Here is a 61407-nt window from a genome sequence, read left to right as displayed (position 1 = left end):
TATAAGATCTTGTTAGAGATGATATATGACCGTATATATTTTTTTAAATGTTTATGTGTGTATATATATACACACCAGCATAAAGACTAATTTCCTAACATGAGAGTGATGTAAATTAGATTATTTATAGAAAAAGATAGGTGTTTGAGGACTTAAAACTTGAAAGTCCTAATTCCTTTCTTAGTCTGTTGCTTCCCTTCCTTATTCTTAAATTGAATATAATTGACGCCTAGTACATCCTGTCCTTACTTAGCAAATATCTAGAAAGTTGTTTTGAAAAAATCATCAATCAGCACTGATGCTGGCCTTCCCATAAAGACCAGTTCTGCTGACAGCACAATCATGTAAGCTGCAATTCTTGCTCATTTCTTTCTGAGCCAACAGTATCCACAGCCTGTAGCAATAGCAGCTGCATATCTTCCCTGGCACAGAATGATTTAGGGTGGAGAGCAGATTCTTTCCCCTTCAAATCACTTCAGAAAATTCTTGGCAGAAAGCCAGTTGATTTGTTTTGTTCAAGTAGGGAGGTTTGATTTATCAGTACAGAAAAAGTATTCATGCACTGTGCTGAATTGTATTAATTCAGTTTCTGTGTCCCAGACCAGGTGACTTCGTTATTCTTCTGCTCACAACAATTTTTTTTTTCAATGCAATTACTAAAAAATATAGAAAAATGCAAATTTGAGAGACTGTAGCCCTATTACTTTCTTCACTGCAGTTTGTGGTATAGTTTGTGATATAGTTTGTGATCCAGGTATGAACTGGAAAGTGTTGGTCACAGATTAGAGTGGGAAATACAAACTAAGAAATGCAAGATAGTAAAAGCAGTGCAAGGAAGTGACTACACATGCCAAAATGAAATTTCAGTCCACAAATCTTACAGTTCAGTTGGTTTGGGTTTTTTTTTGCTTCTGAATTACTAGATCTACTAAACAAAGAAGCCTTAATATAGAGATGAGATTTGTATTATTTTCTTACGCACTTATTCCTTTTTAGTCAATTTTTCTGAATTCCTACTAAATTATTTCTAAAGGAACCTCTCTGAAAGTATTTTAAGTAATAATGTAAAGTTCTCTGTGATTCATAATACAGCAAAATATTAAAAATCTTCTCAGTTCTCTACTGAATCAGTTTTACATGTTCTGGGATATAACCCTTTGGTTACGTTCACAATTTAGGAACTGTAGGTTTAGCTATAAAAATGGTAATGTTTTCTATTTTTTATGTATGTATGCATGTGCATTTGTATATATTAGAGAGAGAGAGAGAGATTATATCACAGTTCTTAAAACCATGATGCCTGCATGTTTTCCATAACTCTGAGGTGTTGACATCAGATGTATTTTATTTTTCTGTCTATTCAGCAGGAAATGGATTTTATTTCTGTATCATATTACTGGAGGCATAGTCAGCTAAAGATTGAGATTTGCTGTTGTGCAGCCTGAAGCTAAAGAGTTACGCAGAAAATCAGGGTATGGCCTGTTTCAAAGACGAGGGCAAATATTTTGAATGGAGTAGGAAGGCAGAATGTTGATACAGCTTTCAAAATCCTTCTTTTTTCTTCAGCAGAATTAATCTAGTCCTGCTACAATCTGGCTTCAACTCTTCGCTCTATTTTTAGTTACTAATCTTAGCCAGGTCCTCAAATAGCTCAGAGCTGGTGGTGTTTGTGTCTGATGTAAAACTGATACAGACTTGGCTGGTATTTTCATTCATGTTTCATAATCTTCCCTAGTGCATACAGAAGACAGTGTCTTTGGTGTGCTGGGAAGAGATATTTGTATTGCTGTGGAGTGGATCAGACACCCGTTGTTTGACACTTACGGTGCTCCTCATGTGACCATAAGGAATAAGTGAAAACATTTTCATGAAAATGAAGTTACGTATTTACATTTAGCGGCAGAGAGGTCTCACAGTTAGAAAGGTTCAGGAAGCTCTGAGATTCCTTACGGGTATCCTTAAGGTTTAGGAACCCTAAAGTTTCTCTCTTATTTGTGTATTAAGTCCTTCATACAATCTTGTATGCCATGAAGAAGACCATAAGTGTAAGACAAAAGTAGTGGTTTAGTTGGCCCTTTGAGAAAACCGTTAATGCAAAATTAAGCCATTAAAGAGCTTTTCAAATGTCATTGACAGGAAACTTGCTTCCACAAAGAAGAAAGAATATGCATGTAAGACCTTGCAGGGAGTTTTTATTGATCAATTAAATTGAAATGAGCACAGTGGGGAACAAATCTACCAACAAAAACTGTGAATAAGCCCATTAATATTTCCTTATAAAGTACTCATATCTCTAATTACATTACTTTTTCTTACACTGCTGTATATAAGGAGAATCATCAATACAATTTAAAACATCTGATAAGAGTTAACTGTTGAAATAAGAATTTCCTTCTTTTCTATGAAATAATGCATCTTTTCAGGCATTGTAGGTTTATAAATTCTCAGATTTAGAAAATCGGAATGTAGTTGTTAATTTTGGTTCTGTGTCTCTGAGAAATACATTCAGCAATCCATACAATATTCCTGCATTCTTGTTCCTTTAACTTTACATATGCATAAAATACTCCAAAATGAAACTGGTTGTTGAATGCAAGCACATTCAGCTTTACCTGTGGAAAAGATGAAACAAGTGTTATGATAAAATATTAAAGAAGGCAAATGTGATTTTTATATAATAGCTTTTATGATCAAGATTTCTATGTAACTTTGCAACCATGACTGTATTTAGGGGTCTCTTGAGTATAAATATAAATGAAATGTCATCTCTGGATTAATTTTGGTAATAGACTACAGCAACATTACAGGTAAGTGAAGAACTGGTGAAATACCTTCTTCAGTAGACTATTCAAAAGAAATTTCATTAAGCAGTTTATATAAGATGGCTTTTGGATAGGCTATCAGGGTTGACAGTTCTATAACTAATCTTCAGAAGAATTTCCTGAGATTTATTTTATTTAAAAATGTAAATCCTTCTATTTTAATTCAGCCAAATGTTGACAGCCATAGAAATACTGTGTTCTTGAATACAAACTGAATGATGTGGTATAGTAGAATCAAAAGCCTAGTACCTCATTCTTGTTTTAAATGTTATTCCAGGTGGGTAGCTTTCATTTTTGATATTTTAAGGTTAGAAGCTCTTACCTCATGTTCAAAAAAAGCATCTTCCAGTGTCTTTTCTCCAGTGCCACTCCCTACACCTTCAAACACAGCCTTGTATTCCTAAAAGCATAGACAACCACCCAATGGAAATAAGGTACTTTTACATTCTGTGCAGCACAGATACCTAACACTACTTTATTAATCAATCTGTGTTAAGTAATCACTCCGTATAGAAGAACTCATATATAGATTACAGTTCTACATAAATCAAAAGTTAAAAGCATATAGTCAGCAAAAGAAAGAAAAATCTCATTTGTTCTTGTATTTCCTACCGTCGTTTCCTGCAACTTAAAGTAATTTACTGAAGGCACTAAAAGAAGCTTATTGTAGAATCACACATGACCTTTCACTCCTTTGGACAGAGAGCACTCAACTTCTTGTACAAATAGTATCCATCAGAGCCAGAGCTGTAAATGGAGCCAAAACCCTGAACTCTGATCCTCACACGGCTGCTCATTTTATTTCCAGTAATCAGCTGGATTTTCTTTATCTGCTTTAATATTGTATCTAAATCCATTAGTCTGATATGTCATCCTGGAATATTCTGCGGAGATATATTTGACTTAATTTCTTACGTGTTACATTTCTGTGTAATTTGCTTCTCTGTGTATTTGTTTTGTTTTTCCTGTAAAGTAGCAGTGCAGTATAGGTCTAGTACCATGGTTCCCAAATGCATCTAAATATCCTACCATTACATGAATAGACTTGCTCTGTACCACATTGACATGGTGACACATGCTTCTAACATTCTGCTTATGCACAGAAAGAGATGTGCATCTCCAGCTTTGTTTCTTCTGTGGAAAAAGCAGTATACCAGACATCATTTTGTTTTGTGTACCTACTTGGAGGTAGCTTAGATATTATAGGTAGTCAGAGTACCACAGTTAATTCATAGAACAAGTGTTGCGTATTGGTTCATCTTTAAGAACAGCACGAGTCACATCAGTATTAACAATTTCATCTATTTCTTTGATTCAGTCAGTGATTTAGAAAAAACTTTTCAGAAGGGTATTTTTATGGTACACTAGCAATAAATCAGGTTTGCACTCATCTGTGATATGAATTGTTTGGTCAGCTCGTTTTAAAATGACATGTGCTTTTGCTCCAAAATCTTGGAGGCAACAACTGTGAAGCGAAACTCAATTTGAGGAGGGTTAATGAAGTAGGAAGAGTTTTGTTTACTAGAATGGGATTTGGTCTTATTTAACCATCACTGCAAGAGGAACTTTGTATTGCACTAAGGTAATCATATAATGTCTTCATATAGAGGCCTTTGATTCCAAATACTCCTCTATGGGATCTTTTGTATCTTCGCTGATTGTTTTTCTCTCTCAAAAAGCTTTTAACTTAAGTGAATACTCTTTAAAATTTTGCTGACATCAAGACATGGTAAGTATTTGTGTTTTGGCTTTTTGTTTTTAGACATTAGATTACATACTGCATAGTAATCTGCAACACACTTCACTTGCTCGTAGTCATCTGCGTTGGCCAACAGGTGTAAGCCTTCTGGATACAGTTTTCCACAGGTTGGATACAGCTTCTCTCGGTCATCTTTACTCAGCTCAGTGCCAAATGAATTAATGGTGATGATAAAGGCACGTCTATCTGCCTCAAACTTAATATGCAAAACAAAGAAGAAAGAGGTGGTATTAGATCATTCTAAATTAAGGTGGGGATATGGGGTTTTCTTCAGTAAGCTAAACTATGGAAACATAAAAAAAAAAAAGTGGACTTCAGAGCATTAGAAACATACCTTATTTTAAGAATTGTAAATCCTTATTTGCAAATACTTGTTAAATTTTAACTAGAAAATCAAACAGTGTTTTGCAAGCACAATTTTTTTTCTGTGATTTTCGTACTGAAAATATCATTTCTGCTACTTCCTTATTTTCCTACTTAGTTAACCGGATGTTGACAACATAAAACCCTTCACACACCCTTCTGAAGTTATGAAATAATACTCTTATAAATAGTAATAATACAGGAAAGGACCAAGAATCAATAGTACTATTGTGGAGTAACTCAGAGTGCTGTTGAGAGTAAAGGTTGAATGGAAATTCTGAAAAAAAATATAGTTTCTGAATACACATAATTAAAACGATAATTTAATAAGGTAGAGGGGGCTTTTTACTTGCCAAGTTAAAGTTTTCAAGTGTTTCAAATAGCGGTTAATTTTTAACACATAGAATCAAGGGCTATATTTCTTCTGCCAGTTTTAGATGCCTGTAGTATCTGTATTTTCCCTGGAGCAGTAGACTGAAAGTCATTCTAATGTCTAGATCTCAGGTTGTTCTTTTGTACAAGGCAAAAATTCACTTGTCATTCTTACAGTATGAATTAAAAATGTAGTGGTAAATAAAAATAATGTTACTCAATTCTGTCTGATTTAAATGTATTCTTCTGTCTTGAGATCTAAATTGACTATAGTTTTATTTTTTTCCTTTATTACTTACTTTCATGTTGTAAGAACAGCAGAACCCTTGCTAACTGCAGGGATTATGCAGGAAAATCTTCCAAGTGAACCATATACAGTATGCACACTTTTTAGGCTGCTTGCAAAATTTCTTACACTGTGAATTTTTGAAATGTTTTTAGCAGGAAGGTACTCTCTTCTGTTGAGTAATAAGACTGCAGTTGCAACACAGTTCTACAACTTCAGCAGTTAAGCACATATTCATGGATCCTACTCCTGTGTACTGGAACACACTGTAACAGAGACCCAGCTGCCCTCTGGCACTGACTTCAGAGTAAGGAAAATGAATAAACAATAGAGAAATAATGAGAAGAAAATAAGTGTACTTGAAAAGATTTCTAGCTAATGAATAACAGGGCCAAATTTCACTTGCCTTATTAATATGAACAGGCATATCAGCCCTAGTGAAACTGTTTTGGAAGGACAAATAGTTTGCTTTATTAACTTGTTAAAGCCATGCAGAATCTAGCTGTTAGGTTTATAATATTTTATTGGGAAAAAAGCATGCTCAGATGTAATTGCAAATAATGCTAGCAGGTTTGGGGCCTAAATCTGTGGCTCCCAGTTTGAGAAAATTTGCAGGATCAGTCCCATCGATACAGACCTCTCAGTTCATCACGTTATGGGTACGTGAGGTTCTCCATAGAGAGTAAGGCACTGAGGCAGTTATTTGGTGACTTGGGCCATTTGATTGCTGCAGGTAGAGGTGGAGTCACAGGATGACCATTTCCTAAGTGCTTTAGTTTCCATATGGGAAACTGAAGTAGCATGTCTGCTACTTGAGAATTAGCATGGGGCCCTAATAAGAGGTAGAGCACTAGCTGCAGTGCAGTCCTGCAGTTTCTTGCCAAATTCAGGGTTAAACATGCAACATTTGTCCGTGGTGGAAGAGAGATCGTCAGTACTTTTAATGTGGAAGGTTGGCACCGTGGCTGGTGGTCAAGGAGTTGGGGAGCTAAATACCACAGCCTCATTCTGACAGGGTCAGGTTGGTAGCCTTACATATAAGATTACAAAATTAATTATTCAAAAGAATACTTGCCATTTAACTTTGGCTTTTTGTGAATTCAGCCATTAGCAATCTGCTCTATGTGTGTCTTCAGATTATTAAAATGTTACAGAAAAGGAAATCTTCTACAGAAAAGTTTATCCTCCTAGCTGATTAATATTAGGTAGGGATTTTAAAGAAGCTTATCATAGACCAAACTGTTAAAACTGATATAAAGAGAGTTTTACAACATGCTTAAACTAATGTTGGTAAGTAATCTTCTCTCAGCATGAATTTCTAGCTAAAAATGAACTTTCTGTAAAATCTGATTCAACTGTGGAAAATGTCTTTACCTCTGCCAGCCAATCTCTTTGATTTTTATTTTTCAGAAAAGAATAGTCAAAATACTTAATTTCTGGTCAATTTAACTTGATTAAGAATATTTTCTTTAGACATAAACTGAAACATTATGACCTGGTTAAATAAAATATGAAATTGCATTCCCTTTTAGGACATTGTTCCGTAAGATATAATTTAGGCTCATTCTTCCTTCAGGGGTGAGCTCCCAGGGTTATTATCTCTTTCCTGTAATGCAGGCTTTTTGTGTGATGTCATCACAGCTCAGTGAATTTTGTTCAGTCAGTTTCCAGGGTGTAAGTTTTGCTTATCCAGAAAAAAAGACTCCTGGAAGCAAATGGGTGGCGCTCAAACTCTGCAAAGAACTGTGATAAACCATGTGAAAAAAAAAAAAATTGAGCTGAATGCCGAGAACTCATTTTTAGGAGTTTCTGCATCTTTTATTACAGTAACAGATCTAAAAATATCATTCACTATGTTGCAGGTGTGCTTTGGGGAGGAGGGTGTTAGGAATTTTGTATGTCATGGAAAAAATAAATATTAAACATTTCTGAGTTGAGGCAAAAATGAAACATGTAATGTTAGGCTTTTCTGCATAACACTAGTTCCAAAGGTCACTCAACTCTAACTTCAACCATTAATTTTAATGGGAGAGTAAGCAAACATAATAGTGCCATGAAGCTTAAAGATTATTGATTAGTAAATACACAGTAATGCCAGACCTTAGCTATCCCAAATGTAATTTTGAGCTAGGAGGTGTAAGAATAGTCCACTTTTTTAGTTTTTCTACACAATATAGAAAAATGTGAAGGAACAAGAGTTTGAGATTAGTGAACCATTTGTTCTGTTCTGCACTCTGTTACAGAAAAATATTAACTGAGGCTAACTCCTCCCTGGTAATGGACTAGCTGTTTCTCTAGTCAAGAGGTAAAACTCATCCTAGAATAAAGTCTGCATTATGTCTTAGAAAAACAGTTGTTATTCAGATGAGAAGCAAACACTTGACAAATAACTTTGCAAAAGGAGAGAGAAGGAACAGGAAAAACAAAGTAACCTAATTATGAAAACATTGTGGAGTAGTCATGTACAAAGACTGAATTTTTCTTACCTCAAGAATAGGTCTCATGATTTCTGCTGTAGTGCCACCTTGTTTTTCACAAAACTTATAGAATGCCTCAAGATAAGACTACATGAAAGGAGACGAGAAATATTTTAAATGCTGCTTAGGACCTGGACCAACACAGTACATAGTCATGAACCTAATTTTTAAATACTTCCATTAATTTTGATAATTCTACCTATGAATTTAAATTCAAGTATATGCTTAATTACTTTGCTGGATTGGAATTTGAAATATTAAAATGCAAGTGTCTTGTTATTACAATATGGGTTCAAATGTTTTTAACAATTGTTATAGGACAAATATTATGTTTTCTTTCTCTCTAAAGAGGGAACTTCTTGACCTCCATTGAGCTTCCACTGCATAATAAGCAGATGGCTGAAGGAAACTGCATTTATAGTGTGGAGGAGGGGATTTGGGAATGTGCCACGGCTGTTGGGCCAGCACTATGAGGATACACAAACTAATCCCTACTGCTCTACCCTAAACCCTGGATTGGGACAGAACAGCAGACAAAGCTTCCATAATACAGGTCTGCAGAGGCCTCTGGTCTACTAAGATTTCTGGCCTTCGCACCCATTTCAAAATACCTGTGCAGGAAGGACCCTAAATATCTCAGAGATGCTGTTACCTTTGCCTCTCCATCCCCCAAAATACTGTCTTATGGAACATTTATGTTATCAAAATGCATTTGCTACAACTTCACACAATCTTGTTAAAAGAAGCTGTCACTAACTATGCAATTAAATGAATTTTAAGTAGAGACATCTCAAGGGGGATCTGTTGCATGGGATTATGCGTTAGGTTCTCTATAGTGCTATCTGATAGTAGAGCTGAAACATAATTGATCATATTGGCAGCTGAAGCAGAGGAGACAGGATATATTAATAATTTAGAAGTGTTTGCAGAATGATCCTCCTGATGCTTAGAAGAGTGAGAATTAAAAAAAATAAGTTTAATAAGTGTAAATGTATGGTTATCCACACAGGATATAAGAATCAAATCTGTATGTTATCAAATGGAAAAAGAGTGTCTAGTTTAGTAGTGCTGTGAAAGAATTAAAATACTTGGGCATAACTGATTTTGTTTTGAATGAGAGGAAGTAGCAAAAGATTTAAAAATCAAATATTGGCTTGGGAATTTATAAATATCATTTGTAAGACAAACAGAAGAAATTTTTTCTTTCCCCCTAGTGCAATCAGATCACTGTAAGAATACTTCCTGCAGTCTGGGGCATCCACTGTGGAAGAAAGATAACAAAGAATTTGGAGAGAATGTGCCAGGAGGAACCATTAACAGAATGAAATATGTATAGCCTTTAAAAAGACCATCCTAAGAGTATTGACCTGTGTGCTAATATTTGTAAAGTACTTTGAAAATGCAAGGCACATGTTAGATGCATATGCTTACAGCAGTGTGCTGTAACAATGTTAAAGATAATTTAAAAAGGAAGAAAATGGTACAAACCCCTTAAGTAAAAGTGTTAGCTAGACTCAAAGCAATTAGACCTTTTCAAATCACATCTACCTTTTATAAATAAAAATAAATGTTAGCCAAAAGCCTGTCTAGGCTCACTTAGGAGCTAACAGTTCTGTGACATCTGGTGGATAACCGAGTTATTCATAAACAAATGGATCTGGATATTAGCCTGACATCTAAAGCATTTTCATTAATGAGATATTAAATTAGAATTTGGATGCAGACGTAAAATCTGAAAACTCTCCAAACAGTGGAGTAGAAATGAAAGGAGCTGGATTTGATTTCTGGACTTGTCATCAACCAGGAGACCTTAGACAGCTTGCTTTATCTCACCATGCTTCTGTTTCCCCATCCATAAAACAGGGTTAATGATACTGACCTCCTTTTCTGAGACACTTTGAAAAACCACAAGTACTATCGTTATGTTGCAAGAACTTGCCTTGTACAGTTCGTTGCGCATTATTTCAATGTTCATTTCATCCAGGTCATTTTCAGACAAGCAGTCTTGAAAGAAAGCAGCTGAAAGCAGAGTTTATTATATTGCAGTATAAATCTACATGGTGATAATATGCATCTTTTATCTATTGCCATTCACCAGTGTGTGAGCAAGAATCTGAGGTTTCTGTTGTACAAGAAAGAGTGATGTAACAGAGAGGAAGAGATATCCTCTTGATTTTCCCCTTATCCTCCAACTGCCTCCTTTTTAATGAGAATGTGCTGTGAGGGGAATCAATCAGTGCTGCAGCCAGAGTCCACATCTCCAGGGAGAATCAGTTGAGAAATGCTAATGAAAGCCCTAATCTTCTCTGAAGTATATGGTTTGGGCATTAGGGAGATTTTCTAGTGAGGAACACGAAAGATAATTTTTGTCTCAAATCCTGCAGGTATTCTACAATTGTTAAGGAGAATCCGCTTTCCTATTTTCCCTCTTCCTCTTTGGGTATGTCTGTAGTGGGGGAAAGGCAACAGGTTGCAATTAGTAAGGGGCACAAGCTCTGACCTTGACCATCTGTGCTTCCAGGTCCTCTGCAGAACTGGCTAAAGAGCAAGCTTTTGAACAGGAAGGCAGAGGATGAAGGTCATGTGTGCAGCTGGACCGCTTAAAAATACTGTATTCATAACCAACAAAAGTATGCCAATCCCTCACTGTTCCTAGGCTATGTCAGTGGGACAGACCAGTCCTGCCTGACAGAGCGTGTTGTCTCAGACAGTGGCAATGGGAGATCGTATTTAAAGAGAGCATGTGAGCCTGGCTGTGTTTTGTGGTCTTCTCCCTTCATACTCTCCTGGCATCCAGTTTTTGGATGAACAATACTAGAGGATGTAGCCCTGACAGTTCCCTTTGTAGATCCATTGACTGACAATTTGTCCCATCTTTTTAAAAATCTGATACTACTCTCTGCTTTTACAAATGTATTTAGCAAAAATAATTCCAGAAATTTACTACCAGCTGTGTAAGAAAAAAAGTTTTATTTTACCTGTTTTAAAACTAATTTTCTGCTGGGATTTGGTCTTCTAAAAGATTTGGTAAGCAACGGTTTGCAGTTCACTGTGGACAAACCACTGCCCTCAGGACTTTGTAAACCTTGTCCGTATCTCTCTTTAGCCTTGTCCTCTCCAAACTGCAGTCCAGCCTTTTGAGTCTGTCTACACATGGCAGCGCTATCACCTTGTTCATTTTGGCTGTCCTGCTCTGTACCTTCTCTGATTTCAGTGTACAGGGTGTTGGTGCCCAGGTGTTGGCAGCGGGGGGACCGCAGGGCACAGCTGAGCCCTTCAGCCAAGCTGATGGTGCCTCTGGGAAAATTTGTTTAAGAGGGCAAAAGGGCAAAAACCACAGGATGTAGAGAGGAGGAGGGAAAAGTATTTTGAGGAACACCAAGGTCAGAGGAGGAGGAGTCGTCGCTCCGTGGTGCTGGAGCAGGTACTCCCTGCTGCCTGTGGAGGACCTGTGCTGGAGCAGATATTCCTGACCGGAGCTGCAGTTGGTGGAGAGCCCACGCCGGAGCAGAGGATAAGTATGAGGAGGAAGGAGCGGCAGAGCAAAACCACCATGTACTGACTGCAAACTTCCCCAGCTCCTTGTGCCGCTCATTGCCTCTCCAAAGGGACTGCATGTAGCCTGCAGTGGTAGCACGGGGGCAAAGAAGAGGAGCCTGGAGCAAAGGAGTGGGAAAGGAGGGAGGAAAGGTGTTTTCCCTAAGTGTGTAAATGTCTGTTTCTTTCTGTTTGTTTGTTTCCTAATGCCTGCATCAGTAATTGAATGTATTAGTATTAATCAAAAATAAATCAAGTTAATTTTCCCCAAGTTGAATCTGGTTTGCTTGCAACAGTACTTGCTATGTCATCTCAACCTACAAGCTCCTTTTTTTCCCCCATTTTCTCCCCATATTGTGCTGGGGGCGGGGGTTGAGCTAGTGGCTGGGTGGGAGTCTGGCTTCTGTCTGGGGCCAACCCACCATGCCTTCTTGAGAAGCAGAACCCAAATCCACTCAAGATGAGGGCACACAGTGGTTTCATGTATGTTCAAATCCGTCCAGTTCTATCTTATTCTCAGTACCCTTCCCAGCAGTGCCCCACAGCTGGGTAGTTTTTGTTCATGTTGGCTGCTGCAGTGAGTTTAATCCAAATTTTAGAATGCGAAATTCCCAAGCCTCGCTCTGTTTTGCTTTTAGATTTAGTTCTTCAAAATAGGGATTTTCTCTGTGTTTAAATCATGCCCAAATCCCAAAAGGGAATCTAGGTTCTACCACAACATCTAATATTTATTAGTAACTGTCTGCTTCTTGATCCGTAGTGAGGGATAGGCAAGATTTCATCTTACATTTTTTAATTAAAGATGCAGGTGATGAAATAAAAATCTAGATGCTCTAAATCAGTGGCTACTCTGGGTATAAAAGATATCCATTACACTTCCTGAGTATCGTGTTTTCTTTGTGTCAGCTACCCAAGGTTGATACAGAAGCTGTTAATAAATGTTACTAGAAAATGTCCTGAACACCACTTCAGAAGTGCTTGGTCTACACTTCATGTTTTGTGTTACCAAAACACAGCATATCCAGTGAAAACATGCTACTCCATCTGAGATATTCTTAAGAATGCAGGATAAGTAGTTTCAAAAAGCAAATAAGAAATAGTGTTCCTACCTAATGGTGTGTCAACCAAAATTGCATTGAACAGCTCAGTGGGGTTTGAGGCAATGCTGACTGCTTCCATTTGCTCAAAACTCCCCAGTGGATGGCACTTGGGAACAAGTTCAGCTATAGGCCGCTGATGTAATGTGCCAGTTATTAGAAGAATTACATTGTCAATCATGTAGCTGTATCTGTATTTGAAAGAAAAAGTAAAAGAAATGAACCCTATCTTTAAAATTAATTTTCCTTTGAAAAAATACAAAACCAAGATTTTTGAAAGTTAGTAATAATACTAAAGTCAGAAAGAACCACAGTATTTGTAGGTTTGTACATTCACTCTGTATCAATGTCTCATTTATCAAAAACAAACAGAAGTTTTTAAATAGCAAGTAGGTAACAGACAGTATTAATTTTAAATACATGACTGAGTTTGGGAAAGAGACACTTTTAAAGAAGGGGAAACTGAACATGAATATAATAAGCATAACAGCTGTGAAGTGTAGATTCACTATAACAAGTGAGAATGGGTGGTATGGAAAAGTAAATCACCTGAGCTAGCAGCTTCTCTAGTTTGGGATTTTGTTATTTCATGAACTCTGCAGTTTTATTGCTGAGATTCCCACACACTTCTTCTCTGTCCATGAACTTAGGGCTTTCTTCTCACTCAGCTTTAAACATCCTCCCATGAGGAAACTACAAACAGGTTCTCACAGATTTCTTCTTTATTGCTGAAAGTTTTCAGTAAAAGTTTTCTATCAGCTTCTTACTAGTTTTACTGTCAGATAGGCTGATATGGGTTTTGTAAGTGACTTGGCAATGTGAAAGCTATTCCCTTGGGATGCTTGTAGCAAGGCTGCCAGTCTTCAGCTTGCAGCATTGATTCAGAACACAGCTAGAGACACATACAGATTAATATGATCTCACACAAAATCTGGGAGGGGGCTCAGGGACCTGGTGAAATGTAGCTCAATGATTTAGTAATTGTCTTGAATATCTTAAACTACTGTCTCCATTATTAGAAAACAACAGCGTGCAGAGATTGTGCATACACATGTACCCATGCATGTCAATCAGTGTGAGAAAAGAGCTGCCACAATTTTCATATTTTCACTTTCATTTCTCTGAAGCAAAAGGTAAACATTATATGCTTCAGGTCACAGTTGTCCTAGGGCAGTCTTTAAGATCCTGTTGATATATTTGCCTAAAACTGGTCAGCTACACTTGACCCCCCCAAAAAAAAGAATAATGATACTTCATTTTGCTGTTACAATAAAAATACTCCTTAAAAGTAAGCTGAACAATCTAGTGTTCTTGTTATAATATTTTTAAAAGATAAGATCAAGGGGAGTAAAGAGTTAGGTAAAATATCCTGCTGACATTTCACTAATCTGCATTATTATACTGTTATAAAGCAGATCCTTGTTCTTAATGTTCTTTATGCCATTCATTGACAAATTTTATCTGTTTATAACTGTATTGAGATCAGAACTTTCTCTTCATCTGGCACGAAACAGCACTTGTGCTTTTTAAAAAACCTACTTGGTTCTAAGTACCTTGCTATACACAACATAAAGTTTTACTGTTGGTAATGTTCAAATGTTATAAAAAGTATGACAGGTGTATGATGTGCTGTCTTTCCCCCTTTAAAAAAAGTCTAGAACTTGCCACATTCCTAGGAGTTAAATCACTGCCCTGCACATCATGAAATTCCGAATCCTGCATGAGTCACCCCCACAAACTTCAGTTTTGCAAGTTCTCTGACTTAAATGATGTTTGATAATTATAACCATTTTTCTCAATCCCTACTACTCCTCCTGCCACTGTACACAGAAAAAAAATCTGCTTGTGTGCTTTAAAATAAATAGTTGCAAAGACAACAGCTCTTCATATATATATTTTCAGAACTTATATTAGCAAATAAAGTATGTAAATGTTGCAGTATAAAAGTGATTTTGCTATTCTTGAAACATAATAGAAATTCAAGTACAATACATTTACACTGTTCTAACTTGTAGCTATGCTTTTGCTTTGAGTCTATGTGGTAAGCTATGTGGTAACATTACTTACGTGATAAAATTCAGAAAAGTAGCAAGTGGTTCAAAAGCATGGTTTCTAAAGTAATGAAATTCCGTGAGTAGTTTTGATTTCAGTTTATCATCGATGGTGGAAATAGTGAGGGGGCCGGTTTCGTTAGCCAAGAAGTTGCCATAGTCTGTAGTCTGTAGATGTAACTTCAGATCTGCAATTAAATTCAAGGAAGCTCATGAGAATCATAGAGTCATAGAATCATAGAATACTTTGGGTTGGAAGGAACCTTTAGAGATCATCTAGCCCAACCCCCCTGCAATAAGCAGGGACATCTTCAACTAGATCAGGTTGCTCAGAGCCCCAGCCAACCTGACCTTGAATGTTGCCAGGGATGGGACCTCCACCACCTCTCTGGGCAACCTGTTCCAGTGCTTCACCACCCTCACTGTAAAAAATTTCTTCCTTATATCCAATCTAAGTCTATCCTCCTTTAGTTTAAAACCATCATTCCTTGTCCTGTCGCAGCAGGCCTTGCTAAAAAGATTGTCCCCATCCTTCCTGCAGGCCCCCTTTAAGTACTGAAAGGCCGCAATAAGGTCTCCCTGCAGCCTTCTCTTCTCCAGGCTGAACAACCCCAACTCTCTCAGCCTGGCCTTGTAGGAGAGGTGCTCCAGCCCTCGGATCATTTTTGTGTCCCTCCTCTGGACCCACTCCAGCAGGTCCATGTCCTTCTTGTGCTGAGGGCCCCAGAGCTGGACGCAGTACTCCAGGTGAGGTCTCACCAGAGCAGAGTAGAGGGGCAAAATCGCCTCCCTCGACCTGCTGGCCACGCTTCTTTTGATGCAGCCCAGGATACGGTTGGCTTTCTGGGCAACAAGTGCACATTGCCGGCTCATGTCCAGCTTTTCATCCACCAGTACCCCCAAGTCTTTCTCCGCAGGGCTGCTCTCAATGCCTTCATCCCCCAGCCTGTATTGATATCAGGGGTTGCCCCGTCCCAGGTGCAGGACCTTGCAGTTGGCCTTGTTGAACCTCATGAGGTTCACAGAGGCCCACCTCTCCAGCTTGTCCAGGTCCCTTTGGATGACATCTCGTCCTTCCGGCATGTCAACCGCACCACTCAGCTTGGTGTCATCTGCAAACTTGCTGAGGGTGCACTCAATCCCACTGTCTATGTCATTGATGAAGATGTTAAACAGCCCTGGTCCCAGTGTGGACCCCTGAGGGACCCCACTTTTCACCGGTCTCCATGTGGACATTGAGCCATTGACCATGACCCTCTGGATGTGACCATCCAGCCAGTTCTTTATCCACTAAACAGCCCACCCATTAAATCTGTATCTCCCTAATTTAGAGAGAAGGATGTGGGGGACCGTATCGAAGGCTTTACAGAACTCCAAATAGATGACATCCATTGCTTTTCCCTTGTCTCCCCTTACAGTGGGAGGGGAGAATATACTGTTGTTATATTGTCTACAAACCAAATAAAAAAACTTCTAAAATGTTAATTTCTAATGTTATATTTTCATATTAAAGGTCTGATTATACTCTATTGGAAAGATTTTGCCTTAGGTTTAACATAGAGTAAATGCATAATTACTGCAAATTTGTACTGCCTTCTACCAGTAAGGCTTACTGCATGCCACAGGAAAGCACAAATAATTGACACCTTTGTCAGAAGTTTCACTGGCAACTTCAGTTTCCAGCCACACCAGGCACAATATTACTTACTGTTCTCCCGAGCCTCTTTGAATCAAGTTTGTTCAAGAGTTTGATTTCTCTGATTTATTCAGGGCACTGCTCTTGGACCATTGTAATATGTCAGTTGTTTTGTCTCCTGCATTCCTATGGACTATTATGCATCAATAGGAATCATCCTTTAACTTTGTTAAGATCTTAAATTTTCATATGAAACATTTAAATCTCAGGTAAGACTATAACCTTATGTTATCAGGCTGCCCAAAGAGGAGGAGAGAACACATCTTGCCTCGTTCAGATTCTGAGCTCCAGATGGCTTCTGCACTGGAACACTCAAAAGGGCACAGTTACACTCTCTTAGCATTTCTGGTTTGGCTTTGTCTGATTTATGGCTGCTACTACCAGATCCTAAGAAGCTATTCCAGAAACTTGGGTTATTGTGACATATTCTGCCTGAGCTCCCAACCCTGATAACTGTGGAAAATGGGTTGATTAGACAACAAAGTTGGAAGAAGATTTTGCAATAGCAAAGAATTAATTCCACAAATTTCCTCTGCTAGCCATTTTTCACCATGAGGCAAAAAAGGATTTGATTCAGTTCTTAGTGTTCGAAGCAGTTTTACATTTCCTTTTAGAAAAAACCCTGCTATATTGCATAATTATGTTCAAAGGCTATATTAAAACTACTGTAAATTATAGATTGGGATAATGTTGTATGGTTTGGGCATTCATAATGATTAGATTTCCAGATAAAATCTGAAGTTACATTTAGGAAAAGGACAACAACATTCACACTGACTGAAATATGCAGTTAGCAAGTTGTGCTTTTATCAGTATAGTAGCTACTCTTTCCTAATTCCCCATATCTATACTTTCTTAGTATGCAGTAAGGTTGTCTACACTGAGACTTAAAGCAAAAGAACTAGTACATTACAAATTCAAACTCCTACGTCTAGCACTTCAGCTTACTGAGATGGATAACCCTCAGAGTTTTCTATGCAGTTCAGCTGCCACTGGAGCTCATTTTAGCAATTACATCAACAGACTCTTGGATAGGACAGCCTTACTCAGCTAGCTCTCTGGAACTGTTAGCATTTCTCTAGGTCTTCCTGCAATGGACTGAACTTATGCTAGCAGTGTAAACTAATTGCTTCTTGAAATTATGTAGATTGTCACAAAACTGTTGACAAAAGAAGGCAGAGGTAATCGGTCTTTCAATGGTCAGAGACAGATGCTAGGAAATAGCCATAGTTTCAGTACAGGCCTCCGTGTAGGAAGAAGAAAGAGAATCAAAATATGAAAAAAGAAAACCACTTAATTCAAGAAAGAGAGAAAGGTAAAAAGATTAAGAGATAAGTAAAAATGCTGAATTATGCTCAGAAATTAGTCTAAATATGTAAGACCAGCTTTTAAAAAAATAGCTAATATTTTCATATCACATCTACATTTCCTGTGAAAATTTATTTTTACTTTCTCTTTTTATTGCAAAGAAGGTTAAAATACTTGGCATATGGTGGGATTAGGTAACACTACCTCATTACATGCAGAGAGCTGAATTCCAGCTTTCCTCAATTCCTTTTCAGACAAACCACTGATATCTGCCTGAGTCACACTCTGTAAATGCATTCTGAACATGGTGGTTTTCAGAGGTTTAGTACCTAAAGCAGACTGCAAAACCCAAATATCAGCCCCAAGTATTGAGCATTCTGAAGTATGTTTAACATCATCATGAGATGAACAGAAAACAAACCCAACTGATTGAGAGTAGTTTGACAAGACTGTGTTGCCTTCCTCAGTTCTCTTACTGACTGAGTGGCTTCAAAATCCATGTCCTAACAAAAAGCATGAAAAATATTAGCTATGACACATTAAATAGCCCCACTGGGCTCTCAAAAGCTATGGACGAAATACTATGCCCAGGAATATTGGATTTATGACCCTGTCACTTCCACTTCCCACCACTTCCACTTCCAAGAGAAGTATTTCTTCTAAATGATTTAATAAATGCCAGCATGCATACTGCATGTAAGAAACAGTATTCAACGCTATCTCATGCTCTTGCCCAAAACAATTGAGAAAACAGACACCCACAAGCTCCAATACCATATAATGTCAATGAGGAATGTCATAATCAGAGTTCACACCATGACAGAGTTCAGTGCAGCTCAGAGGCTGCTCTGCTGGTCTTAAATGACATTCTCTTGGTTGTTGGCATAAATAAGCCCTGGGGACTAACACAGGCACTTGTACTAGTAACGTGACCTGATGACCTGGCAGGAGTAGTTGCCTGAGCATTACCAGGGCTTCAGACATCCCTGTTCACCAAAACCTTTTAGTGATGGTAGCGCTCCTTTTCTCAGGGGCTCTTGGAGACCTACACAAGACCTACAAATTCTTGTATTTTGTCTGTCAGTATTATTGCCATTGTGTATTTCCTCATACAATTATATGCAGGGAAATCCTGTGTAGGAACTATATGACTTTTAATAACGTGATTTTAAGTCACATGGTTTTACTCACAGTTGAACGGCAATCAGACACAATTAATAGTATGTCTGAAGGGAATTAATGCGCAGAGGGAGACTAGTTTAAGCTGAATGCAGTTAAGGCAGGAATGATGCTATCAGAAAGAAGGAGTATTGTGAGAACTTGAACAAAGCATTAAGCTGGTCTCTCAGTATCAAGCACATGGAGTCTTGTCTGACTCCTCATTTTAACAGCCAACTACCCCCAGTTTTCAGTTACACTGGCGTGTCCTGGCTCTGGCAAGTTAAGTGAACTTATTTCAGTGGTGGTGGTGGGAGCAGAGCTGGGCTGCTTGTCCTTCTGTGACCTACTCTGCCTTCTAGAGAGCGGTAGTCTTTCCATCACACGAGGAAGCAAGGGAAGAGTAAAGCGCTGCATTTACACCACCACCCCCCACATATTCTACTTCAAAGACTGTCAGCGGGGTTCCTCTGAGGATCCCATTCCGCTGAAACAGATGATGACGTAGGGCCAAACTAGTAGCATGCCATGTTGCAGATGTTTCAGCCAGTGTTTCAGCCCACAGGGTAGCTCCATGCAAATTATAATTCCAACAAGCCCAGAAGGATGTCTAAGTTAAGCTGAAGGCCTCTTCTCCTCTCTGTGTGGCCCTGAATTGAGAGGACACAGTGGTATCATCAGTCAATTAGCATCCTCCTTTTTTTCTTTCCCTTTCACTGCGATACTTACTCTGTGATTATCAAGCACATGTAAAGCACTAGCCTACAGTTTTTCTTGTGGTTCTTCTGTACTGACATTATGGTTTCCCCTCTAGAGATATGAAAACCACTTTGAAATGAAAAGATTTTTTTTATTCTATTTATGGGTTACTTGGGGTTTTTTTGATTTTGTTTCTGCTTGTTTGTTTTAGCATATTTATAATATTTTTAACTTATGACAATTTTTGTGGTGTGGTGCTATGCCACAGAATGCAGAATGGGGTAAATTTATTACCTTTTAATGTGAAGACACGAATGGAAGGCACTATTGGACAAGCACAATAGTACTACAGTACAAATCCACGTGCTGGATCTTTTAATTGGACATAAAATACAATGTATGCGTAAAGCTCCATTTTTTACTTTAGAAGTAAAGGTCTGTGTTTTTGGTGCACTGTACGCTCGTGGTGCAAGTTCAGTATTACAGCATCCTGTATCTGCAGAGACATAAATGTATTTGGTCTTGTGTAAAAAATCCAGTACTCATATTTTCATTATAAATAATACATTTGGTAGATAACTGGTGGGAATCTGTTAGCTGTCTAAAAGAAGTAGAAAATGTTGCAATGGAGAAGGAGATGCAGCTGAATAGAGAATAAAGGGAAGTGATAGTGGGTAGTAGAGATGTGCTTGTAGGCATTTTGATGAAGGCTGCTGCTTCTGTTGCTGAAATAATTTGCATTCTAAAATTGAATGAACATTAGAAGGGAGGTTCAAAAATAAAAGTCATTTTTCTTTCTACTATAAATCTTACTTAGAAAAGTATGTTGTCTCTCTATTGTGATCTGTCCATCTGTTGCATGCTCTTAATAATGTCAAAGGTTTATATATCTCAGAAATGTTTGAAAACTACTTCCTGGTTGTAAATAACTTTCTTGTAGCATGACTTAAAATTTAGATAGTTTTTCTTAACTATTCTTAACATGAGCAAGTATTCTTCTGGTAAGGATGAGGGAAATATTTTTTTCTTGTATGTTTTCAAAAACATTTAAACCTGTGTATTTTCATCTTATTCAGAAGTAAGCAGAATTTTATGGGTATTTTTTTTTTTTTCTTCATGGAGCCTTTGATTACATCATTTATTGAGCTCCTCTGCAGAGACAAGTTCAGTAAAAGCAATGTTTAATAATTCCATCAGTCTGTCCCTTGGGTCTTTTATAGATGTTTGAAGCTCTATTAACTTTTTCTGAAGTCTGTATATTCATGGAGCAGGACTTTTTGACTTAAATAATTAGATACAATATCAAGAGTGTCTGTAGAGTCTTTAAGCTGCATAGATCACAACTGCTGGTACAAATAGGCTACAGAAATTGTTGGGTTTATCCAGCTGACATAAGAAATAGATTTTAGTTCTCAGAGTAAGTGTATACATGTGTTCTGTGTGTCTAAATTGCCATTGTATGAGATGAAGAGTTGTATCAGCTCTCCAGCTTATCAGCTAAAGTAGATACATGCACTTGGTCAGCTGAATAGTCTCTAGATCCCATTGACTGTACTGACAATCTCTTCTTTAACTATGAGAGGAACTTTATCCTGCTGACAGGTAAATACCTATATGTATCTATTTAAATGTAGTTGTTTTAATCTGCAAGATGAATGCCATGCAACCTTCCCAGATTTATTTTGTTGTTATAGTAATAGTTTAGAGATCCTCAAAACTCAGCTGTGTATGGGAATCATCAGGTTCTGCACTTCTCATTTCCCCAAATGCATTACTGCATACCAAAGCAAACAATGCTTAACACAGAGCGAGCTTATTATTTCTCCTTGTTCCTTTGTCAAATTAATCTAATGTACTGCATGTTATAGAAATTATTTTGGTGTACAATCATAGCTTTTATTTGGAGTCAGGGAAAGAAACTTTATGTTCCTTTAGAAAGGTGCTTTTTTTTCTGTCGCCTTTTTTTCCTGCCAAATGTCTAGAGGTATGTCATATGATTCTTTGTACCAGTCTGTCTTCATCAGGCTATGACCAGTCTTGGCCACAGAAAGCTGTTTTGGAAACTAGTGTGTGTTCTCTTTATTACTGTGGCAAAGTCACCTTGTGGAAAGGTTTGGGGTTTGGGTTTTTTTTTTTTTGGTTTGGTTTGGGTTTTTTAAAGCTTGAGAATAGTTCAGGTTTATCTTTGTTAAGTCTAGTTTTCTCTTCCTGGTAAGTAGAATGTCCTCCACTGCCCTCAAACTCATGAACTAATAAAGTACTAAAATTATATCTTTTATAGAGAAACTCAGTGCCAAATGGTAAGCTTTTAATAAGATTTTGTGGACTATTTTATCCAACTGAAATGATATGAAACTTCTGTACTTGAACAGTTCTATAGCATGGTTAAAGTCTGAGAAGGTTACCAATCTCCATAGGAACTCTATGGATGAGATTTCCAAACTTTATCAGTAAACCAGAAAATCCCATCATCTGGATTGCTTCGCAAATCACAGTCTGTACAATCCTAGGGTAATTTCTCTGGAAAGCTGTTAACTTAAACATGAGAACAGTTCTTCAAAGCACATCAGGGTTATCTCTGGTTTTTAAGATAAGCTCTCAATACTTCAGTCTTTTACCTTCCCTTCTTCAAAGGTCTAAGGAACAGTATTTCTTCCTAAATAAAATAAACCAGCAGACTTACCTTCTAGTGTCTCGCACTGTGCTAAATTGACATAGTCTGCACTTGTCAAGATCCCAGCTTTGAACCCTCGGACCAGACCCTCCAAGTAGCCATGGTCCACATTGAAGTAAAACTCTGAGTATCCTGGCATGGAGAAAAGGAGATTTAATCTCTCTGCTGGATTCTTGGTAGTACTGAATATTTGCCACCAACTGTTTTTCTCCTCTTTGGAAGGAGTGACAAATAGTCACTGATTTCCTGCTAGCCTATGATTGTGTTTTACCAGCTGGTTTCTTCCTGTTTTTTGCTCCAGTTCCAGCATGTAGTTCCAGTATAGTTGATGCTTACACAACAGCCAGCCAGCAAATCCAACTCCCTCCTGTCAGAGCCAGAAAATGAACCTATTATTGTTGAAAGAGAAGCCAAAATGAAGTATAAGATTTAACCATTGCTCACAAGAATGCTCTGTACTGAGAAAGCATATTACAAAGCTTGATAGCATTTTCGCATTTCTTAAATGTATTATAAACAGGAAGTTATCTGTGAATACCTATGGAAAAAGTATTTCTGCACTAAAATGGTGGGCTGTGGTAGAACATAGCCTATTTAAGGAACTAGGTGGTTTTTTAGTGTCTCTGCCTTTTGTTTTTTAACATTTTTGATTGCTGGAAATTTTCTGCTGCTCATCTCTATCAATAAATATGCATATGAATTTTAAGATCCTTCTCGTAATTACAGTGAACATCAGATCATGCCCACAGGTGAAGGGTCTTTGAAGGGTTTGACTTTCATTAGCCTTTAAAGTGAGTATCCAGAACTTACCTCAAAACTATAGTTAGTCCAAGTTCCAATCAAAATACTCCGGTTATATTCACTAAGCTGTGGAAATAACTCATATTTTTCCTCTTAAAAAATGAAGATTATAAAAATAGGAATCTTGATTTCGATAATGCAGATCTAAAGCCTTTTTAGACCTGATTTTGAGTCAATTTAAGCTCAAAACTGCTAAATCTATACTCTTATACTGAACTGTTAAATCTGCTGCCTTTCAGATTTAGCTGCCCGAAAGCTAACAGTTCAAAGTGGCTATGCTTCTGTAATCAACACAAAAAGTCCTTTTTCTCCCTAAATTCACTAGTGTACGCAACACATGTCTGCAGGCTTTGCTGGAAGGGAAAGTCTTAAAGTCTTATCGCACACTGGAGCTCAGGAATGTTGCAATGAGGTGTCTGAAGACTGCTGCGTGGTTGGAGGGTTAGCACCAGCAACAGAAACTACAACAGCTGTCTGCCATCTGCATCTCAACACTTAGACTCAGTTTTCAGTGCTTTGAACACATTTGGTGTATTGTGTCGGCTGAAGACATGCGGCTTGGCTTTTCTATTGATCCCTTGCACTGAAATGTGGCTGCAGCGAGAGTTGTGAGTTGGCAGCCACGGGGACAAGGCTGTGACTATGAGACTTCCACCCCTATCCTGGGAGCTGAGAGACTGATGACAGCTTGGTACTCACCAGGTGATTCCTGTCAATACCGCCTCGCTCCAGGCCACAGCAAGGCTTCGTAGGCCATACAACGAGGCATGAGGTGCTTGGGCGTTCGCTGCCCAAGCAGCCACCTGCTGCCTCCTCTAGGAAGAAGGTCACTAGCTAGCTGGCTTCTTGGCCGGGTGGCCAGGAGCCTCTGATGGGCAAGAAGTGGCCACAAGCCACCTGACGGGCCAGGCTCCGCCAAGGGCGTAATAACTACTGCACCTTGGGGGGTCAAATTAAAATTGTCTCAGGCTGGTTATTACCACGCCTGTAATCAGCTGCAGGGGAAATAATGACAGCATTTAGACATTTAAAAAAATCACATGCTCAAATATGCAAACTGTAATTAGTTGGGAGTTCAAATGGTGCCTGAGTATTGAAGTTTGCTCCTTGTAAATTAGGCTTACAGTTTGAAGTTGGTCAGTTCTTAGCATTGCAGAGTTAACCCAGATAAAGAAGAATGAGACAGATTAGGCCTATTAAACAAGAGAAATAAAACAGCTCCCTCCCACACACAAACAATTTGGTTTTGTCTCCCAAGTCTGCATGCTGGCAGTGCTCGGAACCTCCACATGCACGAAAGATGTTAGAAATAGTTTGTTGATGATGTTTGAAAAGCCAGGGCAATTTTTCAGGAAACATGACCACTGTCAGCGCTTCCTTACTGACACATGAAGATAATGACATTTTAACTTAAACGTGCTTTTTTGTTGTTGTTGCTGTCATCATCACTGTTGTAGTCTGTTTCTCTCAACAGCCTCTGATATTAATTTTTTCAAGGAAAAGAAACCAGGAGAGGTGATAATATGAGGGACTTTATTGTGTACACTGAGAACAATGTTTGGTTTTAACCCACACATCTCTGAAGTGTGTGCTACATAAACAAGTAATGTCTTGCAGCAGCTGAATTCAGGCCTCCCCCAGCTGCAATCACAGCATATCAGAATGTGGCACATACCCAGCTGGTGGCAGTCCAAGGTTGTGCTGCCGACAAGCTTCCAAAACTTCAGACAGCAGAGCCAGTGCAGAAATGGCTTTGCAATAGATCCTAAATTTAGTAAGGTGCGGGGTCATGTGAATACTGCCTGGCAGGTGCAAATACCACCACTGGTGATCCTCCAGTGAGAAAGTGCTACCACGAGATCCATAAATACTGTCGGGACCATCACTTGAAGTATAATCACTCAGCAAAGTTGTTTTATGAAATCTGTGTAATTCTGAATTATTTCAGGAAATTGCAAAATCAGGCTGAAGTCTTGAGTGATTTTTATATATTAAGGGATAAGGTGTCAGATCCAGGTTAATAGACTGCATTCAAGAACATCAGAAATTGCTCAGTTCTCTGATTTCTGTTACAAGAAAAAATGGTGAAAGGAGACAGCCTGAGCAGCAATTTAGACATGATACATATAATTAGCTAATGCACTAGAATCTTGTATAAATATATATATGTTCAGTATCTATTGTTGTAATACTATCAATATCACGTTCAATATCTGTTGTTCTAATTTCTTAAAATGAGTGGCTAGTACCATCTGATTTCTTTAACATTTTGTAGGAGGTAATTTTTTTAAAAAAATACAGTTCTTTATATTAATGAATTTATTTATATAGAGCTGTGACTTGGCTTTAACAAATAATCATGTGAGAAAATACGATATTCTCACCTGTTAAGTTTGTGGAGTGCAAAGGTTGAGATATTTTTAAAAGAATTTTTTAGTAGTGAGCTAAACATACTGATAGCATGTTTGGGAGGTGAAGTGAATTCAGTTAGGCAGAATTAGCAACACAAAACTGATCTAAGAGCAGAATTTAGCGTTTGATACTGACAGTTTTTGAGAAACTGTGAAATAAAATGTATATATTATTTAACCACAAGAGGTCATCATAACACTGATGTAAACCACCTTTCTTCATTTTTTTTTTTTTTCACCTCCACTGAAAGAAAGAAACTTGAAATGTGAAAAAAGTTCTGGGGTTTTTAATTTGTTTTCAGCTAATCTAAAGCTAACAATAAAAAGCACATATACTTGTCACTCAGAAGTGACAAACAAAATATTTGTTTTACCTGTATTTTTGCTATAACCACAGATTTTCTCTGAGCTTCCTCTTTTTTTCTTTTTTTAACAGTGTTGACAGCTCCTAGTCATGAGGTTAATAATGAAGGACAAATGACAAAAAATCAGCAGAAGAGTGAGTAAGTGGTGATATACCAGTGGAGTGTTGACCCTAAATCACATGAATTCAAAGTTACTCTTTTTTTTCAGTAGAAGTACTTAAAGTTGCTATTTTATTCATCTGGGAATCTCATTTAGAAGTCTATTTATAACAGCTTTGGCCAGGCAGATCTCTGCTTAAATTGTGGTTTTGCTTATCCAGAAACAAAATTAATTCAAGTCTTCATTGTGCAATTGCTTACGCATATAATTAGCATTATGTGTGCCAGATTCACTGTTATCACTACATAGCGCTGCTTCAATGTGTGGGTGAAACAGATTTCTTCATCTGTGTATATATTGACCCTTTTTATTTGGATGTGAGAGATTTTTGACCTAACACTGGCTCTATACTTCCTATCCTGTCAGTGGAAAATGCACCTCCCTTGTTTATAAATCAGAAGTATTTTAAAAAATATAACCTGTTCTTTCAGGTGTTCCCATCCCCTCCCCCCCCCCCCCAATAAAAAAAAAAAAGGATTTTTTTTAGATGAGCTAGGTAAAAATTGTTATGAGCTGTATGCACTATTCAGATCAAAACTATTTTAATTTTCTAATGCAATTTAATAGTATCTAAACCAATCTAGAGACTTCTGCGATGGAATGTTTCTAGTGGTTTTTTTTGTTTTGTTACATATCTTTGTACTGGCACTGAAAGCCAACGACATCAAAACTCCTTAAACTTTGTAAATTCTGGAATGTTCTGCTGTAAATTTCTGATGGGTGTGGCACATTCCTAAAATTCTTTCCAAAATATGGTCTGTTGAAATCCGTCATTTTCTGAAATAATAGTTGGACAATTCTGATTGCAATATGTAAACTGAGATTTAACCTTTCTGAGGTGCTGAGTACCTGCAACTCTTGTAAGCTGAATGTCAAACACAATTAGATACCCCATGGACCCTAGCAGTCTAAGTAGCTACAAGTGTGCTAGCATGGGTAGCAGACGTGTAGCTCAACTACAGCTAACACAATTATGTTTGTCGCAGTTTCTGAGCTTTGCTGAACTGCTCTCAGCCATGAAGAAACAGCCCAAGTGAAGTTGTATCTGTGACTTCTTAAAAAATAAAATGTATTAAATAAATAATATACTATATATGTATTACATTTTCATAAAGTATATGAAAGTTGAGAATGATGATAGGCTATACCTGTATAGGCACAATCCAGCTGCCATGCTTTCTAGCTATTTTTAAAGCGTGATAAAGGTGCATTCCCATGCAGATCTTATTGATAGCTAAGCCCTTATGCACAGGAGGCAATAATCTTGTGCCAACAACAGCTTGTACCTAGCTGACACACCCAGTGCTAGCCTGCCTCCCAGCCAATTTACACTGTCTTTGCTGAGAGTCTTCACAGCAATTATGCTCCCCCAACTTTCCTATCACGTGATTATCATAGAATCATAGAATCATAGAATGCTTTGGGTTGGAAGGGACCTTGAGAGGTCATCGAGCCCAACACCCCTGCAGTAAGCAGGGATTGAACCTGTGAACTTGGTGTTATTAGCACCACTTGGCATTATTAGCACCAATTCTTTCGATTGAATTTACACAAAATGCACCTTTTCCTCCTGTTCCTTGTTAGACGTGTTATTTTGATATTGGGTTCACAAATAGCACTCACTGATGCTATAAAATATCAAAGAGCTTCCTTTTTCCCCTCCCTTGCCTTCAAAAGATAATCTAGCAGCTTTTAGGTCAACAAGGCTTTTGGGGTTTTGGTCTTTGTTCAGGGAATTACATGGCAGCATACTAAGAAGGATTTCATCAGAGACTTAGAATGGTAAGTCTGTGGAGAGGAGCCAGGAGAAAATCATTATCAGTAGATGTAAACCTAGAGAAAAGCAGATTTGAGAGAATTAACAAAGCTCTGGAATGCTTTCAGAAGTGAAGCTGGAATTTTACAAAATTTATACACTCACTTAGAAAATTGGGCTACTTTGGTGTGAATAACTCTTACTTTTGGAGGCTGACATTCACATGAACTCAGCAGCCTTCTGCTCAGGACTCAAGTTCTGGCTAATTCTAATGAGGATGGCAAGAATTCAGATCCTGTGTTTATCTTTAAGGCCCTTAAGCCTTTCTCTGCACAGTGTCAGGTCTTTTTTCTGTTATTGTAATTTTTACTCTGCTTCCCGAGAAGTTTTTATGCAGGTGAGCGCCCTTTTCTCTTCTTCATGATGCGTTATTCATTAACTGTCACAAAATTCACACTCAACAGGCGGTATCTCGAGATTCCTTCAGGTATCATGAAGGTTTTATCTGTGATACATCCTGAAAGTAAAATAAGGATGATAAAACTTTAAAATATGAAGGTCAAAAAACTCAATGTGAAGTGCAAATGGTCCATTACTTCTCCACAGTTACAGTTCTCTACTGTACCAACTCCCCCACTCTGAGGACCATAATTGGAATGGTTTCCTCAATTCCCTAATGATTTCTAACACAGATACAAATTGCTACAGCTTTTTTTTGCTGGTAGGCCAATTGGCCATTAATATTTATTTTTGACTGTCAAATTTATCCACTTCAAAAAACAACCAGATGATGTACATGACTGCAAAATGTAGCGTTCTGTTAACATGACATTAAGTTGTTGACATTACAGAAGGATACTTTATTTCTTGCTCTATAAACATAGCAGTTAAGCATGCTGAAGCAAAGAACATGACTGTGAGTGTACTGGTGTTACCCCATGTGTCATACCAGGTGTCTGCTAGCTGTCTTTTTATGGCAGATAATTACAAACCTCATTGGAAGACAAATGGAGTTGGAAAAATAGATTTTCTGTACTTTGAAATGGTAGTTCCTTGAAGGGTGGAGTTGCAAGATATTAACTTTTGGATATCATTTAATACCTTATATGAAAAAAATATTGTTTCAAAGTAGCAAGAGGTATTGTCAAAATTCAAGTTTAAACATTGAACAAATGGATAATTACTTTTAGTGACATAATGGTCTTTGGTGTTTATGAGCTCCTTCACTTTTAAACATTGATATAAGGAATTTACTAAATGCAGAACATTCTTATTGTTATTATGATTTGTTGTTTTCCTTTTGCTGGCTGCCACCACCACTTATTTTAATGCATATTCTTGAAAATGGATTCCAGAACACAGGATAAAACTCAAATTATAATATGGATTGGATCTGTTTATGACTTGAGAAAAAAGCTGCAAGTGTGAAACTTATTAAGTATTCAGATCCAGAATGAAAGAGAATAAAATTAGAAGCATAAATTCTTACTTTTGGCTGTCTTCATATTATGCTGTCACTTTAAACTTGGTTTCAAATCTACTGGATAGTAACATGTTCCTAACTACATTGGGTCCTTGTTACACAATTATCCCATGGGAAAGAGCAGCTATGTATTCCAGACAATGAAAAGAGGCCTCCTATTATTTCTTCCCTCATGAAACCTAAGCTGTTGCACCAGTTTTGCACAGCATTTTATGTTACTTTACATTCTACAAACGTTATGTACAAATGGACAATATACATGTAGATGCATCATGTAGAAATAATCTGCACAAACGCAAGATAAGTCTCTTCACATGGGCTAAAAAGGGCTGTGATTTAACACGTGAAATCAAAAAACCCCTTCCATTAATAGGAGATACTAGATAGGGTCCAGAATGAATGTGTTGTGTTTTTTTCATTTCAGTATTCAGTATAGAACAAGCAACACAAAAATTAATTTGAAAATCAACAAGCCATGGAGCAATTTTTTCTACTTCCTGACCTGCCTGGAAATAGAACAGCTGGGGAAGAAAAAGACCCTGTCTTTCTGGAGGGCATGGTTTTCTGGTATTTTTATCTCTGTTGACTTTCCCACTGCTTAGTAAGTGAAGATGATATGAATGTGTATTGCGGAAAATGAAAAAGCAAAATTTAGGGATATTAACACAGGGAAGAGGACATTGAGAGAGATGGCTGTTACTGAGAGTTGTGAGGATAACTTGAATAGGGCTCGAAAAGGAAGAAGGATTCTACCAAAGGATCAATGGATGGAAAGGTCATTAAAAATTCTCAAGAACAACTGGAAGAATAAAGCAGAAATACTAGATGAACGATAGCGATCACAGAGGATTTTATTGCAAAAGGAAGCAACCAGGGATGGGATGAACGCTGAGATGGCTTCAGTCATTTGGAATGGAGAACATCTCCTACATCTATTTCTTGTAATTTTTATTACAGTTCAATTTTCCATTTCCGGCTTTTTTCTGAAAAGATTGTGAATAAAGTCTTAAACCTGTGATGTACTGCAAAATCAAAACTCTCTTTTAACAGAGGGATGAACAGAATTTGACTCGAGGATTAATATAACTTTTTCTGGCTACATGAATCGGGTAGATTCAAGAAGTACGTTGTTCAGCTTCAGACTTGAAGCCTGATGTGTTACAAATTTTTCACTAGATGGAGCAATAGTATCCTTCTTAAAATGCTAGCAGTTCACTGAACAGCTCTGCCAGGAACTTTAAATACACAATGACATTCTGACCTAAATCAGTATATGTTGGAAATGGGACATTTAAACTTGGGAATATATTTTTATTCAATTTGAATATTTATTTCAATTTTTGATAAGCATTTTGCTAGCTCTGATACCTGTTAAGAATTATACAAATGTATGATTATTAATTTTAATTCTGTTTAATCCTCATCTTCATGAATGGTACATAACTGATGGTAAAAGTAACATAGAAAACAGTGAAGATAATAACCTAGTACTTACATGTTTTTTTGTTTAATGCATGTAATAAGAAAGAAAAACACATTCTGGCTTATTTGTTACATAGATATTTGTGTAGTTACAATTCTTCAAAATGTCATTTTACATAAATGCAAACTGCAAATTCATTGTTCAAAAAATCTCTTTTCAAGGTAGATTAAAAGATAGTGATGCCTAAAAAATAAATTAAGAAGCTTTTCAATCACAGTCTATCTTCTCAAGATTTTTGATTCAAGAAATATTGGTGGTAAGGTTTAGAATTTTTCCATATATGGCATTTATGGCAGAGACCCTTCTCTTGATACCTGTGTGAATAATGATTCTTAATCAAAAGATTAATTAATCTTTTCTACAGGACTATATTTTCAGAAGAAAGATGACAATATTATTTTACAAGAAAATGTCAAGGTGGTAGATTTTTAATTTTTATTCAGTGCTCAATAGTATTTGTTTATATATTTTACATTTTAATCCATACATTTCAGTTCACAGCTTGATTTGCTCCTGTTATGTTATCCCAGTACTTTGGCTACAGGTCTAGAAAGTAATACCCAAACATGCATTATACTGATGGTTTATGAAATGACTTATTTTTCAAGCTTGCATTTGTTTGATGTCTGATGTTTTTAGAAAGAGCAATTGGTTACAGTAATGGTCAGAATTAATTTTTTAAATTAAATCAATATATCAAATATTGCTTTGCACTGAGGAAGGATTCTGGTCTATAATGCATTTGTTTACTTCATTTCCTCCACATGTAGCAGAATTAAAATGGTGTTTCTTTAATTATATAAAAGGATTAGAAAATAAATAACTATCAGATAAAATAAAGACAGCTTACGACTGCTGCTGGAAGGCTGATAAAATAAATCCTAAATTTGGAAAGAAAGCACATAGAAATTATGCTCTGTTACATTTTAATAAGTGCCTTACTAGCTGTGTAAGCTCTTTTTCTTGATAGATTGCTCTTTCTGACATACTGGAATCTCATTCATAAATTGATCTGAGTCTTCAGTAAAATGGCAGAGTTGGTTTTAAACAACTACTGTGTATTTCTGAAATCTGGATGTAGAGTTCTTTGAGACCCTTTCTTCATTACTCGTTAAAGAAAACTGTATGTCAGCACTCTGCAGTACAATGGGTGACTGAGCTGCCAGAGCACGCCGTCATAAGGACTTAAACACTAGAAGAAATGCAAGTACTATTCAGGATAAAAGTTCTTAATACCACATTCTCCTAAAAATGCAAATGAGCACATGGATCATGGGAGAGGTTATTTCAGGAGAGCGATTTCATTTTTATCTTTTCCAGTAAAAAGTCATATACTTTGGTCAAAAAAATGCACAAATATTTAATAGTAATAGCAATGCAAGTGCAGTAATTATTCTGGCGCTGCCTCCTCTACTGAAAAATAGATGCTAAACCTTCTTTAATGACAGGGCCTTATTATCCATATGTAGAGGGACCCATGGGACAGGTGGGAGAGACAGTACAAAAATTTTTCACCCCATTACTTGGGCAGTTAGGATCTGATTTAGCATTAAAAAGTACAAACCTGGATTTCTGTGGCTCCAGTGCCAGGAATATTGAATGAAATGTCCAAAAGTTTTGCATCTCTGACCCTCTTAACCCTAGACCCAGTGCATCAGAAAACAAGGTATAACGAGTTATCAAATTTTTCACAGCCTTATGGACAGGATGAATGCCAGCAAACAGATCAGACTTTTGTCTGACTTCAAGTAGAGAAAGAAACTGTGAAACTTAAAGGCATCTTTCTCTTTCTAAATCTTATCATTTTCTTACTTAAATGAGTGAAGTAGCTGATGTTGTCACAACAGTACTTTGTACAAATTTTGTAATTTGTAATTTGATAAATATGTACAAAAATCTTAAAATACTTTGAGAGTAAAGGATCTGGTCCACAATACGAATAACAAGCACATTCCTGCCTGCATATATAAAAAGCAGGTTCCCCAAACTCAGACTTTAAACTCTGTAACAAAATGTGATGATCTTAGGCAGTCATAAAAAACAGGTAAAGAACTTGTTTAAAAATAATACCAAGAAATGCCTGGTTAATTCCCTAATCTCCGTGTGCTCTGTATACTATCTTGAGCAAATTATATTTACAGTTCCTTGCCTTTGATATTATGAACAAAAGCAAAATACAGCGAAGGCTTAAGCTGGTACTGTACATACAGTCTTTTCACTCCGATTGGTACATGTGTGAACAAATGATAAGATATGGAAAGAACTCCAATTATAGAGAAGATAATTTACTGGAAAAAAATTTAGGTTGGCCTTCTCACAGTAAAAATTGCTTTAATTTATACTGCTCTACATCTTCTCCTACTGCAGTTTCAGATAAATCTGATTCCCAAGGAGTCACATAGAGTGCGTAAATATGAAACAAGTGTAACCAAAAGGTGCTGCTGAACAGCAGCTGGTTATTGTCTTGAATTTAAAATTAAATTCATAGAAAATATGAAATTTTTCAGCATAGCTTGCTAAGTGATATATTAGTTAGGTACATACATTTTGCTACTAGATTTTTTATTTAAGGAATTTAATTTGACTATTACCCAGAGAATTTCCAAGTGATATTCACAAGATGATACTTCTCAATGACATTAAAATATTCATGACTATAAAACAAGGCACCATGCCAGAAATTACCATGATTAGTTTTCAAATTATTGTATTTTTAGCTTTGTTTTTTAAAAAAATCATATTTTCATTCCTCTTTCTTCCCTTCTCTTGCAAAGCAAATAAATCTTCTCAAGTCCATGATGCTTCAGTACTTTTCTGCTCAGTTCATATTCTCTGGCAGGCTTCTGTTCACTGATTGTTTTCTAATTCATGATGCTATGCGTTAATGTCTGTAAGGATTCTGCAGAGCTGTCTTTCAATTCCTGCAACGGTTATATGGCATCTCAGTGAGTTTATAATTTTTTTCATTTTTAAAGGTTCTTAGAATGGAATCTGTCCCACTTTGTCTGGCTTATGTAGTGTTTGCTCATAGCTGCCAAAGACATTATTCCTGTTAATTTTTAAGTGCGTCTCCATAGACAGAACAATGCAGATTGGTCTCCCTGCCAGTTCATTGACCTCTTAACTCAGATTCAGTTTGAAATTCCCAACATTAGCTGTAACTCAGAAGGCAAGCTGACAGAATATCCTTAACTATAAAAATATTCCTTTGTGCTTGGACTAAAATTCTGGGTAGCTTTTGCTGCAGGGCTGAGATTTTAGATCAGATTCACCTGCTGGCAGACTATTTAAAAGCCAAGTTTTCCTCTTACAAGTTTTTATGAATGACAACTGTCAAGGATTGTAAATTAAAATTGTGTAGGCAAACATGGTATTAATTAGAATAAAACCACACCTTTTCATAAAGACAGTTTTAGCATAACTATATATTTTGAATGAGCTACTTCAGAATTTCATAATTTTGCTTTGCAATTTAAAAAATTAACTTATTTACATTAAAGATACAGATGAACATTTTAAGTAATCCCTTTGAGGTCAGTGAGTCTGCTCACTGAATGTTAGCAGTCAATCATTTGAACCTGATTATTTGCACATTAAAAGAATGAATTTGAACTTTATGAGCTGAATTTTTTTTATTTATTAAACAATTAAAAAATGAGCTATTGAACGTAAAGGTGAGGATTTAAAATTGTAAATTGAAAGGGGATTGTAGGAATTTTGGGGGAGAAACACATTCCTTTCTAACCTGTTCTTTAGAAAAACAAACAATAGACTATACAACTATTTCAGACTAATTTCAGATGCCTATTTCAGATGCCCTAACAAAGAACAGAGAATCAAAACTTTGGGGAAGATGAACTGGATAATCCATTAAATACTTTACAACTCTAATGTATATATAACCCAAATTTTCCAAAAAGGTTACACATTTTTCCATTTCACAAACCTAGTTAATCTGTAGGTACTGAGAGCTATAAATGCTAAATGTCTTTGAAGATCTGATCCATGGAGGATGATTCCTAGGCTAAAGGAGGTTGTAATGCAGCTGACTCCCAAATGACATTGGTGAGACTAGTGTCCTAATTTCCACTTGTCTCTGGAAAATGTGCCTCAGGGTGTCTGGGGTGGAGTGACCTCAAATTAGTGTCCTTTTCTGGAAATTTTTGTGAATGATTTTATAGCTACGTCTGCCTCACCAATCAAGTCAAAATACAAAGTATTGAGTAAAACATAGAAAGACTATATTCAATTGGTAGCATTTCATATCACTTAAGTTACTGCTAGTAGTATTGCCAAAAGTGCCACTAAGGATAAACAAAAAACGAGAGGAGAAGAAATGTTGTCATATGGATGCTGTGTGTTTGAGAATTAGCTGAATCATCTCCTGAAAAGAGAATTCCTGTTTTAATAGCAACACAGTCATTGTACAGAGGTCAAGCATGCCTTCCATGAACTAACAGCTGTATACAAGCACACACAAATACATACATAAAGTACTTCTGTCAAGGGAATCTACACAAATCCTGCAGGACTAGCTTAGAGGAAAGAATGGTTCATTTCTAGAGTTCTCATTCTTATTCTTCTAGCTCTGGAGGTGATGTCACATTCTCCCCCCTTTCTGTTAAGAGGTAAAAAAATGTTGCCTTTAGTTAGCAAAAATACCAGCAAGTTTCTTACGTAAAATCTTTAATTGGTATTATAAAAACAGTTCTGATTTTTTTTTTTTTTTAAGATTTTAGCTTTTTATGGGAAAGTTAACTTTTCAAAGGGGTTAAGCACAGCTTAGTTGTGTAGAATTGTGTGGAATAAGAAAGCATCTAAGCTCAGGTATACCTAACCTTGACTGACATCTGCAAATCAGCATATCTACTTGTCCACCTTTTAGCAGCCTGATTATCAAGTCAATATTTTCTTTGGGCAGAGTATGGCTTATTGATGGTACATTCATAGCTGGTGAGTGGACTAAGCATGAGCTTTTTCAGTAACTAAAATTGGGGCAAAATGGCTGTCACATGAAATGAAATGTGTTCAGATCTTAAAACTAGACTGCTTTTGTGCTGTGCTCTGATTGCTTACAGGAACATCTGAAAAATGGAGAGTTCTCTTTTAAGCCCTTTTGGTACCTAGGAGTACTTTTAATTTCCAGTTTGTCTAATTAATGCTGGTTTTCCACAGACATATTTTTTTTAAAGTAACAAAAAATAAAGCACTCATATCTTTCAGAATTACAGCTTTTAAAGAATGGCCTGAATATTTAAGTATCTAGACAGGAAAGAGAGCAAGTTTTGTTGTTATCTGACCTCTAAGATTTAAACTAATGGCTTTAGTGAATGCATCTGAAACTCTGGCCCTGCAGTTCCTTTCCTTGCCTGTTCTCCCTTTGTCTATTTCTATATGTTTGACTTTTATGTTGATCAGTCTCTTAGGCCAAAATTATGTTTAGTTACTAGGGAAGAGACCTGAGGCTTCAATTCCATCGTGTATACTTCATCCAGTTGCACCACATGTAAAACATGCTAAATCAACAGGAAACATTCCAAGACACTCTAGCTTGAGGAGGGTCAGAAAAATATCTGAAATAAATGCATGGTACCAAATGGGCCAATTTATAATATTTCACCTTTTCATCAAATCTATAGAATGTTTACAAGGTGCTCAAAAATTGTAAGACAGTATCAAATAAAACTATGCCATCATAATATCCCTTGTACATGCCATTCCTTCCTCTGAAAATGCAAAGAAGCACCTATGATTAAAAGATTAGAGATCTATTAAAAAACATTTGAAATCAAATGTCCATTTTTGGTTTAGTCAAGCCCTAGTTGGTAAAGTACTTTCATTTTAATCTCCAGCAAACACAAGAGCGCATACCTGCATCCTCGCAAAATTCCTTTCTGTAATAGTACAGCAGAGCTGGAAGGAACCTGGAAAGATCAACTGGACCCCTCCCTGTCTGTGGTAGGATCAGCTACTTGTGACTTCTGACAGATATTTGTCTGCTTTATTCTTAAAAATTTCATAAGCAGTTTCCTGCTGTGTTCCACTGTCCATAGTGGAACTGCCCATAGAAAGCTTGTCTTACTATCTAATATGAACTGTCCTTACTGCAATTTGAATTTATTGCTTGTTTATCTTATCCAGTACAGACATGTAGAATAATTATTACTATTATTGTTATGGAATTATTTTTATATTATTACAATAAATGTTTTTTAGACCTTTGATCATTCTTTTTGCCTGTTTTGGATTCTCTCCAGTTGCTTCATATTCCTCTTGAAGTGCAGCAGAACTTAAGTAAATGCTCTGCCTGTTTCTGAGCTAAAGTGGATTAGGCATGATTACATGTACTGCAAAGTGAAGTTCTGGATCTTATAAATGGTAGCCTTCTGATAAGACTGTTTTTATGATGCTGTTATACACGCTGGTTGTCTCAAGACATTTATCGTCTCAAGTCTTTGGAGAATATTCAGGCTCCAAAAATTGACCTTTGGCCAATTACAATATTCACAAGATAAATTAATGTTATCTCTGCTTCTCCATTCCAGAGCTGTGCTACAGTTCATGTAGACACGAGCTAGTTTAGCTACCAAATACCTCCAGTAGAGCACAAGCAGCATGGGCAGCTGCAACAAAACTCCATGTCATCAAAGCTACTTTGCTTTTAGTACTTGATCTAAATAGTTGTTCATCCTCCTTGTATTGTGTTGTGGACATGTTCTAATGCCAGGTTCCAAGGCATAATAAACTAAGAAGTTATCCAACTCAGAAGGACAGGACTCCACAACTGACTCCGCAAAATTTTTCCATGATTTGGAGATAGATATTTTTTTTTAATATATTCAATTTCATTTAGAGGTGAGAAGCATGTGGAAGTCTGTACAAGCATTTTTGTGATCCTGCATGTGTGGTATGATTATTTTTTTCAGCAAAAAATGACTACTTCACCATTTACACTAAATTACGTCTATTTAAAGTGAATTTCCATGTGAATCTTAAATCCTTTTTCTGCTTTCTAAATGTAGGTTGTTCTTTGGGGTACCTATTCTCTGTCATTTAGACAAGCAGCACACAAACTGAAGTTTCAGATTGCTGTATGAGTGAAATGAATCCCATTTTAGGCTACTTGCAGCCTGAAATAAAAGGAGGAAATAACTGTTATTAGAATTGATAATTATTTAATCTATAAAATCTAAATTAAATAAAAATCCATATGCCTTGCTTCAGATTACAAGTTACAGACAAACAGTCTGACATTATCCCCTGTGGACAGGGGGCATTACAAATGTTTTGCATAGTCAGATTCTGGCACTGCTGGAGCACTAGGCAGACCATAGATGTCATTCGATTGCCATGTTCCTGGAGAGATAAAAATAATTCTTTGAAATGTCATCTTTCTATTTCCAGAAGTTGAATAGATGGTATTTCAGATTAATTTAAATGTATTCCAGATTAATTTGTTTCCTTAACTATCTCTGGATAATTATGGTCTTAATCATTGTCCGCACACTCAATCATATATTACAGCATAAGTTCATTGAAAATATATAATTTTATTGCTTTAATTTGTTATAGCTACCAAACATGTTTATTCAAGACATAATTTCTTAGCTATAACACTTTTGATCCAATGGAAAACTTCACTAGTGAAGCATGTTTTTCCATGATCTTTTTATGGAAATCCTGGCTTGTTGTGACTTGCCTTCAGAACTATCTTTCCAGGTTAACTTGGCACAGACACTCAGGCAGAAGAAAATTATATTATTTCTTCCTACCAACCTTATGTTTTAGTGACAGAGATGGAGGAATATTATGGTACTTTGCCTATAAATTTATACAGAGATGGACTTTACTTCGGCGCTAAGGGCCTGAAAATGATGATAATGTACTTAGCACTTAAATGGCAACTTGTGTTTTCAAAACCAGTAAACGAACTTGATTTAGTAACTATTACCAACCTTTTTTTACAATGAGAGAAAATGCTTGTAGAAAGCTAAAGAGCTTGATGAGGTCACATGGGAACGATTATCATATTTGGTGTATATATAAGGCTTCCCACCTGTAACCAATTGCCTATTTTACCACCATCATTGAAGATACACATTAACAACTTAAGTAAGTTCCATTAAACAGTAAACTTTGAAAATATCTGAAAAACATGACGGTTGCAGGATTCTACATTTCTGGCTCTAAGTGACTGTTTCAGGAAGATGTGTCTGGGTTAATAATGCTTCCTATTGAAATTTCAGGTCTTTGCACTACAGCAGCTGCTAAAATGAAATTGCCTTTTAGTCAATCTTTACTGGAAATGTTTGCATAAAGGTTATATATGTCCTCATCTCATGTACTGTATGATTTTTAGATGGGTTGAATGGAATTCATATGTTTGAGAATATCCATACTCTTTTTCATTCTTGAAAGGTTTCTTAAAGGCCTCCCATAGACTTCTGAGAATTTGACATTCTCATGAATGTACACAACAATTACATATAAGGTGGACAACAAAGAAGTCAAAAGAAACCTAAACCTTAAGTTAAAGTTTTCTTTTTCATATATTTTTCTAAGATCAAATTTTGCTATGTACACAAATTGCCGTTTTATCTCTGGAGAATGTAGAATGCTTTTTTGTAGCACCTCACATTATTTTGCTTTACTTTCTTTTCTTTTCAAGCAAACTGAACATGAGTCAGCAGAGAAGGTCAACATGGTAAGGGGAATCTATTTGCTGTCCTCAGCAGTATAAGGGGAATTTATAGAGAAAATAAAACCAGACTCTATTCAGAGATGCACAATAAAAGAGAAGAGACAATGCTACAAATTACAGCCAGAGACATTCTGACTGGATATAAGGAGAAAAAAAAAACAAAACAACAATTTACAAGTATAACCAAAATCACTGCAAATGAGACTTTGATTGCATCTGCCCAGCTCTGACTAGGTTAATCCAGTATGAGCTGGAAAACAAAGAAATACAGATGAACCTTGTTATGCAACTGCTGCTAGCTTCACACTTTTTGTAACATTTTGGATGCAGGAGACCAGAAGGTAACAGAATCCCGAGGGAAAATCTGTAATTGGTCTTAGAGAAGGAGAAAGGCAAAGAGATTGGGCCTGGGGCCATGTAATTAGCAAGGCCATGGACAGCTTATGTTTGCAATCTAATTTAGAAAGCAATAAATAATTAAGACAATAGTCCTTAGTGGCTGGGAAGGGAAGGAAACACCATGAAAGGATGCCTGGACATGTAAAAAGCAGAGCCTGAAGTGGAACAGTTATATGTTAGGTCCAAGCTGCCAGCCAGGACCCCGCACACTGAGTGGTCAGAGCAAATGCCTGTTCCCGCTGGCTCCTGGTGCAGGTCTATGCTGACTGGCACATAGGATCTGGGATCTGATTTGTGAGTGTGTGATATGGGTGCATGCAGCAGAATAGAAATCTTGGAACAGAAATCATTGCTCAGCTGCTACATCCATCCTGTTAACGGGAAAGTTAATAACTTTTGGATTGTATGAGATGTACGGCTCTGTTTTTGCCGTTACACCACCCAATTCCTCTCTAACACCATCCTTGGAGATTTTAAAAACTCAGCTGGAGCACCTTGATCTAATGTCAGGATTGTCTCTGTCTTAAGCAGTGCTTCAGAATAGTCTCCAGAAGTCTATTCCAACCTGAAGGGTTCTGTGATGTCATGATAAGGGTGACCTTATCGCTCTTTACAACTCCCTGAAAGGAGGCTGTAGTGAGGTGGGTGTTGGTCTCTTCTCCCATGTAGTTAGCGATAGGATGAGAGGAAATGGGCTCAAGCTGCACCAGGGGAGGTTTAGGTTGGAAAAATTTCTTCACGGAAAGGGTAGTCAAGCATTTGAAGAGGCTGCCCAGAGAGGTGGTGGAGTCCCCATCCCTGGAAGTGTTCAAAAAACGGGTAGATGTGGCACTTTGGGACATGGTTTAGTCTAGTCTACCCTTGATTGGTTTAGTGTGGACTTGGTAGTGTAGGTTAATGGTTGGACTGGATGATCTTAAAGGTCTTTTCCAACCTTTTCCAACTTGGCCTTCCCCACGCGAACTGCCGCACAAACTGCCGCACCACGGCCTGTTTGCCCATCCTGGTCGCCACGCTCCTGGTCGCTCGTGCTCCCTGGGGGCTGCTTTTATAGGTGTGGGGGTTTGGCCACCATCACTCCTGGCCCTGCCCACGCTGCGTCATTGCTGCCCCACGTCAGCAGCTCGCCCTTTCCCGCTCTTCCCCGCTCCAGGCGGGGGGCTGGGCTGCCCGCTCTCGCCCTGCGCTTTTTGCCGCCTCAGCAAGGGTGCCCCGGCACGAGCGTCCGCTCCCGAGCCCTTTGCCTCGGTGACTTGGCTGGTGTATCATCTAGAGTAACTTCTCCAGTGGAAGGAGCTCTAAAGCAATGATGAAATGCAATAGCTGTGCAGTTATTCTTTGTGGTTTGTTTTTTATTTCACCCAAACTAGCTACCGTGCTCCGCACTTTGCTTCAGAACATAAGTAGCCCTCTTTGTTTTATTTATATACAATACTAAGTAAAAAGACAATAAATATCTGGCAAGGAAAAAGAACTAGGAAAGGAAAAAGAGACCATTACTGGTTTTTTTGGTTACAGCTGATCAGAAGATAAAGCAAGACATAAAAACTAGGAAATAGGAGTAATATGGATGATATAATTTTATTGTTAGGCCAATCTCGCTCTGTGTGAGGAGATCAGGAAACTCCTCAGGCACTGTCCAGAAATTTGCATGAATGACAATAAAAAAGGATGTGAAAGTTCATCTGTGCAGGTCAGAGTTTAAGCCAACAAAGACCCTGTGTTCTTTCAGTATCGTAGTTTCCTTGGCCCCTAGAGGCTACGAGTGACCTGGGACATTTTTTTAGTAACTATTTGCCACATTGCACCTCCTGCAGTGACATTATGGTGCAAAAAAATGTCATATACCGGTGTCTGATGTAAAAATATTTCTAAATAGCCTATGAACCACTTGCAAGATAAACTTGTGGGACACTATGCAATAACTTTAATGCAACCATGATGAGGGAAGGGATTTAAAGGAAATTTCAAAGTGATTTATACCTAATGAGGCTTGATGAGAATGAAGTTTTAATGGTTGGACTGGATGATCTTAAAGGTCTTTTCCAACCTAAACGATTCTATGATTCTATTCTATGATTCTAAGTTTTTATGAAATGAAGTAAAAGGCTTGTGGGATGATAAAGCATCACGACTGGTAACAGAAATGTAAAAATTTCATACCAAACATGGTATATAGTTGTATGGTAGATTATGTATATTGTTTCCTTCATCTTTAAAAGAAAGCAGATAGGAGACATGCATTTTAGAGGCAAATGCTGACTTAGTGTTGCTTTGAAGTGTCGTACTTTCAAATGTTAATCTTAACTTTCACCTTCCTGTTGCTTAATGTGTTTTGCTTATTATGTTTTGTTCACATTCCTGTGAGCTTTTTATGGTACTCAGTAATTTTACTAAAAACGCTAGCTTCCCACACTACCCTCCCTGACAATTTAGGTTAAGACAGGATTGTGTTTTGTGTTAAAGATTCCATTAGGTGATTACATTTTCCAAAATCCCAGAAGATAAATTGCTTCCACCACCAGTCAGCTACAGAGATATGAATAACTATGGATCCAAAATCCAAAGAAGTGACTGGTTAGAAAACAAGACTTACCTTAGACTCTCTGTGCATGTTAATATTTAGCAAAGCAAAATGTCACATAGCTGTGTGGAAGTTTTCAAGTAAACAGTCTGAGTCAATATTAAAGATTTTAACTGAAGTCTATTTTAAATAGTCTCTATTGTTCAGTCAGCTGCTTTACAGCAAAATTACTAATTTCTAGTCCTAATTACGCTGAAGTGCTGACAACACTGCTGCCTGTGAGATAAAAGTGTCTTGTTATTAGAAGGTCTGTCCTCTGTGAATGATTTAATTTTCTGCTCCTGAAATCATCTTAAATTATGTTGTTCATAAGAAAGTGACTGCAGACAGAGGGTTATTATTTGGACGAGCCTCTATGGATGAAAATTCAATGGCCAGGCTCTCATTTGTCAGCCTAAAAATGCTGTTATATTTTAGGTTCACTTCATTTTGGAAAGTTTGATGGTAACAAAGGAAGACAGTCTTCACTGGAGCTTGTCTGATGTAGGGAGGTCCAACTTCCATCTCTCTCATCTAGCCTAACAGAGAAAACTGTTAAATCCTGCTGAACAATGGCAATATTGGGCTTCCTTGCAGAGAGACTTTAAATAGGGTCTTCACAAAGTTTTAATGGACGTGCCTTATGCCTAACCGGTGTTCAACTGCCTTTCAAGCTGCTGGCGGGCCCTTCACTAACTTATATCTGATTTTGGTTCCTACATGTTCCTTTTCTATTGTGACAAGGAAACCTTTAGGAAAGGCTTAGCCTGTGGTTTGTTCTGCAGAACTCAGCTTTGCAGAAAAGGACATATCTGGAAGCAGAGGAGGTGCTTTAAAAAAGAGTTTGCTAGGTTGTGTGTGGAGAAGCAGTAGCGAATGTTTCTCTGCTGGTGAAAAACATGGTCCTGCAAAGGGACCGTATCAGGAAAATGCAGTTGTGACTGGAGCTGGGCAGGCACCAGTTCTTCAGGCCACACAGGAACTTATTAGGAAACATGACTTTTATACCTTTTAGTAAACAACGATGCAAAGTTTTGAGCTACTGTTACAGCTAGCAACTAATAGCTGGAGACTAATTCTTCCCAGATCCGCTGTGTGTGTGCTTGGTCTATGTGTGGTGGGATACCATTTTTCTGCTAAAGGAAGAGAAGAAAAGATACCAAGTGCTCCTCTAATGCTTATTACAGAACGCTTTCAAATGTGATTTATTAAGAAATTAGGAAATTATAACCTACTTTTCATGTCTTATACAAAAAAGATAATTTGGAAAGCTTGGATGAAATGAATACTTATGACATAGAGTATGTGGCAGTGTATGTTCAGGCAGAAGTAATAGATGTAGAATAGCAATAACCTTTGGCTGTCTAACACACTCAATCAGTTAAACATATTAGGAAGGATTATAACTAACAATTTGATTTCTGGGCATCTTCAAACAGCAGACTTCTTTTTTCAGGTCTTCTAGATTGCTGCAGAAGGGCAGATTGCTGCCTGAACCAGAACAGTCAGAAATTAGTGCTAGCAGTGTATAGGTTGCTGCTGAAAACAGAGGAAGTGGTTGACAACTGACAATTTGCCATCAGTTTGACTTTGTATTAAAAGCTATGGGTGACACTGAAGTATTGTTTGACAAACAGTAATTCAGAATATTCCGCCCAGGAAACAATGCTCTTCCGGCATAATGCTATTAGCAGATTTATGTTGTCTGGCATTAGGATGTTGCTGTTCCTTTGCATGTTAAAGAGTGCATGGCTCTGTTTTCTCAATATTTGAGATACTCAATGTACACCTACTTAATCACAATGTTATATTTCTTATGTGTTCTTTAAGAGGCATTTTGAATCTTTCAGGCTTCTGTGTTAATTAATTTATTTCTATTAAACATTACTGGGACATCATCACTTGTTTTTTATTGAACAGAAGCTTACAAACCAATCATATATAGTTTAAAACAGAAAACAAGAACATTCATTTTAGTGTGGCATCAGTTTAAGAAGTTGCATTAAATTTCCTTCATTCTTCTATACTGGCGCTCCAAAGCACATCCTAAGTGGGAATGTACGTGCAGTTCATCACACAGTGATGCAGATGCAGTATCTAGGTCTCTGAAACATGTGACTCCAGTGAACATTGTACGGGTCAGTTGCCATTTAATTTCTGTTTCACTAATAATCATAAAGAATGCCATAGGGGCTTTTAACAGGCGGTAACAAAACAGTGGCTTTTGAAATACCACTCTCAAATGTGAATGAAAATGTCTGGTAATTTAACTTAGCTATCTCAAATCTTGGCTTGGGTTTCCTGTGTTTTCCTACTGACATTCCTCCATGCTTCCAATAACATGGCAATTTCTATAGAGTGTGTTTGTGTGTGCAGGCAGACAGCTCCCTGATGACACTTCTCTTTTGTCCCTGCAATACAAAGAGGGATATGTTACTCTACTGAATACAAAGGACTAATTCTACTAAATCAGCTTGCGGGCTCATTAGTGGACATAGCAGTTTGCAAAATTTAATTAACAAAGATTCACAATCACCTTTGCTAAATATTAATTATTAGTCTTCTTTATTATAAGCCATTTTACATAATCTAACTGCTACAGATACATGCATTTATAGAATATATGGTTTTCATTGTAATTGCTTTAATACGAAGGACACAGTGATGTTAGATCTTTTGAGTAACTTTTCAAAATAATTTCCTCACATGTGAGTTCAAAAGGTTTGTTATCACAATTCACTGGGATTCTTTTTATGAGCACAATATATCGCTTTAGGGACATGAACATATACAAATTTTTAACACATTATCCTCATTTAAGAATATTAACAGCTAATATTAATAGCTAACTCATTACAAATGTGTGAAGAGGAAGCAGACATGATAATAAAACAGTTATGGTGTCTGTAGTCCAACTAGTGAATTGATAAACTATTTAGGATTCATGATATGCTGATTCCAGTTACTGTCTGGTGCTTCAAAATACTGGTATACAAACTAAATTGCATAAAAGTGTTGTTCACTCTTCTATCAAAAGTGAGGTAAAAGCTACTAAACTTTGCTATGCAGCATACCAGTGATTCCAGCTCTGTAGAAACCAAAGTACTTCAGATATTTTGAATATTTGAAAAAATCCTGTTTTCAAGTGTTTAAAAACTGCACTGAATCAAGCATGTGATAGGCAAAGCAGATACTCAATTTGAGATGGAGAAAAGTTCAAAACATAAATGTATTTGCAGTGTGTATTAGAAAGGTTTTTAAGTTTGTGAATTACAAAGTCCTCAGAGAGAGTTCTCACACTCCACTGTATATAGCCCATTTTGGAAACAACCTGGTTACTTGAATTAGAACTGGAGCTTCTAAATAAGTTTTAGAACGGAAGCCCAGACACACTGCAGAATATGAGCTCCTCACCAAGATGTTTGCAGGACTTTCCTGTCTACAGCATGATGTTGCAGCTCATGCTCTCCTGTGAGTGTCTGGCTTTGCAAAGTGATGCCTATCGGTGGGCAGAGTATATATGTAATATTTGCTGGTTTTCATTATTAATGTAGCTTAGAGTAAACAGCTTTGAAACTGTGATGACCGATGATAAGATTCTTGACTGAATTTTGAATATATGAATTCTTTTGAATATATTCTGTTACCTGTCAGGTTTTTTTATCTATCTTTTAATCCTCCATGTTAATTCATATCTCCTAAAATGGTTTTCCATTAAAATAGCTGTATGTCACTGCTTGCCTGATCATGCAGTTCGAAGTATAAACAGATCACTTTCATGAGAGCAAGGCCCCCAATGTAGGCAGTAGGTTTAGTAATTGTACCTGAAGGCTCAGTGTTACAATTTATGGATCAAAGCAGAGGGCACAGATGTGCAGAACCACTGAAGTCTGCACCTGGACATTGTCAGTTCCCAAACGTACATGAAAATCAAGATCCATGTCCAAACTGTTTTGATAAAAATAATTTTATCAAAATTCTTTTACCTCCTACATCATATTTACATAAGTGTGATAAATGTCCTTCATTCACAGAGTAGGCTTTAGGGCATACTCATGTTACTGCAACCAAATAATCTGGCATAATCCCAGCTCCAGTTTCTTGCTGCTGGTATTTCCCATACTGCTCTGAACATAGTAGACTGTATTTTTCCACTATGGAAACATTACTGCAACTTTCAAGTTTTCCTCAGAAAACATTTTGTGTTTAAGTAAGTTTGTATGAAAGTATAAGGCCTTTTCAGTGTCCTTTCATTGGTAGAAAATGTTATTTTGCTGTAGCAAGAAAAATAGGGTTTTACAGTAAGAGTTATTCTGAGTGTTCATAATATTTTTATTTAAATTTGTTTTCCACATTATTATTATATTAAAATTGTATTTCTCTGAAAATATTATATGTTCATACATGCTCGGCATTTCATCCAGTGTCCTTTTCACAGTGAAATAAGTCAATTAAACATGAATTCAAAATGAAATAAAATAAGGCTACTGCTGAAAATATTTTAAAACCTCAGCTATAATGTCTGAACACTTTTATCTTTCAGATTTGAGTAACTGGGTTAACTGACACAACATGACCGAGTGGTCAGAGTGTTTTTTAAGCCTAAACTCATTTACATTTCTCCTGTTCAGATACAAACTGACTAAGGATTTCCAGAGTACCAGTGGGGTTTGGATCTGTGGTTTTATTTGATACTAGTAACTCTGGATTCCTCTCCTCTGCTTCTTTCGTCTTACCTGGCCTAGAAACTGTGATCATACTTCTTGGTACGAAGTTAGCACAAAGATTTGCTGCTGTGGGAGGGGCAGCAAGATGATCCTGGGGAGTACATTAAAACCAAAATAATTTAGTGAATATAAAACATAAAATATGTGGGGAGGGAAGAAAAACACTGAGAATTTGTCTGAACATCCCTTCCTACAGAAGTCCAGGCAGATGCTTGTGGTTAGTGTGAAATCGTGGAGTGTGCAGCGCCACATCTCTTTTTTTGCTATTGGAAGTGTTGTGCATTTAAATGTAACGCATTCCAAGACTTGCTAACGTATCTGCTGCAAACAAATTTATTCTCTAAAGATACATCTTCCAGTTCTGACTTCACACTCTTAGGCAAAGGAGCACATTGAAGGGATCCAGTAAAATGGGAAGATGTGGGAATATAAGTTTATCCTGTGGTTTTTTGTTTCATTGCATTAAAAAAGAAAAGGTGAATTGTAAGCAAGTCATTGAAGTTTTAGCATGTTGCACTAATTTTTTAATGCGTAATTTCCATTAATTGTAATGTTCTTAGTAACATAGCAAATTAAACATATATTCCTGTGGAAGTTATTTTACATACATAATATAAAGTCCTTATCATGCAAATAAGAACATGGAGTCTGTGTCCCCATTTTTTTCAACAGTGGAAAAGCAGCACCTTCTTTAACAGTCACAGGGATGTACAATATATCAGATTAAATTACTAAAATTTCACAATTGCATAAATTTACACAATTTTCTCATTCATAGGTACTAATACAATCACTTACCCAAAGAAATTAAATTTTATAAAAGGCAAAATTATTGCAATAATATTTCAAAATATTCACTCATTAAGACCAGGACTCACTCAGAAATATATGTAGCCTTTTCGATGGATGTGAAATTCCTGACTGGGATTCACTACTCCTAAAGCATGACTTGCTCCTGGTTTGGAGGATGTGACTATTAAAGAGCTCTGCCCATTTATGCTGGGGTACATTTAAGAACTTACCTCCCCAGCCCTGTGCTCTGCTATGGAGGATACACTTCTAGCAGAGTGGAGCCTCCTTGGGATCTCCCCTTTCAGGTAAATGGCCTTGTCAGCATTTGTCAGATGAGGGCTTTATCTCTCGGGATCCCATAATAAGGCTTTTTTGGCATTGGTGACAAAAGCTAACTGTATAGCCTGACAGATAGCGCAGTCACTTGGCTGAGAAGTAACCAACATTTGGGTTTGTTATTTAATAAATACTTACTTTTTCCTTTCCCACTTCTGTAAAAAAGACTTTGAACATATGTTTTTGAAGTCAGCTGTGTGTGCATGGTTCAATTCAGAATTGATCTCCAGGTAGGACATTATCAAATTAATTTTGGAAGAATTTGCAGACACTTGAAAGGGTTCATATCAGCTTTTAAATTTCTTTTGGAGAAAAGAACTTGGGAATGAAGTGTGAGGAAGAGTATGAAATGTTTTTGTACAATATTGTGGTTGCTTTGATATGCTATATGAATGACTATCCTTTCATCTGTACAATTTATTGAAAAACTGTGCCAAAACCACATCATAAACAGAAAATTAATGAAAATTCAATTCCCCACAGTACCAAGTCTTATTGACCCAAGAAGCACAACTGGAGTATTGCTTAAGGAGGAAGACACCACGTAGGGGTACCTATGCACAAATCCTCCTGGATGCTGCTCCACTTCTACTGGCATTACTGCTACCACGGGTGGCTGGGTGGAAAGGCAGCCAGCCTGTGGGTTTGTGAGAAGCTAGACAGAGAGGACTGCGAGAGGCACACAGGGGAAAGCTGCTGATGCCTGGAAGGGATTGCAGGCAGGGGGAGACGCAGGCTCCCATGAGCATGACTCTCTGCTGCACCGCATCTTTGCTCCTTATTCAAACATAGGCGGAATGCTTTTGTTTTGATTGAATATGATTTTGCATCTTCCCTCCACGCCACTGAAGTACAAATGACTATATAGTATCACTCAGCTGTAAAAAAAGGTTATTTCTACATGAAGTTTGCAATGAATAGACTATTACACCAGCCATGCTAGTGAAAAAGTGTAGGAACATAATTAAATAGCAGTACTTAAGAATACTTTAAAAATCATAGGTATGCTGCAAACCAGCTTTTTGTCCAGGCACTTTTTTGTTCAAAAGAAATAATTCATCTGAATCAAATTTTCAACTCAGAACTCTGTCTTTAATCAACAGCACACAGTCTCACTAGCAGTAAGAGCTATTATGATGGAGTTAAAATGAAGTAATAAAAATCTCAGAGAAAAATACCTGAGCACCAGTCATGATGGTAGTAGGTGGGATGAGCTAAGCTGCAGAACATGGAGGATGCTAAGAAGTTCTGCCACTGCAGTGGTGGCATTGGTGGTAATATTTTTTGTTTTGTTGGTTTTGTGATTTTTATACCATTCTTTTTTCTTCAGCACTGGAAAAAGACATCATTCTGGTAGTACACTTTTGTAGTACTATGTTTGTGCCACACTAATACAATAGTATGTTGCATGTACATTCTGGGATTTGTATCTTAGTTGTAAGTTCATGGACAAATACAAGAAGAAATCAGACTGCAGTGCAAAACAAGGTGATAAGATACCTGGCTTCTGCATTTGCTGCTGAAACAGAAGCTGTTCAGATCAGCCACAACAACCCTGTTGAGCAGTGAAATTCTCTCACACTGTATTTGTATTTCAAATCAATAGCTGCCCTGTAGCCAAGGTTACTGTGACGCAACACCAAAGCCAGGGGAGAAATGGAATCTCAGAGAAGAAGTTGGTTAGAAACTGGATAGATTTGTGGTGCATCGCCTACCATGGGATATAATCAGCATGATGTATGTGTCTATAAAAGGAAATAGGGATGAAAACATGATGTGTTAGAGTCATAGATAGGAAAGGGTAGGGCTAATCACATTGCTAGTTTTAATTTGTTTTTTCTTTCAGAATTTTTTTTTTTTTTACTCATATTTGTCCCCTGCCATTCTCTTAATCTGTTCTTGGTCCCTTCTTCCTTGCAGACTCGCAAGGCTACCTGAGGCTTTGTTGCTTTCAGTGTGCCATTGTTGAACCTCTCAGGACACTGCGTTTCTGATGCCTTTTTTGGCAACTGAAACAAGAGTCAGTGTTCAGATTAAGAGCTACTTCTTGATACCACCATGTTGTTGCACAACTCTTCTGTTGCCAGAGTTCCAAGTGGACCCCTAAGTGATCCTGTTACTCTTCTAGTCTTGGGACCATGAGAGCCAATGGTAGCTTTCTTGTTAAAAAAAATTGCCTACCATTAATGCTTGAAAACTTTCCACTTGTGTTTCTGCTTTCTCAGGAGGAAGGGCTGGAGCATTTTGTGTGACCACCGAAATATGCTTTCAACAGATTTCGTTTTATATTGAACATGGACTCAATAAATGCTGCACTGCTTTTCCATCTGGGATATTTAAAATAGTTCTTAGTAACTTTTCAATGTGACATTTCAATTCAGTACTTCTATTTTTTGGAAAGCAGAAGCGGATTTCTCTGAGGGTAGAGTGTTATGTGTTAGAAGAGTTTGGAAGGCAGTTTTTTTCTACTGAAGAGGAACATGTGGTGCAAAACTATTCAGCAGCTTTTTAGAAACATGATGAAGATAGTTTTTCTCCTTTTTCATCAGAGTTGTTGGAAGAACATCTCATTTTCTATGTAAAAGAAAAAAATTACTTCTAAAGTAATGTCATACTAGTTTTTCCCAATCATTGATGTTCTCTTTCACTTACAATGTTTTTTACCTGATTCTTGGGGGATGCAGAGGGAAGAATGATGCAAAAAGACCAACATAGTTGTGTACCCCAATAGTGTATGAGGCAGAAAGCAGGAATACATAAAATGTCTCTGTCTTTGAGCTTGACTGAATGGAGACTGTCACCCAAATTATTCTAACGGATTGCTTCGATGCCAGGTGTAGGCAGTAGAAATAACAAGTCTTGATCAGATAAATTTCTGGCTTTGGGATGTAGTTTTCAGCTATAGTAATTTCTTCCTGGTTTTTAACAGATGCCAAGGAATGATACTAGGGACTTTCATCTGTTTTTTTATTTCTTATGTTTTGTTAGCTGTCAAAAAGCAGGGAGATCCTGTATCCTGGATGTGGGGAACACAGTAGTTTTTGGGGGGGTGTTTCCTGCTTTTTTTTTTTCAGTTTAATTTCTGCATTTTACTGAAGAACTTAGACACATGCATGAGATGCATGTATCTATATCTGATACCAAATGAACATAGAGCTCCTAGTTACCTCCATAATCCTTCTGAAAGGCTGTAGGATTCAAGCAGCCTGTAAAGGCTTTGAGACCTGACAAAGGGCGGTATGCTTTTTACCGTGGGAATGAAATGACAGTGGCACTGGTTGCTTCAGTTCATCCACAAAGGACGGTTTTTAAAAAAGCTTATTTATACTTGTCCAAAATTTTCAAAATTATCACTGCTGTGGGCTATGTTATGCGTATCTTTGTTGGTAGGCAACATTTGAAGGTGCATATTGGAGAAGAAGTAGACCAGATATTTTTGTAAGTGAACTTTTCTCTATTATTTTCCCCTTTGAATAAAGGGAATATGTACTCTTTCATAGATTATACAAACTTGGCCTGGATGTATTAATATTATATATTAATCTTATACAAGCTAGGACTGGAAATCAGCAGAAAGACAGTTATTAAGTATACTGTTCTCCAAGATATAACAACGCATTTATTCTTTCTGTCTGCTGTGACACAGTTGTTCCCAGCCCTGGAGCTGTGTGACTCCAGAACAACCCATTGTGGCATTGTGGAAAGCACACTGAACATTCTTTCCCTCTCCAGTGAGGAATGGCATTTGTAAAAAAAAAAGGTAAAAGGAATTTTTTTAAATGTCTCATTCTCCTTCATATTTCAAGGGACTTCCTTGCAAATCTCTCCCAGTCAGCATCTTCAGTGATCTCATTCTCAAATCCAAACTGTGGAATGGGTTAATAATAATATTGGAGTGTATTTCCAAATATCTTTAGATTTTCATATAAGGAGTATACCAATATAACTGTCTCTGACTTGCAGTTTTATTTGTAGTCCATTTATTAATTTTGACAAAACAATCACTTTTTTTTGTGTCCACCGATAGAGTAATGAACCATTCCCTATATCCATCAACATACTAGGAACTTGTATTCAAAGAATTGTGGAGATAAGTAATTTGGCTTATCAGGTAGTAGGGGAAAGTTCTCCATGTATCAAGAGTTGCAAAGTGTTTTATGGCCGTAGCAAACATCCTGCAGATAAGTAAGAGAAAAAAATGGCTTTATACTTCCTTGAGGTTTGTAGTTCATGTTGTGACTTCAGTGACTTCTACATTTTTTATCAATTAAAAAAGTTTTTTTTCTTTTGCCACAAAGCAAACAAAAATCATCTGTCAGTTGAGTTCATTCTTGGTTTAGTTCCTTGAGCCAAGAAAAAATGTCTCCAACTTGTTTTCAGATTAAACTGTATATGTAGAATTGTTAATGGTGTTTTTTTCCCTTTTCTCCCCTGTGGTAAATTTTAATGGCATTAAATATACTTTTCAGGCTAGGCTATTGAGAGAAATGTTGAGTACATAAAAACATATAAGAAAATAGGGCAGTGGTGGTGGGAAATAAACACAGTTCAGCTTCTAAAGAGGTCACAGATTGAATTTTATCCTTTTATGTCCTGTAAGGTCTCCTTCAGAAGTGGGTATCAGACAGATAATGCTGTAATTTTGTAATTTGAATGTAGCAATCATCTAAACTTCAAACGTTTTCTCTCACAGGACTTTTCTATCTGTTGTATGTGCTGTTCCATTTAGTTGAAAGTGTGATTATAAGTTAAACTAGACAAATTGACTTCAAGTATTACTGTATCCTTGGATGGAAGCTACTGCCCCTTCAGTGAGCGAATACTGAAACTTAATTACAAGGCAGTAAATGACTGAGCACCTTCTTCCGAAATGAGGTAGATCAGGTTCACTTCAACCACTGTGGGAAAAATAAGCTGAACTGACTGACAGTCAGTCTCAAGTCCCTCTACCATGACAAGAAACATTTGTCACATCATATGCATTATAAGTAGCTTTGTCTTTTACAGGATGTGAACTCTTGATTGAATTTAGCTGGGATGCACAAACACAACAGACATAATTTGGAGAACATCATTATTTTAGTTTCTGCATTTGGCACATTTCCAAGAAAGTATGCTGTGTGTGAAGTATATAAAATAGCATATAGTGGGGTAAAGTGAAAAAATGATGTATTTTTTGGAACTGCCTGCCCAACATGTTCAAGACTAAAGTTTTATTATGTGGGCTGTCCCATGCTCCTTCCAACTGAATATACATATGCTTCTGCAAGAAAAGTAATCCATTACTTTTTAATGTCACCAAATTTTCGAGCAAGATCTAAGCAGTAGTTCATAATTCTCTGCATATAAGAACCAACATTTCTCATTAAGTTGTTCCACGCAGTCAGTCCTCTTCAGACCCTTTATGTCCAATGATAAATATCCTCCTGTTAGCAACTGTCCACCATATCTCTTCGAGGCTTAACTTATGTTTAAAGTGGCTAAAAATAAACCACTGACAAAACACAAGTACACAAATTTGGTGGATTTAGGTCTGTTTCAATGCTTTCATATCTAACTTGGAGTCTTAAGGTTCCTTCGTCCAGTCCTGCAGTGATGCTGCACCCAGCAACCTTTCCTCTGTTTCTTCTTTTGCTTCCCCCTCTTCTCATTATCATCCTTAGGAACTGGAAGGTCCTCCAGCTTTCAAGGAGCTGGGGAAGACTATTATAACTGCAGTGGTTTAGTGCGCTGCTACCCAGCCTTCACAAAATCTGCACGCAATACCTCTTCTATTTTAGGAGATATCAGTTCTTCCTGGAATAAGAAGGAAAAGTGTGTCTTTGCAGATTTAATACGTCAGTACACTAGCAGGAACAGAGCAACAAAACCAATGGCACGTAGAGGTACTCTGTGAATGAACTGGGACAGCCATACCAGGATAACTCTTCTGAAGTTCAAGGGGATATGAGCTAAGGGTTTTTGTCTGCCATAAAGAAATGGGGTCTGAAAGTCATTAGAGGTTAGGAGTTTTAGAGAAAAATGTATAAGGAAACAGATGTCAAAATCAGCTTTATATCCATAATTTTAATATCTGACAACTGACTTAAATTCAACTGTGCTGCTAAGGAAGTGCATATGAAATTATTTCCAGTATGCCAAGGCCAAAAAAGCAACATAGTGGATGATCTAGGTATATATATCAATACATAGGTATGTATGTACATACAAAATAGAGTTAACTATATGCATTAGTGGCTTTTAAAGACATAGTCATGACGCACCAGATGATGTGCTCTATGAAAAATGTCAGTGCTGCTGAAGCGCATTTCTCCAAGTGGAAAACATCTTATTGCTGCTACAAATAAAAACCTGTGGGTCTGATACATCACAAAAATTAAGGGAGAAAGTGCTGTTGTCTCCTCCCAAGTTCCTAATCTTTCCTGTAGTAGCCTGAGAAGGACCATGCCAGAATTTCGTTTGCTCTTCCAGTCATGGTGTGACTGCTCAGCTTCAGCTATTTCTCCCGGAGGCAGTAGATGGCACTTTTCAGCCACTTGGCTATTTCTCTATGCAGAAACGATGTAAGAAAAAAATATGTTGCTTATAGAAAACAAATGCTGATATACCTATGAAAATACTTGACAAACAGGGTTTTAGAAGAAAATTCTTCTTTACTTTACTTTCAAATTGGCATCATCATGGGAGACTGAGGTCTGGAGAGAAGGCAAAAGTTTCATTTCAGGATTTTTTTCCTCACAAGAAAAATTTCTACACAAATGAAAGCCAGAAATAGTCCCCCAAAACACGAATAAAATATCCAATTCATCTGCTTTCATTAAGGAAGCTGTATAATTATTTAAACCTCACCAGTTTTATTCTGTTTGGTGTATGACAGTGATTCCATACAGGAAACTTGCTGATGTTTGTTTGCTACCAATGCTCTCCCCTGGAAAATGACTTTGAAATATGGGATAGCAGAGCAAGTATTTATGTAATGTAAAGAATAATAGAGACATGTTATTACTTATTTGAAAACAGTTTAGCGTGATATATTTTCTCAGGAAAAAGGAAAAGAGAGGTACATTTTGTTCCTAGTTCTAATTACCAGTGTGTGGAGATGTTGAGTCTATAACAATCTCCTGAGAAAAAAAAAGGGGGGGGGGGGGGGAGGGAAACAACATGACTTAAATGTCGGGTTTTAATTTTAGGAAGTCAGGAATACCATGTTTTCAGATTAATTCAATTGTTGAAAGTAACTTGGATCTAAATATGTTCTATTTTGTGTGTGTGTGTGTGTGTGCAGGTTTAAATGCTTGTTAAAAATATACTCCTTGTGAAGGTAATTGTAAGGAGCATTGGTTTCTAAATCCTTACTGTTATACTGGAAGAAATATTCTCTATTACATGGAGGTTAATTAGATGATTCCCTAAATACTATGCTGTGGAGTACTGATTGTTCCCATGTAGCCCATTAGAAACATTCTCTGAACTGCAATATTTTGTAAAAGGTGACTCCAAGGTGAAGTCACAGACTTAATGTTCACAGGCTCATCCTGCTTCCACAGGATATCTTCATATAGAATATCCGGCCCTATATTGGAAAACTAACTTTGTCGTTCGGCAAGTGATGAGGTTTCATCTCAGAGAGTAGGGATTTCCTGAATGGAACTTGCAAAACTATTGAAAGAGGTACCACTCCATCCTTCCCTGCATGGTCAAATTGTTATCACTGTCACACTTCTGCTGTGACTTCCCTATCACTCAAGAACCAGCAGCTAAATATGGCTCCTATCCTTTTGTCTTAGGGTCACCTAGGGCTGTCTCTCACAAGCTACTTTTGGAAATCATGCTCTGTATTAACATTGCTTCCAGAGGGGAAAAGAAGAAGAACCTCCACCCAAATGTGCGCTAGGCTAGGCAATGCTTCACAGATTTTACCGGAATGTGAGTAAGGGTAAGATAACTGTGGTGACTTCAGCCTGGTGCTGCCGTGCCTAGGCTAGGTTTTAACCAACCGTGTTGGGTACTCATTATGAATTCTGTGCCTGTACTTGCCTGATAGTGAATATCATGTAGGCTGAGATATCATATCACTAAGATATTGTGAAATAACCTTCCAGGATAACACAGTAAATCATTTGCATTGCTACATGAATCGCCAGGACCACCCAGTTTCAGGTTGCCTTTTATATTTGACTCAGTTCAGTATTTTTTAACAAACAGAGCATTTATCAGTGAATTTGATTTGATTTGATTTGATTTGATTTGATTTGATTTGATTTGATTTGATTTGATCAGGCTTTTCTCCACTAGGAAAAGTTGAGATAACTAATGTTTTATAAATACTGTGACATAAAATCTTGCATTTTTCACAGACAAAACACAGCATCTCTGAACTGCTTCTGGTCATGAAGCACATTCCAGAGATGAATCTAGGAAGAAAGATAATTATTCTGATGGGATTCAAAATCACAGAGGAGGGCTATTGCTTCTATGGTACATCCTAACACTATACCTTTTGTTCTTGAGGGTTTACTTTGTGTTACCACAAGTCATTTAAAGAGCGTTAGGAACAAACTTTCTTGAGAAATGTTGTTTCCACGCATAATTTCAGTTAAAACTGTAAAACTATGTGACTTCATATTGATTAAATGGCAGATCTTTTCCTTCTGTAGATGTGGACAAATCTAATATATCACAAAAATAGTGATTAGTTGCCCCTTTGAACTGTGTCTGAGTTCATTTCTCTGTGTAAGCTTTACCTACCTAGAATCAGACATCACCAGCAACGCCCCTTAAACCTAGACAAAACCTAGGTTAAGTTCAGTTTTCTCAAAGCTGAATGTTCTTATGGATCTCAGGTTTTGTGGCATTTTGACCTGTTCTTAGGAATGATAAGTGTAGAATAGCATATGTCTGTATTCTTTTCTGCAGATCTAGCTATAGTTCTTCCTGCTGTGAGGAGAGATTTTGTAAAAGACTACAGGGCAGCAGACTGGAGACCACTATACTCATGAAGCCTTTTGCACTTTGATATGAGAGGTACTAATGTTTGTCAGCATAAGCTTCTCTGTCAGTGCTAGTACCCAGCTGCACCATACAGCTGCCCACGAGCCCTTCCTGATCCCACTGCAAAGCTATGGTATGTCATCTCTCTGCAAAAAGCATCATGCAAATTTATAGCATTGTATGAATGTTTGGTATTTACCATCATCTTCTCTTATGTTTCAGCTTTTCTCTCTTCATAGCTGAGAAAGTATCTTGGGTTAATTCTTTGTGTCTTCACATCGCATAAGAGTAACTCATCACTCTTAAAATTGCTGAACATCTTTTATTATACTAATTGGAGCATTTCCAGAGGGGGAGGAAGGGAAAGTGAGATGAGTAAATGTGTAAGTACAATGTGGCCCAAGGAACAGGTTATTGGTGTCACCGTTTACCAAAGTTCACTGTATCCAAAACAGGGTATGCAATAAACTTTTATGGGAATTTTGTTTGTTTTTCTACTCTTACCGCATTCCTACCTCTTCAGCATACAGAGGCCTAAGCCATGGACTTTGGAACAAGAACTGAGCTTCCCTCACCACACACACTTCTTGTATGCCATGAGCCGTGCTTTGAGGTGGTTGATTCAAATATTTTCAAACTCACATGATTAAAAGCTGCATATACCAAAAGAGTTTATCTCCTTTTTTCCATTAGTAAAATCCATCACCTATGAGCTAGTGAATATGCTTGATGTGGGGACATTTTAAATGAAATTTTCTTTTATGGTAATATTTCTAGTCATCTGTAATTACTTGCCAATAGGAAGACTAAAGACAGAAATTATTCTATTCTGATCCACTGTACAGTCCTTCCTTCCTTCCTCCCTCTCTTCCTCCCTACGGTTCTTGCCACTGATCTTTATTTTTAAGCAGCAGAAACCTGGCAATGAGCTGTAGCTTCTTCTGAATGTTTAATACATGTAACAAAAAATGTTAGTGGGTTTGGAGCTCTGGCATATAGTAGGTTTTCACCATTGCTTATATTTGTCTGGTATCTAGATACATAAAGATACATAAAGTATGGTAAGATGCTGTTCAGTACCTTCTGGACTGCAGTATTGAAAAGTGTGTCTGCAGGAATATATCTGAAGCATGGTAGGCAATCTGGATTTTAATCGTCCAAGGCTATTGGTGAGCTTTTAGAGTTCAAAGTGACAAAATTAATTTTTACTGGACACAAGGCATGGGAGTGGTTGACAATTTCTTCAGAGACTTCAGGTCTTGGACTAACATTCCACTTCTCCCAGTGAAACTATGTATTGATTGAACTGATTTAACCAACTTTAATGACTCCATGTAATATTGCAATTATCCAGGCAGTTAATTTCATGGGACACTGCTGAGAATAATGTAGGTTATGTGAGAATAACATAGGTTAGGTAATGTATGAGAGTTGTGCCCTTAAAGTGAATGTCTACGGCACTCTGCCATGGGCTGGGGGCACTGTAGACATATTGTGGCCAGAAGGCAAGGAGTAAGGTACTATTACATAGTAATCTCCAGAGACTAGTGCATAATTATTTTAAGCCATAAAAATCTCATCATTGCTAAGAGAACATTTGTATGCTCTCACTAGGGGCGGGGGAAGAAAAGAGGCAGAGAGGCTGTGCTGGACTCTTGCAATTTAGAAGATGACCTGAGTATATATTTGGTGTCCAGCACTCATCAGGTTTAGCTGGGTAATGCTGCCTGCTTTCACTGTGAAGCACACCGAAGAACATGGGAACAAAGCATGGCCCTGGCTAGCTCTGCTGCTAGGGCAGCCAACAAGTTACAAACCCTTTGAGATATGGATTAAACAAACAAACCTTGTGTTCCAAGTGACCTTCAGGCTATACCTGTGAGAGTGCACATGGTTGATGGTGTGCGTGTGTTGCCTGTTAATGTTTTCTTTAAAACCTTGTTGAATAATAGTTACAGGTGCCATTAAGGAGAGCAGTGCCGTAATTAGAAGGCCAAATGCAAGCCGTTTTGAGAGTTATCTTACATGTTTGTTATTTAAGTGATGACTGGTTTTGCTAATTACAACTAAACCAGGTTAATATTCCATTAGAGAGAAAGCCACGCAGATTAGCCAATTGATAGAAAGATTAGGTCACCTCCTGCGCTTGCAGTAATGTAGTCAAAGTAGTTATTTTTGTTCTGCTGAATTTGTCATTTGTCTTTGGGCTTGTGTTTTAATCCAGACCCTTGTTCTGACTAACTTTTCACTCTTTATCATGTATTCTCAAATCTCTTCCCTTTCCCTGGCTGACACTGGTGTGTTCATTTCTCACTAAGGCTGAAGTGTTTGCACCTGAGATGATTTTCTTTCATAAATGTATCCAAAGTAAATTCAATTTAGTGAAAAGAGTGATAGAGCAAGGAATGGGTAGGTTAGTGGATCATTTCATCTACTGTAACTCTACAGTATATTGAAATTCGCAGCTGAATTGGACAACAAAGATATGACTGCTGGAAAGACTCTATTAGATAATTCTAGAATGGACTCTCTGGGCTCAGTATTTTGAAAATTATCTGTATTGTTTTGCTCATTGAAGCTTGTTGAGAACAGGCTTCTTGGAGAGGATCTTTTGGAAGCCCTCTCTGGTATTGAAAATCACCAAACTCAGAGCTAAAAATGCAAAGTTATCTTCTGAAATGACAAAGCAAACACATCAGTTGTGGCTGGGTGTCCTAATTTCCCTTTTGCTGAACACTGGAGAATCCATGTCCCAGCATCTGGTTTTCTGCTCCCTTTGGCAGCTGGAAAGGGTGGAAAGCCATGCCTGGACCCTGCAGTATCAGCTTCTAGACACTACAGAACTCTGTCTTAGAACTGTATTTTTGATAATAACTGTATTTAAACAGGATGGAGCCCTTTACATGACGATGAATCAGAGCAGCAGATTTTCATCAGTGAAAAGTGGTCCGTTTCACAAAGCCACAGATGCTTGTCAGGGAACTCACTGTGATGAGTGTCATGATCTTTGCAAGTTCCTTTCTATGCCCTAAATGACCCACATAAGACCAAAAAGAATCTTATTTTTAGTGGGTTTTTTTGAAACAGTCTTTTTTCATATTCAGACTCATCCTTTTGTCTTTAACTGTTTGTGGTTCTTGTTCTTAACCCTGCATTTCAAACATGTTCTATGGAGATTTACGTGCTGCTTCCTCCGCTTCACGCCCGCCCATGCACACACCTGCTCCTGGCATTTCATGGTACTAATTTCCAACCTTTATAGCCCTTTATAGACAAATGAATGAAAGGATATTACAAGCCCAGTCAGACACCAAGGCAGGTCCAGAATCCATCTCATCCTGCTGCCTTCTAGCAAATTTAGCACATTGAAAGTTCAGTTGCATTTAAGAAATTCACAGCTTGCAGAAAAACTACAATAGTAAATTTTGCAAATGCAGGTACAAACTGGTATCACTGTTGGCCAGAGGCTATGTCCTCTAACAGTGAGGATGAACCTGAGGGAGTATGACATTGGGGTATCCTTTTGGAGTTCCCTTCCCTAACCAAAGGCTTTAGAGTTGCAGATGGGTTTCAGGAGAAGCAATGAAGATGGAGCTTTGAAGAAGAGAAGGAGAAAATGGTGGGACACAGTCATGTCATCTCATATTGCTTATAATTCATTAACACAGCTATTTGAACAGTAATGGGATCTTTGCTTAGCACTGGTTTTGATGAAAATCCAATAGGACATGAAGCTATCAAAGTCAAGCTTCTTTAAAGATCACAGTTCACTGAGCAACTTAAAAGCTTCAGTAAAACAAAGCACATACAGCCCTCTGTTCTGGTGTTCTGCACAAGATAAACTTTAAATAGTCTCTGCAGAAATAATGGCTTATTATAACAACTATTCACATTTAGTCACTGGACAGTACTGTAGCTAAGGTAAAATGCAAAATGTTTTATTTGTGGAGAGGAAACTTAACAATTAGCTTTGTCAAATCAGCTGGTTCAGAGCCTCATTAAAGGAAAGTGTGTGTCCAATGAAAGGTTCAACTCCCACATGTAGATATCAAGGAAGTATGTGTGTTTGTCGTGACAGAAAGTTGAATGCCCAAGTCTGGGAAGCATGTGAGTCCTGGCACGGCATTGCTTTTGCTTAGG

The 61407-nt window shown here is 37.4% G+C and overlaps 1 protein-coding gene across 1 annotated transcript; it reads right to left on the bottom strand.

Annotated features, from left to right (window-relative positions):
* Positions 1–2450: 2450 nt before the first annotated feature.
* On the bottom strand, positions 2451–22438 carry ATP6V0D2 (ATPase H+ transporting V0 subunit d2). Its single transcript, XM_009490716.2, has 8 exons — positions 22309–22438; positions 14781–14952; positions 12726–12904; positions 10019–10098; positions 8089–8166; positions 4601–4777; positions 3145–3222; positions 2451–2612 (listed from the first exon to the last, which is right to left on the bottom strand). Exons 1-8 carry the CDS (start codon positions 22436–22438, stop codon positions 2451–2453), a joined length of 1056 nt encoding a protein of 351 aa, XP_009488991.1.
* Positions 22439–61407: the final 38969 nt, after the last annotated feature.

The sequence above is a fragment of the Pelecanus crispus genome, chromosome 2, assembly GCF_030463565.1.
Source record: "Pelecanus crispus isolate bPelCri1 chromosome 2, bPelCri1.pri, whole genome shotgun sequence".
Lineage (NCBI taxonomy): Eukaryota > Metazoa > Chordata > Aves > Pelecaniformes > Pelecanidae > Pelecanus > Pelecanus crispus.
The sequence above is the reverse complement of the archived record's forward strand: the minus strand, read 5'-3'. Positions and strand labels throughout refer to the sequence as shown.

Coding starts and splice junctions, on each gene's coding strand:
- ATP6V0D2 (XM_009490716.2), bottom strand. CDS start 22,438: ATGCCAGGATACTCAGAGTTTTACTTCAATGTGGACCATGGCTACTTG. Junction 14,953..22,308: donor ACAGTGCGAGACACTAGAAG/GTAAGTCTGCTG, acceptor ATTTAATTGCAG/ATCTGAAGTTACATCTACAG. Junction 2,613..3,144: donor ATGCTTTTTTTGAACATGAG/GTAAGAGCTTCT, acceptor TCTTTTCCACAG/GTAAAGCTGAATGTGCTTGC.